Source organism: Strongylocentrotus purpuratus, unplaced genomic scaffold, assembly GCF_000002235.5.
Source record: "Strongylocentrotus purpuratus isolate Spur 01 unplaced genomic scaffold, Spur_5.0 spur5_scaffold_18, whole genome shotgun sequence".
In the NCBI taxonomy this organism is placed as follows: domain Eukaryota; kingdom Metazoa; phylum Echinodermata; class Echinoidea; order Camarodonta; family Strongylocentrotidae; genus Strongylocentrotus; species Strongylocentrotus purpuratus.
In genome coordinates, this window is record NW_022145603.1 from 22,694,369 (window position 1) to 22,766,457 (window position 72,089).

At 37.9% G+C, this 72,089-nt stretch overlaps 4 protein-coding genes and 1 non-coding gene across 7 annotated transcripts in view; 4 read left to right on the forward strand and 1 right to left on the reverse strand.

Moving 5' to 3' along the window:
• Window positions 1-19,915: 19,915 nt before the first annotated feature.
• On the forward strand, window positions 19,916-31,144 carry LOC593355 (calumenin-A). Its single transcript, XM_030989486.1, has 6 exons — window positions 19,916-20,390; window positions 22,458-22,539; window positions 23,274-23,385; window positions 25,156-25,395; window positions 27,996-28,189; window positions 29,604-31,144. The coding sequence occupies exons 1-6, from the start codon at window positions 20,152-20,154 to the stop codon at window positions 29,700-29,702; spliced, it is 966 nt and encodes a 321-aa protein (XP_030845346.1). The 5' UTR covers window positions 19,916-20,151; the 3' UTR covers window positions 29,703-31,144.
• A 6,774-nt stretch (window positions 31,145-37,918) lies between these two features.
• LOC752471 (calumenin) lies at window positions 37,919-55,950 on the forward strand. Of its 2 annotated transcripts, none has more exons than XM_003728848.2 (6): window positions 37,919-38,438; window positions 39,827-39,908; window positions 44,479-44,599; window positions 46,269-46,508; window positions 52,914-53,122; window positions 54,333-55,950. In XM_003728848.2, the coding sequence occupies exons 1-6, from the start codon at window positions 38,212-38,214 to the stop codon at window positions 54,435-54,437; spliced, it is 984 nt and encodes a 327-aa protein (XP_003728896.1). In that variant the 5' UTR covers window positions 37,919-38,211; the 3' UTR covers window positions 54,438-55,950. The 2 variants fall into 2 exon arrangements, with proteins under 2 accessions (XP_003728896.1, XP_003728895.1); XM_003728847.3 differs by lacking the exon at window positions 44,479-44,599 and adding an exon at window positions 43,833-43,944 and having other exon boundaries at window positions 37,978-38,438.
• A 3,876-nt stretch (window positions 55,951-59,826) lies between these two features.
• LOC100890790 lies at window positions 59,827-64,697 on the reverse strand. The gene is made up of 2 exons (XM_003731370.3): window positions 63,893-64,697; window positions 59,827-62,985 (listed from the first exon to the last, which is right to left on the reverse strand). The coding sequence occupies exons 1-2, from the start codon at window positions 64,064-64,066 to the stop codon at window positions 61,915-61,917; spliced, it is 1,245 nt and encodes a 414-aa protein (XP_003731418.2). The 5' UTR covers window positions 64,067-64,697; the 3' UTR covers window positions 59,827-61,914.
• Window positions 64,698-65,520: 823 nt separating this feature from the next.
• LOC115925748 lies at window positions 65,521-65,739 on the forward strand. Its single transcript, XR_004064840.1, has one exon. It is a non-coding gene; the product is annotated as a small nucleolar RNA U3 (small nucleolar RNA).
• A 1,372-nt stretch (window positions 65,740-67,111) lies between these two features.
• Window positions 67,112-72,089, forward strand: part of LOC584892 (transcription initiation factor TFIID subunit 11) — a 6,506-nt gene continuing 1,528 nt past the window's right edge. The window contains exons 1-5 of one of the 2 annotated variants that reach the window (XM_011676680.2): window positions 67,112-67,169; window positions 67,532-67,746; window positions 68,642-68,835; window positions 69,306-69,579; window positions 71,518-71,692. In XM_011676680.2, coding sequence (XP_011674982.1) covers window positions 67,548-67,746; window positions 68,642-68,835; window positions 69,306-69,579; window positions 71,518-71,692 — 842 coding nt within the window. In that variant the 5' untranslated portion in view covers window positions 67,112-67,169; window positions 67,532-67,547. The remainder of the gene's footprint in view (window positions 67,170-67,531; window positions 67,747-68,641; window positions 68,836-69,305; window positions 69,580-71,517; window positions 71,693-72,089) is intronic. The other variant, XM_030989487.1, reaches the window with a different exon arrangement.

Here is a 72,089-nt window from a genome sequence, read left to right on the forward strand (position 1 = left end):
ACTCTCTACAGTCCCGTACTATCCCTTTTTCAGTCTGTAAACAACTTTGCAACACGAAAACAATGATGAACAGGGATTTACTTCTCGTATAAATTTATTAGAAGCGCCCTATGTCATTTTGCACGAAGTGATACAAAGGGCCTTTCAAATTTAAGTCTATTGAAAGCATTCCCCCACCTAGCCTGTATGACCGAGCAGAATCATTTAGTGCTCAACAATAAAAATCCACAGTCTTGGCTAAAGAGGTCCATTATTTGTTTGTTTATTTAGTTATTTTATTTAATTGACATTGTACAGTACTATTAAATATCAGGTATATTGGATGCTCTGTTTTAAATACAGTCAAGATTGCCGAGCAATGAATTACATCCTGCTTCTTGTCCTCAAACCATATCTTTCTGGTTTTTAAAACGGTATCATTTGAATTTCCATTTCCAAGCATTATTTTGAACTGTCCCGAAATTGTTTCCCTTTCTTTAAATGAGACTACAGCCCCAGTCTAAAGTGCTTGTCCTCCCAGACAAGGACAAAGAGCCTCTTCGGTAGGTTTAGGGACAATGCATCAAAATAACGCGGTCATTGTTGCAATGTCAGGAATGCTATTATTACCTCCTCTTTGGTAATCCTCGCATTTGACCAAACAAAAGTCGCTCAATGAAGGGAGGGTCAGGTTTGTTTTCAATTCACTAATATTATTGATGCCATGTCAGAAAGAGCTGAGTAGTTTGTTACGTAACTATTCAAAAATTGCAGGTGCAAGCTATTGAAAACAGAATCGAATAGCCAAGCTTCCCTATTCATTGGTGCCCTGTTATAGAATTCGTAGCATATACTGAATTGAATAGACCCGTGTTCTATTCATTATACTATGTGAGGGCAGTGGCCTCTTGTCATATCACTTTAAGTTTAAGTCAGCAGTTTGCAAATTAAATGAAATAAACATAAAACCTCACTATTATATCAGTAATATCAGTAACTGAAAGAAAAAAAATACGGGCAATAATCCCGAAAGCGTCAAATCAGTAAATCGGCACATTTTGTAAAGTCATTAGCATGCAGAAAGTGTTAACAACAAAAAGCGAACCAGTTATCACGGTGAGGCAAAATGGTCTTGTGGATAAAAGTGATCGCTTCACAATGCAATGTACTCGGTTCGAGTCTCAGTTTCTCCTTTATATAAACCCATGTTATTTTTTTCCTTCACTCCATAATATTTACTTGTCATCTCTTTTTTAAAGGGGACACCCCCCCCCCTCAACAAAGAAAAAATAGCATGTAATACTCTTTCTTTAACAAGCGACTCTCTGAATTAGTCAGAAAACATCTTTTGCTACATCTACAACAATTAGTGTAAGTATGAAGAATACATGAAGATTAGCAATGTGACACTTTAGTCTAGTGGGTAGGCAATCGTCTGATAACTGGAAGGTATCGGGTTCGACCCCCAGCTGTTGCGTTTTTTTCTTTTGCTACATCTACAACAATAAGTATAAGTATGGAAAAAAAAAACATGGAGATTAGCAATGTGACACTTTAGTCTAGTGGGTAGGCAATCGCCTGGTAACTGGAAGGTATCGGGTTCGACACCCAGCTGTTGCTTTTTTTTTAATCTTTGAAAAAGAAAAACTGATGTCAAACCCATTTTGATCTCACTCAAAGTCCATATTTATTGCTATTCTCTTAATTGATCTATACAATGAGCTTGCAATTAACTTGTAAGCAAGGTAAAGTATTATATTTACGAAGTACAAGAAGGACAGGAATCCTGTTTTATCTATTTATCAAACATTATTACATTCAATACTTTTTCAGTCCCAATGAGAGAGAGAGAGAGAGAGAGAGAGAGAAAGAGAGCCAGAAAGAGACAAGTGAAGAGAACCCAATACACCTCATCAGTGTAATAAAGTCTGATGATCTTAATCTACATACTTACTTCAAATATTTTGCCGGGCAGATATTATTATTTATAAAAACAAACCAATTTTGGAGTTTTATAATAAATATTATTGTTGTTGTTGTTGTTGATGTAAAACAATGAGAAAAAACGGACCTTTTGCGGGGGGGGGGGAGCAATGTAGAAAAAACTACAGGGGAGCCTTGGGATTTTTATTTGGGGGGGGGGGGTGGGTATCGGCGCGGATTCAGGATTTCTTAGGGGGGCCCAAACTTGAAATCAATTTGAAATTTAATGTGCTGAAATAAAAAAAAATCGTGCCGGCCGATATTTCACTCAGTGGTAGAGGGGGAAGGGGGAGGGGTAGAGAGCACTATTTTTGTTTGTTTGGCCCTCGAAAATTTGAAAAATCACCCCCCCCCCCCCCCCCCACATTAATCGCCAGGGGGGTCCCATCTCGACAGCTAGCTGGCAATCGACAGCTAGCTGGCAATCGACAGCTAGCTGGCAATCGACAGCTAGCTGGCAATCGACAGCTAGCTGGCAATCGACAGCTAGCTGGCAATCGACAGCTAGCTGGCAATCGACAGCTAGCTGGCAATCGACAGCTAGCTGGCAATCGACAGCTAGCTGGCAATCGACAGCTAGCTGGCAATCGACAGCTAGCTGGCAATCGACAGCTAGCTGGCAATCGACAGCTAGCTGGCAATCGACAGCTAGCTGGCAATCGACAGCGTAGCCTGGCGGCGGTAGCGGGTAGCCCCAAAGCCATGTCCATTTAAAAACTGGATTCAAGAGCCTCTTATTGCTAGGTTTACAACGTTGTTTTACATTTTCAATTATAATTTCCTAGTTTTATTCACTCTCTACAGTCCCGTACTATCCCTTTTTCAGTCTGTAAACAACTTTGCAACACGAAAACAATGATGAACAGGGATTTACTTCTCGTATAAATTTATTAGAAGCGCCCTATGTCATTTTGCACGAAGTGATACAAAGGGCCTTTCAAATTTAAGTCTATTGAAAGCATTCCCCCACCTAGCCTGTATGACCGAGCAGAATCATTTAGTGCTCAACAATAAAAATCCACAGTCTTGGCTAAAGAGGTCCATTATTTGTTTGTTTATTTAGTTATTTTATTTAATTGACATTGTACAGTACTATTAAATATCAGGTATATTGGATGCTCTGTTTTAAATACAGTCAAGATTGCCGAGCAATGAATTACATCCTGCTTCTTGTCCTCAAACCATATCTTTCTGGTTTTTAAAACGGTATCATTTGAATTTCCATTTCCAAGCATTATTTTGAACTGTCCCGAAATTGTTTCCCTTTCTTTAAATGAGACTACAGCCCCAGTCTAAAGTGCTTGTCCTCCCAGACAAGGACAAAGAGCCTCTTCGGTAGGTTTAGGGACAATGCATCAAAATAACGCGGTCATTGTTGCAATGTCAGGAATGCTATTATTACCTCCTCTTTGGTAATCCTCGCATTTGACCAAACAAAAGTCGCTCAATGAAGGGAGGGTCAGGTTTGTTTTCAATTCACTAATATTATTGATGCCATGTCAGAAAGAGCTGAGTAGTTTGTTACGTAACTATTCAAAAATTGCAGGTGCAAGCTATTGAAAACAGAATCGAATAGCCAAGCTTCCCTATTCATTGGTGCCCTGTTATAGAATTCGTAGCATATACTGAATTGAATAGACCCGTGTTCTATTCATTATACTATGTGAGGGCAGTGGCCTCTTGTCATATCACTTTAAGTTTAAGTCAGCAGTTTGCAAATTAAATGAAATAAACATAAAACCTCACTATTATATCAGTAATATCAGTAACTGAAAGAAAAAAAATACGGGCAATAATCCCGAAAGCGTCAAATCAGTAAATCGGCACATTTTGTAAAGTCATTAGCATGCAGAAAGTGTTAACAACAAAAAGCGAACCAGTTATCACGGTGAGGCAAAATGGTCTTGTGGATAAAAGTGATCGCTTCACAATGCAATGTACTCGGTTCGAGTCTCAGTTTCTCCTTTATATAAACCCATGTTATTTTTTTTCCTTCACTCCATAATATTTACTTGTCATCTCTTTTTTAAAGGGGACACCCCCCCCCCTCAACAAAGAAAAAATAGCATGTAATACTCTTTCTTTAACAAGCGACTCTCTGAATTAGTCAGAAAACATCTTTTGCTACATCTACAACAATTAGTGTAAGTATGAAGAATACATGAAGATTAGCAATGTGACACTTTAGTCTAGTGGGTAGGCAATCGTCTGATAACTGGAAGGTATCGGGTTCGACCCCCAGCTGTTGCGTTTTTTTCTTTTGCTACATCTACAACAATAAGTATAAGTATGGAAAAAAAAACATGGAGATTAGCAATGTGACACTTTAGTCTAGTGGGTAGGCAATCGCCTGGTAACTGGAAGGTATCGGGTTCGACACCCAGCTGTTGCTTTTTTTTTAATCTTTGAAAAAGAAAAACTGATGTCAAACCCATTTTGATCTCACTCAAAGTCCATATTTATTGCTATTCTCTTAATTGATCTATACAATGAGCTTGCAATTAACTTGTAAGCAAGGTAAAGTATTATATTTACGAAGTACAAGAAGGACAGGAATCCTGTTTTATCTATTTATCAAACATTATTACATTCAATACTTTTTCAGTCCCAATGAGAGAGAGAGAGAGAGAGAGAGAGAGAAAGAGAGCCAGAAAGAGACAAGTGAAGAGAACCCAATACACCTCATCAGTGTAATAAAGTCTGATGATCTTAATCTACATACTTACTTCAAATATTTTGCCGGGCAGATATTATTATTTATAAAAACAAACCAATTTTGGAGTTTTATAATAAATATTATTGTTGTTGTTGTTGTTGATGTAAAACAATGAGAAAAAACGGACCTTTTGCGGGGGGGGGGGGGAGCAATGTAGAAAAAACTACAGGGGAGCCTTGGGATTTTTATTTGGGGGGGGGGGGTGGGTATCGGCGCGGATTCAGGATTTCTTAGGGGGGCCCAAACTTGAAATCAATTTGAAATTTAATGTGCTGAAATAAAAAAAAATCGTGCCGGCCGATATTTCACTCAGTGGTAGAGGGGGAAGGGGGAGGGGTAGAGAGCACTATTTTTGTTTGTTTGGCCCTCGAAAATTTGAAAAATCACCCCCTCCCCCCCCCCCCCCCCCCCACATTAATCGCCAGGGGGGTCCCATCTCGACAGCTAGCTGGCAATCGACAGCTAGCTGGCAATCGACAGCTAGCTGGCAATCGACAGCTAGCTGGCAATCGACAGCTAGCTGGCAATCGACAGCTAGCTGGCAATCGACAGCTAGCTGGCAATCGACAGCTAGCTGGCAATCGACAGCTAGCTGGCAATCGACAGCTAGCTGGCAATCGACAGCTAGCTGGCAATCGACAGCTAGCTGGCAATCGACAGCGTAGCCTGGCGGCGGTAGCGGGTAGCCCCAAAGCCATGTCCATTTAAAAACTGGATTCAAGAGCCTCTTATTGCTAGGTTTACAACGTTGTTTTACATTTTCAATTATAATTTCCTAGTTTTATTCACTCTCTACAGTCCCGTACTATCCCTTTTTCAGTCTGTAAACAACTTTGCAACACGAAAACAATGATGAACAGGGATTTACTTCTCGTATAAATTTATTAGAAGCGCCCTATGTCATTTTGCACGAAGTGATACAAAGGGCCTTTCAAATTTAAGTCTATTGAAAGCATTCCCCCACCTAGCCTGTATGACCGAGCAGAATCATTTAGTGCTCAACAATAAAAATCCACAGTCTTGGCTAAAGAGGTCCATTATTTGTTTGTTTATTTAGTTATTTTATTTAATTGACATTGTACAGTACTATTAAATATCAGGTATATTGGATGCTCTGTTTTAAATACAGTCAAGATTGCCGAGCAATGAATTACATCCTGCTTCTTGTCCTCAAACCATATCTTTCTGGTTTTTAAAACGGTATCATTTGAATTTCCATTTCCAAGCATTATTTTGAACTGTCCCGAAATTGTTTCCCTTTCTTTAAATGAGACTACAGCCCCAGTCTAAAGTGCTTGTCCTCCCAGACAAGGACAAAGAGCTTCTACATAATAGACTACGCTATTTGATATGAATATCATTTGTTGTATTTCGATACCATTACGTCATCTTTCCTACGCCTGCCCGGCATGCATTACGAGCAACTTGCACGTTTCTATCGGTAGCGTATGAAGGTGCTAGGCTGGATGAACATGAATAAACATGATTATATGACGTTACGATCCGTCATCTTTATTGCTCAGCTTGCGTTGTACAATGCAATAGACTGCGGTACAGTAGTTATGTAGTATCCTTATTAGGCGGTGTCACACAGAGGCCAAAAATCCGGATTTTAGTTATCCAGATTTTAGTTATCCTCTTAATTGCTGCCTGTCATCAATTATCTCATTAAAAATCCTCTAACGAAGCAAGAAAATTCTGCCTTGAAAGGATTTTTCAAGGGATTTTTAAGCGATTTTTCTGTGTGACACCGCCTATTGTTTTACTGATCATTTTCGTAATATGTGTCATTTTCTAGAATTTCAGTCAGTGTTCTTGCTCCAGCATTGCACAAGCCTATATAACCAAAAGATGATATGGAACTGTGAATGACTTCAAAATAAAAATTCATAGAATTAACGATAGATATTATTCTATTAATATATTATAGAGGTAGAAAATCTAATGATAACCTTGCTCTAAATAATAAAATAGATGTTATTTCTATAGAGAGAAAGACATGTAAAAAGTTCCTTGGTGTCTATATCAATGAAAAACTTGACTGGAGCGAACATGTAAAACACATCGTTACATCAATCTCCAGAAATATTGGCATACTGTATAGAGGGGGGGGGGGGGGGGTCGTGACCAAGCTTCCCCACTTTTTGTTACACTGAAATGCTTAATGAAAGCAAGGAGGATTTCTTCTGAAGCCAAAATATACCCTCAATGAGGATTTTGCGTGTTTTTTCCCCCTGACTTCACACCCTAAATTGGTATTTCAAAAAAGTGTACTCCTAAACAAGTATTGTAAAATTTTATCACCTTGAGCATTTTGAATTTGTATTTTACCTGTTTATATGCTTGTATTTATCTATTTTGTTTTTGATGCTGTTATTTGTTTTTATTATTACCACACTGGGCCTCATGGAAGACCACAAAATTGGTTCCTCCCTGTATAAATATCAGAAATAAATAAATAAATAAATAAAAGTGCTATAGGAATTACCATTTAAGTTGTTGACAAAATGTGAAATAAATCAAATTGCGCTTTTGATGTTAAGTTCCCAATGAATCTAGACAATGAGGGTTAAGCCTAAGTCCACTCCAAAAATAATTTGCTTTTGATAGATGCAGAAAAACACTAAAAGCACAGCAATGTACATTTGAGTAAAATCGGATAACTAATAATGAAGCTATGAATTTTTGAAAAAGGGTGACAAAATAATGGAACAATGGAAATCACTACACAAACTGCCAATTTGGTCATCAGTTTGTGACGTCATTGTCTCACTATATATTTTTATCCCATTAATTTCCGTTTCTATCCCCCAAACTTAATTTCCCATGCCTTTGCCTATAAATTATGAGTTGTATTATATTGCGTTCATGGCATTTCAGAAAATCTTTTATGAACTTTACTATTTTCTGAATATTGTATATTTTATGATAGATTTTTATATAAATAGTTCATCTAAATTCATGGGTAGTGAGTACTATTTTGTTATGCTCAATGGGGGGGGGGGGGGTTTGGAGCACCATTTTAAAAAAATCAAGACCCCCCCCCCCCCCCCCCCCCCCCCCCCCCCCCCCCCCCCCCCCCCCCCCCCCCCCCCCTCGTGAGCAAAAAAATGCATTAAATTTGGATACATTACGAAAATAGCCTATTCAGAGAGTCGCTTGTTAAAGAAAGAGTATCACATGTTATTTTCTCCTTTGATGAGAAGGTGGGGGGGGGGGGGGGGAAGTCCCATTAAACAAAAAGAGATGGACAATTCAATATCATGGGGTGAAAAAACAAAATGATACAAATAAAATGGGGTATAAAGGCGTAGCTGGGAATCTGGGAATGACGTTACAAAATATGCTTATTTGCTGATTCTACGCTTTCGGGATACATATTTATTATTATTTTTGTTGTCCGATCGCCCGTAAAAAAGGCCCTTTTGAGGAATAACCACGTCCAAGGCTTTTATCTACACTGCCCACCCCATCCCTCGCAATAGGTCCCTATTTTCTTCTCTTTTTAGATCAACAACAACGATCATTATGATATAACTCCAAAATTGGCCAAATAATTATATTTTAATTTCTGGCTTTCCCGGCAAAATAATTGTAAATATGTGAATTGAGATTTTCAGTCTTTATTTGATTAATTGGATTCTCTTCACTTGTCTCTTTCGGGCTCTCTCTATCTCTCATTCGGACTGAAAAAGCAATGAATGTAATTAGATCTAGACAGGGGCGTACGCAGGATTTTTTCAAGGGGGGGGGGGGGGGGTTTTAAAATATTTTGCTCCAGAAAATTTGAAAATCGCGCCGGCCGAAAAGTCGCTCAGTGGGGGGGGGGGGGGGGGGGGGGGGGGGGGGGGGGGTAAGCGGACACTTTTTTTTTTTTTTTTTGGTCTCAAAATTTCAAAATTTGACATTTTTCTTCGTTGGGAGGGGGGGGGGTAAGGTCACCTTATTTAGGTTAGCCGTGGGGATAGTTTTTTTAGGGGGGTTTACATACATTAAAATACCAAGGGGGGGGGGGGTTTGAACCCCCAACCCCCCCCCCCCCTGCGTACGCCCCTGGATCTAGACAATGTTGGATAACATTATTGCTGTCCTACTTTGTGTATTACTTTATTTTGTTTACAAGTTCACTGTAAGCTCATCACATCCCGCTTGTTCGCCGGTTGGCTGATTCGCCGCTAAATATTTTCTCACGAATTTGGCAAAATAAAAGAAAGAAGATTTGGTCTAAATAGAGATATCAACATTGCAATATCAGAGTCTCCTGTCTAGGAAGGCAGGAGGCAAGGACCCTTGACCTTGAGATTTCTGAAGAGAGAAATAAAAAGGAAATCAAGCTGTTGAAGGAAAGCCATGATGGCACAGGCCAACAATTCAGTCTGCTGAGAAGGGATGTAAACTCCCAAGAGCAGTACAACAGGAGAAACTCTCTCAGATTTTTTGGTATCCGCGAGGTTGAAGGGGTGACCTCAGATGAACTTATAGTTGATCTAGTCAACACCTTCCTCGGCGTTCACCTTCAGAAGGGGGACATAGACCACGTCCAACGGGTGAATTCCTCAGTCAAGACAACTGGTCCAAGTTCCTGTCATTCAGGAAGAGGAACGAGGTCCTCGGGAGTCGTCGCAAGCTCGTGGGTACGAGAAAATCCATCCAGGAGGACCTCACCCGCGATAATGCCAAGCTCCTCAAGATGACCCGTGACCATCAACGGGTGAAAACTGCTTGGACACGGGATGGTCGAGTCATCGCCTTGTTGCCAGCAACTGATGGCAATGAAATTAAGAAAACCATCTTTTCTGAAGCGGACTTGGCCAGGCTCTAATTTTAACCTTTGTCTAATAACTTGATAGCTCTTGCCACATGACACTTAAAACATCTCTTTTTATTTACTACACTTTTGGTACTATCTTTTTCATATGAATTGTCTTTTAACTTATCTGCGCAATGTATCCTGTGCGCAATTACATTTATATATTATGTTTTCCATCCTGTTCTTTTTTGTCTTCCTTTCCCTGTTTATACCTTCCTTTTTCCTCTCCAACTTGCTGTCTCATATTCTATATGTCTCAAGTGCTTATCTTTCTAGTTTTATTTAAGTTAGCTGGCCGTTTCCTTATGTCTATGTTATCAGTACTCGTGTTTATCCTGTCACCTATCTTGACCGATCATGGCTCAAATAGATGACCAAAATATTTGCAATTTTCTTGAAGCTAGCTTGAGTGATATCAGTGACAGCATTGAAAATATTTCTTTAAGATGTAATTATTCTACAGAACAACAGTTCTTTGAGTCAGTTAAAAATGCCACAGATAAAGAGCTCTCCCTTCTTCATTTTAATATATGCAGCATGAGCAGAAATTTTGAACATGTGACATCATTTGTGAACAAAATCAGCTCAGGCTTAACTGCCATTGGTGTCACTGAAACTTGGTTCACCAGTGAAAATGATGCAAATTTGTTTGTTATTCCAGGTTATAACTTGTTAAGCAATAGTAGAGTAGGCAGACATGGTGGTGGTGTTGCCCTTTATGTTCCATCTGGGCTCGATTATCGAGTATGTCACGAACTTAATGTCATGACTGAAAATCTAGAAGCTTTATTTGTTGAAGTGTTTATTTCTGGTAAAAATAATATCGTGATTGGAGTCGTGTACAAACCTCCCAATGGTATTTTGAACATTTTTTTGGACGAAATGCAGAGAGCTTTGGAAAACCAGTCACTTAATGGTAAATCCTTATTTTTGGTTGGAGATTTTAATATAAACCTTTTACAGCATAATGTTGATGCTCATGTTGATGATTTCCTGAATTTGTTGTTGTCGTTTTCTTTGTTGCCCTTGATAACAAAACCAACAAGAGTAACTGAATCATCTGCTACTCTAATTGACAATATCTTTAGTAACTTGCAACCTTTTCCTTTATCTACTATTGTAGTGTCAGACTTGTCTGACCATTTTCCTGTGTATACTACAATTCCTTTGGGAAAAAACCCTGTAGTCACCCAAAAGAATATTTATGTTAGAAGAAACCCCCCAGAAAATATTAATCAGTTTAGAGAGGCATTATTGGCGACAAACTGGAGTGATGTTCTTTTGAATCAGTGTGATGAGAGTGCCTTCGATATTTTCATGAATAGGTTTTTATCGCTGTATGATGCTAATATTCCAGTAGTAAAGAGTAAAAACAACCGTAGAAAAACCCCACGTTTGCCGTGGGTCACCAATGCTATGCTGAAATCAATAAATAAGAAAAATGAGCTGTTTTATAAGTATAGGAAAGCAGGGACGGAAGCTCTAAAAAGGAAATATTCCGTTTACAGAAATACTCTGACTTCTCAACTGCGTGCAGCCAAAAAACAATACTATTTTGCACAGTTTCAAGCAACTTACAATAATATCAAGGGCACGTGGAAGGTGATAAGAAATGTATTTCAAAAAACATCTAAAGTAACAAGTATAATACAAATGAATATAGATGACCAAATGGTTGAAGATAAAAATATTATAGTGGAAAAGTTTAATGAATATTTTGTAATATTGGTCCGAATCTGAAAAAAAATATTCCAAACAGTCAAACTGATTTTCATGATTACTTAGGAGAACGTAACATGCAAAGTTTGTTTCTGGTGCCCACAAATGACGAAGAATTGCTTGGTATTGTTAAAGCCCTCAAGAACAAGAAAAGTCCTGGGTATGATCATATTGGGAACGAACTTATAAAGCAAGTTATTGTCGGTATCCTTCAACCACTAGTTCATATTTTTAATTTGTCTATGTCAAGCGGAGTTGTACCGATAAACATGAAGATCGCAAAAGTTGTACCAATTTTTAAAAAAGGTGACTCTCAATTACTAACAAATTATCGTCCGATTTCTTTGTTAACGTGTTTTTCAAAAATTCTGGAAAAAATTATTTATGTAAGAACTATAACATTTTTAAACAAAACATGTGTCTTCAGTAATTATCAGTTTGGTTTTCGGGAGAAGCATACAACACATGCAATTTTACACCTTATAGATAAACTTGCTTCTGCCTTAGATAGTCGCTTACACACCATCGGTACATTCTTAGACTTTTCCAAGGCCTTTGATACTGTAGACCATGAAATTCTCTTAAGTAAATTATGTCATTATGGTGTCAGGGGAGTCGCCTTGGATTGGTTTAGAAGTTATCTTACTGATAGAAAGCAGTATGTGTCCTTAAATGGAATTGACTCTTGCCCCCAAAAAGTAACATGTGGCGTTCCCCAGGGCTCCATTTTGGGACCACTTTTATTCATCTTGTATATTAATGATTTTCAACGCTCATCAAGTGTATTATCATTCATATTTTTTGCTGATGACTCAAGTGTATTTTTTTTTGTCATAAATGTCCACAAATATTGTTGAATACTGTTAATGAAGAGTTTCGAAAAGTAATGAAGTGGGTTAATGCTAATAAGTTATCCTTGAATCTTCAGAAAACTAATTATATACTGTTCAGTAATTCAGTTAATATTTTGCCGGGCGAAGTGGCATTTAATAATAACCCAATTGAGAGAGTAACTTCAACAAAATTTCTGGGGATATACATAGATGAGAAACTGAATTGGAAAACTCATGTGGACAAATTAAGTAAAGTGGTGTAAAAAAATACTGGTGTTATTTATAAGTTGAGATCATGTATACCTCAAGAAGTATTGTTCATTTTGTACTCTACTCTTATTTTATCATATATTAATTATGGTATTTTGGCATGGGGCAGATCATTCAAAACTCAAATCCTCAGGCTCTTTGTTGTGCAGAAGCGGGTTATTAGAATAATTTGTAAAGCGAATTATCGTGCACATACAAATCTACTTTATTATGAAAACGGTATTCTAAAACTTGAAGATCTCTATTCAATGCAACTTGGAACGCTCATGTTTAGCATTCACTCTGGGGACCTCCCTCCTGCCCTTGCTCAAATCTTTAGAAAAAAATAACCAAATTCACAGCTATAATACTAGACAGGCTTCTGCTCTCCATTTACCATATGCAAGGACAACATTCACTCTGAATACTCTAATGTCCACTGGCCCCGGGTTCTGGAATTCACTTGATACTACTATAACAAATGCTTCAAGTATCTCAGTTTTTAAACGTAGACTTAAGTCATATTTACTTCACAAGTATGTCGATGACACATGAATGTGTTATCAAGCTTCATTTTTTCGTGTACTGTAGCATATTAAACTCTACTCTCGATCTATTTTTTGTTATTTCTTGACTTTGACATAATCCCCTTCTATCCCTTTTCTTTTTTTCTTCTTCTTTCTCATCTGTACATATACCATATATTCCTACTTGTCGTTCTTGACCTCTGCACTCAGAGAGCAATAACTCATCAATGTCTCGACTTGGTGTCAGCTTGGGTTTGTCCATATTAGATCGCCCTCCCATGGGTGGGTTGATTTTTGCTCATATAATACATTTTTTTCACACACACGGTGAGTTTGTTAGCTCACCAGGAGTGATGGGGATGTGCTCATCTTCAGGTATACTTGTTGTAGTCATCCATGCTGTGGTCGATGCATCGTTGGGTAGTTGTTCTCTGAGAGTATTTTGTACATAGTTTTATATATTTGCAATGACGACCTTCGTCATTGCCTTGTTTTCGTTCACATTCTGCCCCATTAATATTCTCCTTTTCCTTTTCCTTATCCTTATCCTTATCGTCTGGAAATCGCATTCGTTTAGCACGTAGTGTTTGTGACTCCTAGTTAGGTGCTTTTCTCATGTCCTTTTCCTTTCAAATTTCATAGGCATGGTCTCTAACATCTCATCAAGGTCACTACATTCTTCGATTTTGGAAATCACTCATGCATGACCGTCCAAGCGCCATTTTGTCCGTTTCTGGTCCATTTTAAGGCCTTTATATCTTCCTTCCTATCTCCACTATCCTAGATCCTACAAACTTCTAACAAATTCCTCTAGATAGTCTGAGAGATGTTCTTTCATCTGCGACAAATAACCTGACCTTCAAAATGCCATCTTCATACTCGAAATTCAAATCTAAAACCGACTCCGTCAAAAATCTCTCAAGTTCTTGAAAAATGGACCCCTAAATAATCTAAAACTGCCATAACTTTCTCATATAAATTCCGTTTTGTATTTAAATCTTACAGTATCTTTATCTCATAATTGCACATAGCCATGCCAAATTTCACGCTCCAATGGCTTTGCACAACATAAATAGCGCCCTCTAAAGTTCTGGGAATTGGCTTTCTGTCTGTGGCCGTATCTCCATAATGGCTTGGCAAACCCGTACCCTTTTTTGGATTTAGATACTTGAAGATATGCCCTTTCCAGCCATATACAAAATTATATACCCTAACACTGACCGACTTTGCGAAAAATGCCCTCCAAATTCGCCATTTTCAAGAAAATTGAGAAATAACTTCAAATTGCTCTAAATTAGCGATCTTTATACCTACATCAATGAAACTTGGCAGACATATGTATCCATATACGTGACAACTGTCCGCCAAGTTTGGTAAAATTCGAATATGTCAGCGCAAAGTAATCGCCAAAAATGATGAATTTACTATGCATTACGTAATAGCGCGTTTAATGCGTGCAATACATTGCGCGCAGATAATAATGGTGTCAAACTGACCGCAATGAAGTGCCCTTTCTAATGATACCAAGTATAGTATATGTTCACACTGAAAATTGTGAGTAAATCGCATTTGAACAAAGGTCACTACACGAATTCCGCCGAGTTTCCGCCCGAATCTAACATGTATCGGCTATGACGTCATTTTTTCAGACTGCTTTTCGCCCCTTAAACGTCCTTTTTTTTCCTTGAAAATTTGCAGTGACATGCCGATTTGCAATACGCAGGGCACCTCTTGGCCGGATTTTGAAATTGGTCAAGGGGGCCATTTAAGACGCCATTTTGTCCTATAAATATATTTTATATCACGTGTTTCGATAGGATTATCATAGAAAAAAAGAGAGTTGTTTACAATAACTACCATGAAATCCTCTTTCTAATGATACCAAATACGGCCCATAAAGAGACATAAAGAGAGAGAGAAAAAACAATTTAACTCCGGTCATAATACAGATCCTGTACGTTTTCCGCCCATACATTACACGAATTGTCTATGGGGCATATCGGGTTCACGCTTTTGGCCCCCAGAACGATCTTGACTGCAATGACGAACATGCACCAAATCCCATTGGTTTTTGCACGCAGTGCTTGCAAGCCCTTTCTAGGTTCTTTCCCCTATCCCAATTTCTTTCAAACTTCGTAGGCATAGTCACTACCATCCCATCAAGGTCACTGTTGAGGCCTTTCTTTCGCCCTACCTATCTCCAATATTACAGAAGCTACAGACTTCGTACAAATTGCTCTGGATAGTCCGAGAGAAGCTCTTTCCTTTGACACGTAGAAACATGGCGTCATTGCACGCACATCGTTGCGACACGATTGCATTTCTAGTATTTATATACGTTTACTTTTTATATCTTTACAGTCTTCTTTGAAAGGACACAGTCATTCCAAGAACTATTCCCCATATTACAGTTAGTATAGAGGCGGGCTGGCCAAAGGAATTTGGGGGGGGGGGGGGGTGTTTTCCCAGCGGTCCACTCGATATTTTGGCTTGAAGGTCTGAGGGCCGGAAAATGTCAGATTCCCTAAACTTATTGCAATGACGAACCTTCGTCATTGCCTTGTTTTCGTTCACATTCTGCCCCATTAATTGCAATGACGACCTTCGTCATTGCCTTGTTTTCGTTCACATTCTTCTTATTAATATTCTTACTTCTTCTTCCTCTTCCTCTTCTTCTTCTTGTCGTCCGGAATCCCATTCGTTTTGCACGTAGTGCTTGTTATTCCTAGTTAGGTGCTTTCCTCATGTCCTTTTCCTTTCAAATTTCATAGGCATAGTCTCTAACATCTCATCAAGGTCACTACATTCTTCGATTCTCGAAATCACTCATGCATAACCGTCCAGGCGCCATTTTGTCCGTTTCTGGTCCATTTTAAGGCCTTTCTATCTTCCTTCCTATCTCCACTATCCTAGACCCTACAAACTTCTAACAAATTCCTCTAGATAGTCTAAGAGGTGTTCTTTCATCTGCGACAAATAACCTGACCTTCAAAATGCCATCTTCGTACTCAAAATTCAAATCTGAAACCGACTCCGTCAAAAATCTCTCAAATTCTTGAGAAATTGACCCCTAAATAATCTAAAACTGCCATAAATTTCTCATATAAATTCCGTTTTGTATTTAAATCTTACAGTATCTTAATCTCATAATTGCACATAGCCCTGCTAAATTTGACGCCCCAATGGCTTTGCAAAACATAAATAGCGCCCTCTAAAGTTCTGGGAATTGGCTTTCTCTCTGTGGCCGTATCTCCATTATGGCTTGGCAAATCCGTACCCTTTTTTGGATTTAGATACTTGAAGATATGCCCTTTCCAGCCATATACAAAATTATATACCCTAACACTGACCGACTTTGCGAAAAATGCCCTCCAAATTCGCCATTTTCAAGAAAATTGAGAAATAACTTCAACTTGCTCTAAAATGGCGATCGTTATACCTACATCAATGAAACTTTGCAGACATATGTATCATTATACGTGACAACTGTCTGTCAAGTTTGGTAAATTTCGAAAATGTCAGCGCAAAGTTATCGCCAAAAATGATGAATTTACTATGCATTACGTAATAGCGCGTTTAATGCGTGCAATACATTGCGCGAAGATAAAAATGGTGTCAAACTGACCGCAATGAAATGCCCTTTCGAATGATACCAAGTATAGTATATGTTCACACACAAAATTGTGAATAAATCGCATTTGAACAAAGGTCACTACACGAATTCCGCCGAGTTTCCGCCCGAATCTAACACGTATCGGCTATGACGTCATTTTTTCAGACTGCTTTTTGCCCCTTAAACGTCCTTTTTTTTCCTTGAAAATTTGCAGTGACATGCCGAGTTGCAATACGCAGGGCACCTCATGGCCGGATTTTTAAAATTGGTCAATGGGGCCATTTAAGACGCCATTTTGTCCTATAAATCTATTTTACATCACGTGTTTCGATAGGATTATCATAGAAAAAAAGAGAGTGGTTTACAATAACAATCATGAAATTCTCTTTCTAATGATACCAAATACGGCCCATAAAGAGACATAAAGAGAGAGAGAGAAAACAATTTAACTCCGGTCATAATACAGATCCTGTACGTTTTCCGCTCATGCATTACACGCATTGTCTATGGGGCATTTCGGGTTCACGCTTTTGACCCCCAGAACGATCTTGATTGCACTGACGAACATGCACCAAATCCCCTTGGTTTTTGCACGCAGTGCTTGCGAGCCCTTTCTACGTCCTTTCCCCTATCCCAATTTCTTTCAAACTTCGTAGGCATAGTCACTACCATCCCATCAAGGTCACTGTTGAGGCCTTTCTTTCGCCCTACCTATCTCCAATATCACAGAAGCTACAGACTTCGTACAAATTGCTCTGGATAGGGCTCTTTCGTTTCACACGTAGAAACATGGCGTCATTGCACGCACATCGTTGTGACACGATTGCATTTCTAGTCCATATTTGTTGTTGTATTCATGAATCAGTTATCTTTGTCACATCTGATCTTGTTGGATCCAGTACGACATCCCCGGGATTTCCACACTCTGCATTCCTTAGCAAAAGACAACATTTCGTTTGATAACAATTCGTTTGTATTGTTATATGTAAGTGAGTGCATGCTGTAAATATCTCCATTGTTCGTTCGGGCATTGAAACTCACAAAAAAAGCTTAAGGGGTCATGAGATCTTTTCCAATAGGTCGCGTCCAATATTATACAAATATACACTGCCTTGAGAGGTTCTGGTTAAAACTATGCGCAAGAGGTGACTCCAATAGTAGCCTACTATTTGCTGAGGGGCGCAGCCCGAAGCAAATAGTACTTTTGGAGTCACCGAGGCCCATTGTTTAACCAGTACCTCGAATAGAAGGCATGGTATATTTGTTTTATATCCTGCATAACAAATTAATTTAAAAAATAAAAATAAAAGAAATAAAAACATTTTTGGGGAAAGTAATTTAGAACAAGAAATATGTCAATTTTTATCTAAAAAGATTTTAAATATTTTGTTTTCATTAAATTAAGATTTGAAAAAAAAAATTAATTCAATTAAAAAAAAAAAAAAATCTCATTTTTTTTCCAACTCCCAAATACTAAACCAAAATAGTACTCTCATTTAGTGCTTTCTAAAATTAGGTCAAATATTTCTGGTCATGTGACGAGCTATCAACCAATCAAAAGCCAACAAATTTTTGATGCAGGATATAATAATAAATAGACAAAATGATTATTTAGACCATGCAGAAGAGAGTAGTTGCATGTAGACCACATGTGAATAGACGACTAGACGAGCTGGTTGTAATACAAACGGCAATAAACCAGTGAAACGATCGGTAGGTTATAAAATGTTTATGAATAAATAAATAGATAAATACATAATAAAACAAAAAAATATTACATTAAGATATAAACAAATAAACAAATAAATAAATGTATTAATTAATGTAAGATGGTTGCTTATGTTATAATTGGGATCGTCAGAATCTTGGGGGCGAGGCAGTAGCCCTTGGCCATCCGGCTGATATACGCCAATGTATCGATATGAAGTTCTGGAAAAGAGGGCGGGGAGGTGATTAGGCAGGCTCAAATAAGATCGAACTATAAAAGCCATACTATAGCAACTGTGCACATTCCTGGTGTAAAAGATAAAAGCCTCGAAGAGTAAGTTAAAATGTTGCCTAAATTTGAGTTGGGTACCGACTGCTTGAGTTGCATCATGAACGTGACAATACAACATCAACTACAAACATGTTTTTAAATCGTTAGCAGGTCTGCAAATTATAGTTAATTTTATTTCCAATTCTAGCCTTGCCAGTTCTTCCTCTGCGGTTTGAAACATAAATGACCTTTCCTCGACGTAGAGGTCACTATACTCTCCAGAACATTCTCACTCTCTTACGCTGACGTGTACTAAACTCCCAGCAGTTACAAGACAATGAAATAAATAGGGATTGGACAGAAACAAACAAAAGACAGAGGTCATACGTTTGAATCGAAATTCATGCTGCGAGCTGCGAGGAAATTCAGCAAGAAGTGTCTGTCTGAAATGAAATAACAAGAAAAGCAATGTTGATATTATTTTTTGATTAGCCGATTGCAAAATGCCAAAGACAAGAGGGACAACTCAAAGATTTTATCATCGTTATTGATACATGCATGCATATCTCTCTAAGTGTATGCCGCTGTACTAGTATTCCAACACATGCAAATCCCATCATGAATCATTTATCTGAATTTAATTCAAATCGGGAAAAAATAGATATGGACCAGTACATATAGGCCTAGTGATATCCACAACTAATTTGTTCTCTTTATTTCATGTGGGACAAATTTCTTCGACCTATATATTCAAAGTTGTACGCCAATATTGTGATCCACTGTTATAAGGCTGACAAAAAAGAAAGACCAGATAGAGAGAGAGAGAGAGAGAGAGACAGAGAGAGGGGGGGGGGGCGATAACGTTATAGTAAAGATCTAGGCTACAGGGGGGGGGGGTGGATACATGTATAGGGGCACATTGAAAATTGAGAAAAACATAGGGCCTAGAGCTTTGCAATCATCTTTCTTTCATTACCCCCATTTCAATATCAGCATAATTATGCAATCCCCCAAATAAGTTTATATCCCTACAACTTAAAAGATCCAGTTAAATAATTTTATTTTTTTGTGTAGATATAATGCATGTATTACACTAAATTAGAATGGTAACGTTTTAGTAAGTAAGTCTATAGAAACACAGGAAGTGTCATGTAATTTGCACCCCTTGCCCATCCCCACAAAACAAGAAGGGCCTTTTGACTGTGGGAATTAGGATTTCCTGAGCAAAAGACTACTGGTACAAAACAATAATAATACATGTCCACGTGTGCTTAGATTCTGAGACAGCTAAGTCCACGTGTAATAACTTACCAAAAATTGTTGACTTGGCATGTTCTATCCAATCAACGGACACGTACTGAAACTTATCGCACTTTCGCCATGTAAGGTTTCGTATGATAGGAGATCGATGATTGGCTGATTTCATTGAGCCCCCTGGAAACGTTATCTGATTGGTCAATCAATGATCAGCTGTCAGTGCACCTGTACCTCCACAAACACCAGTAAATTCTACACCGCCACGTCAGCTTAGAGGGCCAGAGCGACTCCGGATGCCAGCACATAAATTCGACGGTGATCGTGATAAAATTCATCATTTTGAGGAAAATTAAGCTCGAGTTTTCCGTGTAGAAGACACAAAACTTACCAGCTCTTGTAAAAGTCGAGAAGTTTCTTCTGAAACTTTTGTGCAACAGCGTGAATTCTTTGCGTAAAGTTTTGAAAGTGTTCACTCAATCGAATCGCAATGATGAAGAGTGTATTGTTTGCATACGTTGTGGCCGTGGTCATCTCTCTCGCAGTTTGTAAACCGAGCGATCACGAGGGGAGTAGCCGAGTGAAGCAAGAAACGAAATTGAGCGATCAGGCTCATTTTGATGAGCATGGAAAACACAACCCAGACTATGATCACGACGCTTTCCTAGGCGAGGAGGAGGCCAAGAAATTCACCAATTTGAGTCCAGAAGAGAGCAAAGAAAAATTAGGGTAAGGCACCTCATTTTAGATATAAATTAAGGGTGACTAAATTAGAAATTCATGTTGACTTTTGTTGATCTGTAAATGTAATAATGTATATATCACATATCTTTTGTCACTTTTTGATGTACATTATGTCATATATTTCATATCGTTTTTTCTATTACTTTTGTTCTACCTGCTAAGCTCCACCCCTATAAAAAAAACCTCCAAAAGCAATGCCTTTTGTGACATCATGCCAGTCATTCATCATGTTCATCAGACATCAGGGGGCCGTTTCTCGAAACCGTCATAACTACAAGATCAACGACATCTCGCCACTGTCACGCAACTTGTCAGCTAAGTGTTTCACGAAGCCGTCTTTGCCAAGATGAGCGACAAGCGAGTTGTCACTGCTCTGAACCTGTCATATCTTTTTAATTGCTGTAAAGCGCCATCACAAGTCAGTTTGTTGCAAGCGCGTAGCCAGGATTTCATTTTAGGGGGGGCGGTAGTGAGCACGCGAAGCGTGCGAATCACTTAAAGAGCGCGCGAAGCGCGCTCCCTAGGGGGGTGGGTGCAGGGAGGGGGGAGTTTCCCCCCTCCCGCGCGAAGCGCGGAAGCTTTGAAAGAAGACGATTCGTTGTACCTTTCTCGACTCATAATCCTTGTCTGAATTCAGTCCCTCCCCTCTCTCGCGCAAAGCTTTGACGTTTCATTAAATTATTAGAGAAAGAAGACGATTCGTTGTACCTTTTCTGACTCATATTTCTTAATTTGAACTCAGTTTCCCCCTTCCCGCGCGAAGCGCGGAAGCTTTGACGATTCATTGTACCGTTCTCGACTCCTTTTCCCTTTTTCTTCCTACGTCCTCTTTCTTTTTTTTCTTCTCTTTCTCTCTCTTTTTTTTTGGCCGGCGTTTTGGGGGGGGGCGACCGCCCCCACCGCCCCCCCTGGCTACGCGCCTGGTTCGTTGCCATTCCATGGGCCGCGAAATGGACGATTAGTTTCACTATCATTTTGAGAAAAATATAGACGAGTTCGGTACGTAAGTCTCTGGGATGCGAAATGCAAATGTACAAAAGTGAGAATACAAATTATACAGAAACTTTAAAAAGCTGAATATAAACATTAAATCACAAATCATTAAACTATAACATATAAATAAGAGAGGTAAGAATGTTACACACCGTTTTCCATAGTCGATCCATAGTCTTTTCTTAGGATACCGTCATACCTTTGGGGCCTATGTGCATTATTATTCCCTCTCTAATTACTTCTTCCAAATTATATTTTCAATATAAAATCAATTATATAACGAGTATTTATGAGACTCTAGAATAAAAACTGGCTGAGAAAAGACATTTTGCCTAAAATTCCTCGTCACAATAAACAAAGAAGTACGTATTGATAAACTATCACAATACGGTATCCTTCAACTAACTTTTGATTCGACTGTCAAAAAAAAAACACTCACCGGTTTTTCTTCAATTTAAGAATCTTTACAGAAATATGCAAATCGTTTGATGATGTAAATATGATAATGACACTATTTATTATTTATTTTAGGAGAATTTATATGTATATATTTCTTTTTGAACAATTTTAGCCCCAAAACTTGTTTTGGGTTATTCTTGGTAAATCAAATGGATCGTGACAAAGACTATGTTCTTGAGCTGCTAGTATCGCGATATATCGATATCATGTCTGTCATGGCTTTGTGAAACGGTTTATCCGCTTCATGACATCTCCGTAGGTCGCCGACAAAGATATGACTGTCATGGAGTTGGTTTCGAGAAACGGCCCCCAGTTGGCTAGATCGATGAACAGTTCAGACATTGGTATGTCCCTTCATATCAACTGACAATCAATGAGAAAGAAATGTTAAACTTACTTAATTCTCAAAATCTGTTTTTAATTTACTTAATAAATAAGAAATTTATTTTTTGTAGCATGTCTTTGTCCTTTAAAAAAATCTTATCATAGTTTTTATTGAGCTTTCCCTGGATAAATTCATTAAATTGCTCTCCTAACTCGTTTTTTTTATACTTTTTCTGCACCATTTTAAATTTTCAAAGTTTTTCAACTATTTTACAGGCAGCTATTTGACAGGGTAGACTTAAATAAAAATGGATCAATCAGCGAATCAGAGCTCAGCGCCTGGATTGAAATTCAGACTGTAAGTATTCATAGGATGCCGAGTTCAATTGTAAAATAGTATTGGCCAATCAAGACTATCGTTGCATGAACATAAGGTTAACAAGGGTGCCAATTTACCAATCAGGATCGTTATTTCAAATTTGCAATTATTCACAAACCTTCATGTTACGGGGCACAGTTAACTGGATCATGTATATGTTTACATGGTAGATATAACCTTGTTCCCCCTGCGTAAAGCTTTATGTGTAGAAGCGGCTCCTGTAAGTTCTGCGTGCATTAATTAGTGCGATATGTATTGGGTAGAACGTACATGTGAAGAGGAGAAAACTGTATTTTCATTTTGATTTTTAAATTTCAATAATAAGGATAATGCATTGCACTCCATTCTTGTATAGCGCTTAACAAAGTATAATGTCTCTATGCACTTCCAAAGAGCTTTTGAAATCATTACCCTAGCTTTTAATAGCTCCGGCAGCCGTTATTAGTGCACTAGTGCATTTCAAGGAATAATCCTACCAGGTACCCATTTACCTCACCTGGGTTGAGTGTGGCAAATGTAGATAATGTCTTGCCAAAGGACATTAGAGCCGCGGCAGGACTCGAACCGCGGACCTTGTGATCCACAGTTCGGTGACATATCCACTCAACCAAGACACCTCTAAACTCTGTGCACACACATGATATCTTGGTAAATATTTGTTCAGCACCCTATTACTACGGTTATTCCCTGTTTTATTGCTTCCTTTTCTACAGAATTCTGTACTCTATGGCGAGCTGGACAGACTCTTCAAGGCTCACAATATGAATGGCGATGACCTCTTGACATGGGCAGAATACAACCATACGACCTACAGCGGACTTCCACGTGAGTCATCTGCCTTGTTGTCTGTTAACAAATAGCAGTTCAGATTCTTTTGCTTGTTTTTAACTCATTAGGATTCCCTCCTCAAAATGGCAACAGTTAATATTACACTTCTCGCCTTCATAGTTTGAAGATGATAAGATTGTTTATTAGATGAGCCAATGTGAACAGTTACAAAATGTACCTGAAAAGAAAAAGCCAACTTGTGCATTAAAATCATATTTTTTCTTTAACCTCACATTGCCAATCTAAAGAATTAAATGATTAGTTTCAATTAAATAGCTTGTATTTGAGAGGGGCACAATTAGTGCTGTAACCGAACCGCCGAACCGAACGGAAGTTCGCCGAACATGGCACTTCCGAACCGAACCGAACCGAACCGAACGCAAAGGCCTGGTTCGGATGTTCGGCAGAAAAATGTAAACGTTTTTGCAAGCTAATACACTAGTCATTTCGTACCTAATTTTCATGTCATGATTGCTCATTTTATATTTACTTTTTTCCCATTTTCCGCCTTTGTGATTTATGCCTATCCAGTGGTGGGCGCGACTTCACTGGCGTCATTTAAATCCCAAGTCCTGACCACGCTACGTCGCGATCGCAAGCCATAAACAAGAATACATGTGCGTGATCAAAACAACTTCAGCTCAAACCCATTCAACAAAAAATTAATATTTTAATTGTAACAATATCGGACAAATTTTACAATTAAAATAATGAAATAAATATATATTATAGTATGGTATTTATTTATTCAGGAAAAATATGGATTTTATATTTTTCGTATTGAAAATAAAAACTTATAAAAAACAGTTATTGACGAGCCATTCAAGATGGCAGCTTTCATGACTCTAACATTAGACAACAACCGTCTCGGAAAATCTTTAAAAAATATCATTTATTGACAAATTGAAAATATGATTCTTTTAAAATTGAAAATAAAACACGATTCAAGACCGAAATACAAATGTAAGTAGTATTTTTCTTTACAAATGTAAGTAGTATTTTTCTTCACAAATAATTATGTTTAAAGCAGTTTTTTAATGTGAAATTCGTGCTGGTCGGAAGCAGTGTGCAGAAGACCTCCGTGCTGGTCAGGCCCGGCAGGCCAGCCAGCCCGCCCAGTGCCGACCGCCGTGGCTATAACGCTGCTTGCTATTATATTACCGAACCCCGAACCGAACCAAGTTCGGGTGAAAAATTGCCGAACTCTGCCGAACCGAACCGAACACGAACATAGCGTCTGACTTACAGCACTAGGCACAATGCTCTGCATTGGAAAAAGAGTTGACATTATTTGTACTTTTTCTACTCGTCTATAGAGGAGATATTTTGAAGCATACTGGATCATAAGATAATCTGTAAGGAGACATTTTAAGGCTAATCGGCTATGGGTTAAAGAGAACTAATCGCTGCAAAATATGTTGCTCTCTCTCTGCTATACGTTCTATGTCACTATATTACAATAAAAATACGAGCTTCATAATACTACTGCTCCTAGGGAGAGATATTGCAGCAAATTTGCAAGATAAAAATAATGATGATGATGATAATCATCATCATTATTTCTTTATCTGGTTCCATCTCTCGGTAGTGGAGAAGGGGGTCACAATGTAGAAAGATATGACCATGGATTTCTGCAAGAAGACACTACAGGACAAGGCCCATTGGTCTGAAGCCCTGATGATTATGAAGATGGTGATGGTGGTGATGATGATGATGATAGAGTTATTTTGTAACAAAAATTGTCTCTCTGTCTCTTTCCATCACTAGTGGAAAAGCTGATCACAATGCAAGAAGACAAGACCCTGGACTTCAGAAAGAAGGTACGACAGGACAAGGCCCGTTGGTCCTTGGCCGACCAGAACCGAGACGAAGCCCTGGACCGGGAGGAGTACATGGCCTTTGAGTGGCCTAGGGAGAAACTCCACATGAAGGACGTCGCCATCGCAGAGACCATTGAAGATATAGACAAGGACGGAGATGGTTACGTCAACTTTGATGAGTTCATGAGTGAGTAGTCCTAATTTTCCCTCTTTTTGATTAAAGCCCCACTGTACTACTTATACCTACTTGCGCCCTCTGTAATAGCAAACAATGCCTAATCGGTGCCTGTTGGTCCCCATGATCCCCTTTTTCTTATGTTGATTGAGAGCTGATTTGAAGAGATAACCACCTTTCAATGATCTTGCAGGGAGGTCTAATTCCCCCTGGCCAAACTAGTGCAGATGGGCTTCAAAGTTTATTATTAATGTTGCCCTTTTGCTTGCCGTTGGTGCTGATTAGCACGGTCGCACGTTTGCCACACATGCAGATTGGTATAAAACAATAGGCACTGATTGTGGGGGAAGGTTAATTTATTGTTCAACACATTGTCTTTGAAAAACTGCCCATATCTGGTCTTTGTTATCTCTATGACTAGTTCTACTATGTTAAAGTTTTGATAACAGTCCTGATAATTACCCAATTTAAATCGGGTTTCCTTAATTTTTTTTTTACAGATTTTACCCCCATTTTCCCCTTATTTTCCCCTCATTTCCCCCTCATTTTCCCCTTATTTTTCCCTATTTTCTTTATCAAAAGGGGGTGATTTTGTTAGATGCCATTTTTTTTTACCCAAATCCTCTTTTTCTGTTTACTCAAGGGGTGGATGGCTGAGGTAAATTTTTTCTTTTTCTTTTAGTGCTCACTTTCACCCCTGTGATAAAAACTGGTAAACAATATTAATAATAATAATAATAATAATACATAACATTTATTAGGCGCTTAATACTGATGTTTCTAAGCGCACAGTGTTCTGATTAAGAGAAGACTATAACCCGTAGAATTAAATTAGAAGAAAAAGCAAAAATACAAAAGTAACATAGATAAGGTAAGAAAAACAGTGGCAATCAACTAAATAAAGACAAATATGGTGCGCACCTCCATTGACCGACGCACAACTGCAATTTACAATTCGAAAAGATAGGTTTTGAGTAGAGATTTGAATTGAGATACAGAGGGGGCGCAGTGAATAAAGGCGGGCAGTTTGTTCCAGAGAGCGGGGGCAATAACTGAAAAGGCGCGGTCACCATACCGGGTGTTAGTGCGGGGTCCAGGTGTTAACAGTAATGTGGAAGATGAACGAAGTGTTCGTGACGACGTACGGGAACGTAAGGATATGAGATCGGAAAGGTAAGAGGGGGCTAAGCCATTGATAGCTTTGTAGCACAGGAGAAGAATTTTGAAGGATATGCGGTGGTGAATTTTAAGCCAATGTAGTGAGTTCAATATTGGAGTTATGTGCTCTGATTTACGCGAGAGAGTCACAAGCCGAGCAGCGCTATTCTGTACCCTTTGAAGTGGGACTAGATGTGACTGAGGGAGGCCAGAAAGAGAAGAATTACAGTAATCGATATGGGTCGAGACAAAAGCATGGACTAATATTATACAAGTTTTTCTTGACTGAGGCATGATTTCATCAATGGAGAGCTCTCCCATTTGTTTTGTTGAGCACCCAGGATATTCTTTTTCTTTGGTAGGGGGGGGGGGCGGTTTCGTTTTCCAGTTTTTTTAATATTTTTTATTTTATTTTTATTTTTTTAATATTTTATTTTTAATTTTTTAATTTTCAATTTATGCCCCTCCACCTGGCACTATGCCTGGCAATGTCTACCAGCTCAGTAATCGGTGTATTGACTCCCCACTTGGAAACTAGAACAACACTCAAATATGTCTGTCATCTTTGAAAGTTTGAAAGTAATCTTTCTGATAGATCTCAATATGTAGTTTATAATAATAATTCCTCCAATTTTTCTTCTATTACATGGCGTACCACAAGGTTCTATCCTAGGTCCTCTATTGTTTTTTTAATTTGCATTCATGATCTTACACATTCTTCTAAAAACGACATTGTTACTATTATTTGTGACAAGTTCACAAACACAAATCAGCGCCTTTAACTGCATCTCGCAGTTAAATGAAAGTCCTTCTCGCGTGGGTTTTTAAACACAGACCTGGCTTGCTGCCGACATTTCTAAAATTATAAATCGTTTAACCGAAAACCGTCTGGTTTTGACTGGCGGTTAAGCGAAATTGGAGATATCCGTGATGTTACAGCACTATCACTACCGGAGTGTTGGCTCAGTCAGTAGAGCGTCCGCCACACAACCGGGAGGTCGTGGGTTCGAACCCCGGCCGCGTCATACCAAAAGACGTTAAAAGATGGGAGTTGTTGCTACCTTGTTTGGCGTTCAACGATAAGGGATAGAGCAACGTCGATCTGGCGCTGCTCAGTGGCTGCCGGGCTCACGATCAATTGGGCAAAAAGAATTTCCGTTTCGGTTTAATAAAATTTGGAGTGGACTATTATTAGGCTATTATTATTATTATTATTAAACATTTCCTTTCTCTCATGTAAATAAAAAAAGGGTTTTTTTGAATTTTTTTTGTGTACATGGAAGATTTGTGAGATCTCAATGTACGTCATGCATCATATCTCCAGGGAGTGGAGATGACCTGGATAATAATGACTAAGCGCTATATAAATCCATGTTAGTATTATTATTAATATCCATGCATTGCCAGTTATAGATACTAAAGCAGAATAATAATTCTTACTTGACCTTTGACAGAGGACCTTTGGGATGGCCAGGGTGAGATGCCTGATTGGGTGGAAGCAGAACGCAAGGGCTTCGCCGAGTACAGAGACAAAGACGGTGATGGCAAACTCAACCATGAGGAAGTTGGAGACTGGATAATGCCAACCCATTATGACCCCATTGAATCAGAGGCTAAGCATTTGATGTATGAGACAGATGAAAATAAGGTAAGAGGATGGTAGTAACTCTTTAGTGAACATAACCCTTATATGTCAGAGAACAAGCACCTTATATGATAAGGTGAACCCATTATGACCCCATTCTATCAGAGGCTAAGCATCTTATGTATGGGACAGATGAAAGTAAGGTAAGAGGTTGGTAGTAACTCTTTAGTGAACAGAACCCATTGGTCTCTGACATGTAAGGTGAACCCATTATGCCATTCTATCAAAAGCTAAGCATCATCATATGATAGTAAGGTAAGAATCCCATATGACCCAATTATATCAGAGGCTAAGCATCTCATGTATGAGACAGATGAAAATAAGGTAAGAAACGCATTATGACCCTATTATATCAAAACATCTTATGGATGAGACAGATGAAAATAAGGTAAGAAACCCATTATGACCCTATTCTATCAGAGCCTAAGCATCTTATGTATGAGACAGTTGAAAATAAGGTAAGAAACGCATTATGACCCTATTATATCAAAACATCTTATGGATGAGACAGATGAAAATAAGGTAAGAAACCCATTATGACCCTATTCTATCAGAGGCTAAGCATCTTTTGTATGAGATAGATGAAAATAAGGTAAGAGGATCGTAGTAACTCTTTAGTGAACAGAACCCATTATAACCCTTATAATATATCAGAGACCATGCACCTTATATGATAAGGTGAACCCATTATGATTCAATTCTATCAGAGGCTAAGCATCTTATGTATCTCTTGGATAATATTATTATTACATTTTATATTGTGTTACTGTTACGGTTATTATGTTACTTTTAGCCTCTTGGTTTAGAAAAAAAAACTTATGTATTGACTTTAATATTACATATGTACAGTATTTTGTCACTGGTTTCAAGAACCAATAAACAAATAATTCTGACCGAGTTGAATTTGAAGGTACCACAAAACAATAGTTGGACTAATGCTAAACTCGACTTGGGTAGTGTTAAAACACATTTTTGGTGGGTAGTTGGTAGTTTGGTCAAAAAAATGAATTTGACTTCAAGAAAATGTCACTTGTGCTAATTTTAGTTATGAAGAGTTAACTGTACTCACAGAGGCTTTGAGAAAGCATTGGATATAAGTGTTATGCCAGTTTATGAAATCGGTGAAAAATTATGTCCACAGTTTGTTATCAATTATATATTTATCACTTATGTATAGTTATCCTCTGTTTATGGCTTATCCACTCAATTGTGAATATCTCAATGATTGTTTCCATACTCGAAATTCAACAATATCCCAAAATTTTGATCAAAGTTGGAACTTGCCCTACCTCATATTTCCATTTCCCAAACTATTTAAAGAAGTCCACTATTTTTTCTATTACATTTGAAGTTCTATAGAAATTTGGAATTCAATTTTTTTAATTACATTTAATCTTCTTCTTCTTGTTTATTACAGGACAACGAACTTACAAAAGAAGAGATGATCTTACATTTCAAGCTCTTTGTGGGAAGCAGGGTTACCAACTTTGGGGAACTCCGGCACGACGAATTCTAACGCCCTACATCATTTTCCCAAACTATTTAAATAAAGTCAACTATTTTTCAGTACATTTGATCAAAGGAAACTATTCAAGGAGTGCTTCACGTCTTGGTGCTACATTATTTCATACTATGCAATAACTATGAGTATGGTCAGGTCTTGTAGTTGAAGGTGCTCTAAAATTGTAGTTCCTTTAAACATTGTGTGAACATTTAGAATAACTGATGGCATTTTCAAAAGGTTCTTCAAATGAACCCTAGCTTAGATTAGACAAACTTTTGCAGGAATGTAGGATGTTTATATATTTTCTTTTCCACCTATGTCAGTTTTGTACAATTGAATATATGCATAGTTTTATTAGATTTAGCATAAACTTTTTGCTGCGAGTGAGTAGCTAACTACCCCAAAGTTTTGGAATGATACAGTTCTTGTTGAATCACTAATGCTGAATAATTTACATTGTGTATTGTCTTTAAAGTACTTTTGATTAATTGATTGATTTACTAAAAAACACAGTCTTACAGGCCTGATAGTTCTTCCTTTTTGTTGCTTGGAATCTGATGATAATTTTCTCTTTTCTCTGATATGGTAGATTAATGATCATGAGTAGTCATCAACTCAATCAAACATGGAAACAAGTACATAGGACTAGTCAGAAAATAAATCTAGACAGCGCCATAAGAGTTTTTGTAACTCAAAAAGCGATCTTGTGAAAACACAACATCAAAGGAATGTAATACTTAAAGATTTTGTGCAAGCCAGATATATACATGTATGTACATGTAGAAAATGAGTCTGGAAATACCAATTCAATATGGCTGACAGCTTTTCACTGTACAGTATGCATTTTATCTCTATGAATTTACGATCAGGATTTTTTCTCCAAGTAGATTGTCACATTCATTAGTTTCTGTTATGAATAGTTTTCATCAATCTTTTGATTTTTTTCAGAGATCCATTTTTCATCAGCAAATTATACTTTGATGTGTATTGACTTTATGTTGTTCATTTTTGTAAAAGTAGAATTTTGTTGAAAACTTGAAGGGATTAAAACGAATTTGATTTTGAAACTTGAAAGAAAAAATAAGGTTATGAAAAAATGAGAAATAAAGTTGTATAAATAAATTTGAACGATTGTTTTCTCACTACAGGGTGAAATATAGACTATGCCCACACTATGCAATATAACGTTTATTGAGAACCAAAAAGGAGTTAACTCATTTACTTCAACACATAGTTAACACCCATCTAGCTCTCGATATCATGTTAGTTCCTCATCATTATTTTGTATAGGCAAATGTGAAGTAATTTATGCTAGCCATTGTTGCCAAAATGCCAACATTGTTTTGTAATGTTGTACTTAAAAGAAGGATTTAATACTTGCCACAAGACTTGGTTTACTGCCAAACAATCAAGCGATTCCTGCCATCATTTTTAATAAAAACAGGAAAGTGAAAGATCTTGTGTTCCTCCATTCTGTGTGTATTTGCAAATTTTATATTTAATAGTTTTCTTCAGATTGAAAGAGGTGGACTTTACGTTTATGTGAAAGAGGGAAACAGTGATTGAGAGACAAACAAGGACAGATAGGAGAGAAGGGGAGAGGGAGAGAGAGAAGGAGAAAAATTGTGAGGGGGATGGGAGTCTGAGAAAAGTCGAGGGGGAGTAAAGAAAGGTGCGTGTTGGACAAACTTATTTTCATATTAAAAGAGATGACATCAAAATAATAGAGGATAAAGAAAAAGAAGCCATAAATAGAAGGAGAGAGAGAGAGAGAGAACGACATAAAAGAAAGAAGAGAAAGGTCGGGATGGGAGTCTGAGAAACGTGGAGGGGAGAGAAAAAGGGTTTGTGTGTTTGGGCTAACTGTTCTCATATTGAAAGAGATGACACAAAGTAGAGGATACAGAAAAAGAAGCCAGAAATAGAGGGAGAGAGAGAGAGAGAGAGAGAGAGAACGAGGAAAAAGAAAGGTGAGGATGGGAGTCTTAAAAACGTAGAGGGAAGAGAAGAAAGGTCTATGTGTTTAGGCAAACTGTACTCATATTGAAAGAGATGACATAAAGAAGAGGATAGATGAAGAGATAGCCAGAAATAAGACGAGCGAGAGAGAGAATGGGGGTGGGGGGTGTTGAGAGAGATTCTAGAGGGGAGAGAAAAAGGATAGAGATCGTGTGTGTTTCCAAACAGAAATGGTATCAATATTTTATCTTTTTGGATGCAGTGAAAAACAGTGAAAAGGAAAATAATGAAAGATATACGATATAATGTACTGGGCCTGGTGTGAAAGCCGCATATTTATTGTAGGAAGGTAGATAGAAAGAGAGAGAGAGAGAGAGAGAGAGAGAGAGAGAGAAAGAGAGAGATGGAGAGAGAGAGAGTTATATAATAGCATAGAGATAATATATGGTAGAAGTATATAGCTCTATGATGATATAGAGCTAGAAAGGGGGAGAAGGGAGGTGGAGTTAATAAGGAAAGAAGGAAAATAAAGAGAGAGGGTGGGGGTGGGGTATTCTTGACATGTTTTAAAATGTCGCAATGCCTATTTCTCTTGAAATAATTATGAAAGAGGAAGGCGAATTGTACGTTTAATTCTCTCTCTCTCTCTCTCTCTCTCTCTCTCTCTTTCAATATATATGCATGTCATATTGAGGGGGGGGGGGGTGTACAAAACTTTCTTACATGTCATTTATAGCATGTATAGATTCATTTACTTGTAATTTGTTACTTACCTGTTGTTATAAACATTCAATTGCCCATAAAGTATCAAAAAATCAAATTAAAAACAACACCAATAAAAAGTGGGAATAATTTTTCTTTCCCCTTAACAAAAATGAAATGATTCTTACAATACGTCTTGATAACATAAGGTTATCTTTTCAGAACCTCATATATATATATATATCAAGAATAATTCATATTAAAACAATAGTTTCATAAAAAGAGGTAATACCAATATGTATGTATGTATGTATTTCAGCTTTATGGGAAGCAGTGAGTTAAGGAGTAAACCTAGCTCAAGGCATCAAGGGGGAAACACCGGTTTCCAACTGTAATTTACTTTTCATTTAGTATTTGTCTTTGAAATGCTTAGATAATAACGGGATCACAAATTTAAAAAAACTTTGATACATGGTCGGGACGGAATAATTATCGGGGTGAATAATGATAAAAAAGTGCACGGTAAAAAAAATCAAGTTCCCATTCCCCTTTCCGAAACTTCGTTCCTGCAATGCCGATAAGACGATATAAAATAGTAAAAGGAAAGACCTTCTAGAAGTATATCCTTGCCAATATAATTGTATTAATCAAGCAAGGGATGTAGATATTACAATTGCGAACACTAATTGGATAGGTCTTTTCTTTGTTTACAGGCCACCCCTCTTTAAAACAAAATGTCAAATTTAAATAGGCCAGTAAATTAATTAAAAAGAAAGAGAAGGAAATACCCAAATAACTACATGTACTTTTAAAATGCCTTTTAATATCATGTGACATAGGCCTTATTCAAGAGCGGAAGCAACTCAGTAAAATCATCTTGAGAGCAACGTGTCAGTAGCCTGTCTACCTGTCAACCTGTTTTGTTGACATTAGATCACTTAATTTATTGTGACCGAGGCAGGAAGTTCTTGAACTAATCGGTGACAGATACACCCGAGACCTCTTTCTCATTTAAGCCCATCCGAAATCACATGCGAATACTGTTATGTAAAGGTATTGCAAATCTACTCCCCCTCAGTAATAATATGTAATATCACTCAGTATGCCCCAATACAGATAAGACCCAACCTGCGAAATACCAGACCTCCTTCCAAGACATTGTTTAATAACTTATTCCAGCTAAATAAACCACGAATTGTGTACATTTTCTAAAGTGCCCCTAAACCACCAAACCAAAAGACTTCCTGTCTTTCTCCCAATAACCAAAGCCCCCTTTTGTTGATAAGATCCTTTCCCAGAACAGTGTTAGCTAGAATTGACTTGTCTTTGTCCCTTTGACACAATGTAACCTAGCCTCATATTCCTTGTGTCCTCCTGTATAATTATGAGAGCTTCTGGCTTTCTGGGGGGAGAGTTCAGTTTTGATCACCATTAGATCAAGACCCTCTTTCTAGCTGGCTCTCTCTTCATCTAGTGTTTTATATATGCAGTTCATAATGATGTGACGGATTTGATTCTCCAAAGTTTGGAGATAATAAATACTCTCATATAGCTCCGGAATTACAAGTCTCTCCTTGCTTCTTTATATTTATGTACCTCTCCTACTGCCAATAACTCAATAGACCGATCCCAACACGACATGGTGGAGGACCCGGCTTTGAAGAATTTTCTTCAATAAGATATCGAGGAGGACCCCGTTTGGTAGGGTTTATTCCTACTACTGATTGTGAGTAAGACCAGCAAGTACTGTGAACATTTCTGTTTTCCTTCGTGGAGGATCATCAACAAGTATATTATATGCTTTCTTCAGATTAGAACTGAGACTTATTTCCATCGCTCTTGATGAGATGCAATATATAGCTTCCATTTACTGCCTCTATCCGTTCAACACCATAGAGTAGACTGTGACCTGTTTTATCCGGATCGACGTTCACTGGTTTTGATTTTTTTAAAGAAATACACTAGCGAGTGAGTAAAGGCAGCATGACTGCAGCCGTTAACACATGTAGACGACAGGGAGCATACGATCGTTAGAATGGCCTTCCCGCTTCCACAACTTTGTCTGTTACCAGGCAGCATGGACCGGATCGACCAAGGCCTCGAAGATGGTAACGTGTCGACTGGCGACGACGACGATGAAGACGATGACAACGACGACAAACTTCAATGCACCAACAGCTGCTACAACGGATCAGGAACGACACCGAAGAACAAGAACAACGCCCTTGGCATAGACAGACAACATGCACCCAGGACCATGATGAGGACATCGATGCCACTACACCCATAATTTTTGCTTAATAACTTTACAACCTGAACTTTCGACTTATCCTATTTTTTCTTCTTCATACTAAATGTATGATCCGCTGTTTTTAAATTTTAACACACCAGACAGATTGCTAGTTATGGGTAAGTGATCATTTTGTGTTCCAAGTTTGTGAGTGAGTAAGAGAGGATAGTGTTGTAGTTAATTGTTTTTAATTTTTTTAATAATGTGCATCTGCGTAATTTATTTGCAACAAATTCGTAGTTTGCACTAGCTGTCTTTTCTTTCTGTTCACTGACCTTGACCAAAATGCCCCTAACTGACCAGACAAGTACGACTGTGGTGACATGTGGCTAAACATGATAAATGATTTGGAAGTTTAATAAATTACATCACCACCCTATATACTGTAAGCTTGTCTAAGACTAGATCAATTGCTCAGGGCTTTCGTAATCCTGCCAATCTGCAGAGGAAAGGTGAGACAATATAATTTGTGATTTAATGGTAATGTCACATGCTAGTCTTGACTATTAATTGGCTTATCACTGTTTGAGGCTTTTGTAAACCTGCAACATTTCTGCAGTTAAAAGATGGACAGATACATTTGTGTGATTGTGCTTTATTTTGATTCCATTATCCTTTCGTGTTTCGTATTCATATTTTGTAATTGTAGTTCAATTTTTAATAGAGTTGAAATTAGTTTAATGAATGAAATATTTAAATATTCACCCAGGGTTATAGATGCAGTTACCAGTGCAGGCAGTACGACGCATACAACTGACAGATAGTCAGGTCACTTCATAATTTAAATGAAGATTTGTCTCTGCGATATTGGTTAACTGAACAAACCATGTGCATATAGATACAAAGTTTGTTTTATTAAAATACTGTAACTATTTATTGTTGTTCTCACTACCACGAGTCAGATTGGGAAGACACCTACTAACTATTGACTATATACTTGCGACATTTTGAGGTATGACACGGTACTTATACTTTTGACCGGCGCATTATGAAACATATAAAATACTAGTGAATAATTGATAGGTATTAAGTCAATGATGGGTGACTTATGTTTGGATTTGTTTTAAAGGAATTTGCTTATTGTATTGTCGAAATAGAAATAGATTTGTATTAGCTGTTAATTGACCATAATTGCTGTTACATTCTGATTCTTACGTTGCTTTTGAGTGACAAATTTGAAAATATTTGTTTGAGGTTTAATTGATTTTGATTCATTATTTAAAGGTTTTATGATTATACGAATATTTGATTAATAACGGGATAGGTATATGATTGTACTGCATTTCCATGTTCCTATTATAGGCCTAGTCGCATGGACTTACTTTCATTACCTTGAGCGCACCCGTTGCTTTCATATTTCATATATCTATGCTTGAAGGGTGATCATAATCACAACATCATACTTACGGAAATTAAGTATCAAACTCATTTGGATACAAAGTAACAATTTGTTTGAGTTCTTTATTCATTGGATTTTTGCTCATTCATTGGTTAGTGTAGTTGATTTGAAAGAAAAGAATAAGGAGCATACATTTTATTTGAGATAACCTCGATAATGTTGCATTAAGGTTAGTTCTCATTTGTTTGATTTGCATAATAGTCTCCATTATTTTTGTTTTACTATATGTGTTTAGTATAGACTCAGTGTTTAAGTATTGTTAATATCATAAGTGTATTCAGTTTGTGCTTCTAGTCTGTGTTAGAATATTAGTGATTTCCATGTATTCAATTTGTAGCTGTGTGTGAGAGAGATTTAAGAGGAATTGGAACAATAATCACATGTTTCGCTTATCAGTTTTTACTTTTCATTAATTAATTAATATGTGTATAATTTTAAGATGTCCCCCTTTTTCTTCCTCTACTATTTTTGAAAAGAGGGAGAGGAGCCTTATTTTCCAAAGAAAGGGGATGTTATGTAAAGGTATTACAAATCTACTCCCCCTCAGTAATAATATGTAATATCACTCAGTATGCCCCAATACAGATAAGACCCAACCTGCGAAATACCAGACCTCCTTCCAAGACATTGTTTAATAACTTATTCCAGCTAAATAAACCACGAATTGTGTACATTTTCTAAAGTGCCCCTAAACCACCAAACCAAAAGACTTCCTGTCTTTCTCCCAATAACCAAAGCCCCCTTTTGTTGATAAGATCCTTTCCCAGAACAGTGTTAGCTAGAATTGACTTGTCTTTGTCCCTTTGACACAATGTAACCTAGCCTCATATTCCTTGTGTCCTCCTGTATAATTATGAGAGCTTCTGGCTTTCTGGGGGGAGAGTTCAGTTTTGATCACCATTAGATCAAGACCCTCTTTCTAGCTGGCTCTCTCTTCATCTAGTGTTTTATATATGCAGTTCATAATGATGTGACGGATTTGATTCTCCAAAGTTTGGAGATAATAAATACTCTCATATAGCTCCGGAATTACAAGTCTCTCCTTGCTTCTTTATATTTATGTACCTCTCCTACTGCCAATAACTCAATAGACCGATCCCAACACGACAATACTTTAATAGAGAATTTCGTATGGTAGTATAGGCATATAATCATAATCATCTAGACACAATCCTAATCAATCAATTCAACATATTATTTATACTTCCTCCAGCCATTCATCCTTTTTAATAACAAGCGGAGGGCCAAATCACATGTTTATACCAATAAATGGAACTGAGATTATAGTAGGCCTATATCGAAAACACTCTGGCCCTCTGCTTATATACTATAGTATCCATTCGATCATTCAAGTATCATATAAATATTTTTTTTTTACAAAGTAATCGAAAACAGGATTTTACATAGGCCTATGAGAAGTTGGATGAAACATCGCTTTTCTTGGTCCTAAATTTATCATAATGTTGATTGTTGATAATGTATTCTAGAACACTCTCCATTACTAGGATAAGCAAAGTAATATTACTATATAAATAAAAGAAAGCATTAATTAAAAGCAACGTGTCATGGTACAGCAATTCCTCGGAACAGTTACTTTTTAGCCTTATTTGTCTCGAAAATATGATAATCATTTTCATTCGATGTCTATACCGACTTCGTAAACATTTTTGGAATATCCATTAATTTCTCGGGCATGCGAGCTGAGCGTGTTTCTATTTTGGTATCGCGCGCCACCCGCCAAGAGTTGCCTCGCGAACACCTCCGAAGTTTATGCCAACACGGCACTTTAGAGCCAATCAAAACTTAGCTTCCTGACCTCGCGCGTTTCCTTTTACCTAGAATGAAACAACATATCTGATTGGGTTGAAAGGACACACCTCCAGTTTCCCATTCACTGATTGGTCAAACATCACTTAACCTGTCGCAGGGGGAATTACGGGCACTTCCGGTTGGGTCACGGTACACGTCATGACTGTCTGCTCCACGTCAACTTTGGCGAGTTCTGCAGAAAATTTGATAAACTACATTTGAAATTCACCGAGCTTGCAGCTGGACTGAAAGCCCGTTCCCGCAGACAACCCAAGAGAATCTCCTGCTGGACAGTCGTAGTGAAAAGAACTACAATTAGTTATATATCTTTCTTTGTTTTTGTGATTTTGTAACCGTCCAAGATGAAAAACTCGCTGATTGTGTGCATGTACCTGGCGCTGTTGATCGCCGTAACTCTGGCCAAGCCCGCCGACAAGGGCAGGGTGAAAGAAGAGGTGAAGCTGAGCGACGAAGAACATTTTGAAGGAAACGAACACAATCCTGAGTATGACCATGATGCTTTCCTAGGGCACGAAGACGCAAAGACATTCGATAATCTCAGCCCAGAAGAGAGCAGAGAAAGGCTCGGGTAAGAAACAAAAAATTGTTATCTTCTGTAAGTTCTGATCTTTCTGAGACCAGATCGAGAAATAAAAGAACATCAAAACATGCCAAAAGCAAAAGTCAAAAAAGGAAAAAATAAGAATAAAATGAATGGATAAAGGAATAAATAACAATCAATCTCTTGATTACTCTGATTTACAGTGAATGTTAAGCATTATTTTGTGTACTATTATTACAAATACGTATTGAGCCCTGCATGGCCCTTGATAATCTTGAACAATGAAAGATGTTATTCAAGTAATTACTTAAATATCATTTTAATGAAAGTGAAAGTACTGGAAAAGTGCAGAGATCCGCAGTCAAGTTCCAGGTCTATCTGTCATTAAATTTCCATCTTCTCTCATAAAATGATCTGATGACTTGTGTACATGTGTCTGTGTCAGTATGCATATAATGTGCACGTTGCTTCAATTCGTCGCTGTTTTCACGAAGTGACGGTAGAGAAAAAAAATTGCATTCACTTTGCGTTACGATTTTCCTCACTACCGTCACTTCGTGAAAATAGGGACGAATTGATGACTCCTAATGCTACTTTGCTAGTCTTGAGAAAAATGTATCAGTTAATGTCCTAAATCAAAGAAATTAACAATAAGTCAATAACAGATCAGTCTTTTGCAGAGCTGAACTGCTGAAGTCAGATTGTGTTGATAACTTGATATATTGTATACATTTCACCTGTTACATTAAATAATTCAAATATACTTTCAATTCCAGGGACTTCTTGGTAAGATATCTGCTGCAAAAGTGCAAAGCAATTGGTTGTGACTTTAATTGCAATCCTTGTTGGAGAGTTTTATGAGCACAAGTTAGATAGAATCTTAGCTTTATCTCAGTTCATTCCATAAAGGCTCAAACAGGAGTCATTTAATGATTAAAATAAACAAGATTAGGGCATAGAAATCAAGTTTCCGAGCTGAGAGTTGAAAAGGCTTACCTCTGTTAAGCTACAGATGTCTTTTGAGCTGCGCATAGTTCTTTGTGGGCCTGTTATTGAGTCACTATACACCTGCACAGCTACTACATCCATACAGAAGAAGTAACAAAGAAGTAGAAGAAGAAGAAGAAGAAGAAGAAGAAGAAGAAGAGGGCTACAGTGACTCAGTCATATCCCATTTCTATAGTTTAATTGGTGTTAATCTATGGGGCCCCCAACGGATAAACAAACTATACCATTGGCCTGTGCATGTGTCGTTCCATTAATCCAGGCTACTTTTGTAGGAGCATTTGGTCAGATAACAAGCAAAATGTATTTAAAATCACAAACACATTACCTCTTTCATGTTAATTTCAGCTGTAGATGATTGATAACATTGTTTGCACTTCATTATTTTCAAAGAATTTCTTTCTTTGCAGGAAAATCGTTGAGAAGATCGATGCTGACAAGGATGGGTTTGTCACAGAAGAAGAATTGAAAGACTGGATTCTGTTACAACAGGTAAATATCTACTTGAGACAATGTCTGTGATATTATTAGTACATGCAGGGGAGATCAATAGTTTTTACATCACTTCTTTGAGCCTCGTCATTGACACTACTGTTCTTCCAAAAAGCAGTCAGTATCTCTGTAGCAAAATAAAAGCAAAGTCACTTTTTGCTGATCAAGTCATACCTTTTTTTTTTCTACAGGCAAAAAAAGGATATTTTCATGCAGGCAAAAAAAGTATTTTCCTGCATTTACATTTGTACTGTGAATTTGGTAAACTTTTCCGCCTTTGCTCCACAACATACCTTTTTTTCTTATATAATTTTGCTAAATTTGCAGCAAATAGAGATAGGGTTTTCAAGGAATATAATTTTGGAGGGGGGTGGGGAATCTGGAAGAAGAGAGAAGCAGAACAACAATATTACATCAAAGAGGAACTGGAAGAAAAAGAAGATGAAGATAAAATGAGAGAGAAAGATGGAATAAAATTTGGTATAAATTGTTGACAATATTATTTGCATGAGTGAACATTGGCACCATACTATACATGTACTTGTGCATTAAACTTGGATGAATGTATCAGACCTACATGTACATTTACATGCTTTTAATATTCATGACTAAATAGTGATTTTGACTACTCTATACATGTTATACTATTTTTCAAACATAACAGGGATTTCTCTCTTTTAACAACTAATAACATTTAGTAAATGGATGTTAACCCCAGCCCCCCCCCCCCACTCCGGGGTCAGAATGACTGCATGCGTGTTACCAAAATATCCGGTAAAGGGGTACTTTTCGTGCGGCAAAGTCTGGCCCGAGAATTGTAAAAAAAAGGGGTGTATTTGACTTTTCACCCGGAGATTTCTTTAAAAAGTGGGGTGTTTTTCTTTTTTCTCTCATCTCTTTGGACTCCTGAGAAATTATTCTGAATTTAGGGGGGTACAATGAGCATTTTTCCCGTATTTAGGGGGGTCTCCAAGGCCGGAAAAGGCCGCGAAAGGGGGTTCGGAAATGTTGGCAGTCCTCAGATAGGGGGTGCTTTCAAAAAGAGGGAACAAGCATACGCGTACCCTAAATAACACTGAGTGGGGGGGGGGGGGGGGGGCCGGGATGTTAACTACCTGGTTTGAATAGTTCATATCAAATAAGCGCATATTAAAAAAGTTATGGGCATTTAAAATGCTATTGACCTTTTTAATACTAAAGTGGGTGGCCGTGTTTAGCAGATTAGCATGAGCTTAAACAAAGGAAATGATGACCTCAGCTGAAAATACAAGAGAAAACAAAAGGCTTACTGACACAGGAAGTACCGTATGTCTGGTGATAATCAACCTGTGGGGTTAGCCTGGCATCCAGGATAATTTGACATTTAATCCTCTCAATAACAAGCCAGTTTATTTTGACAGAATGCATCAACTAGAGATGACAAACAAAATTGCAAAGATGTTCCAGATATATTCAAGAAATTAGGATGCACGTACATACCCTGGCCACATGTAACTAGAGCATCTAATTCTTGCAGTGAAATGTGCAGCAACTGCAAATTCTAAATTTTAAAATGAAAATTGCATTTTAATCTGAAGTTCTGAACATGATTTTTCTATGGGTTGTACAATGGCATATTAACATTTCTGAAAGTCTAAGATTGTGTCAAGACTGGGCTGCAGTTAGGGGGGTATAGTTTCCATCGTCCAGACTTGACTAAATTTGCTTTCTGTGGGAAGGGAGATGGGGGAGGGGCATGTTATTATTATGCCTTGATCGAGCTAAATTTTTGCTGCTTTTGAAAGCATGTTTCCCCTTAATTTTTTCCAGACAGTGCTTTGTTTTGATTTCTTGCTGTGTAACCAGCTGTTTGTATTCCATCATCATATTTGTTCAGTTTAAAGCCCCTAGTATAGAAATAGAATCCTATACCAGTAAACACTTGGCCATACCCTTTTGCAGTATGGTTAAATAGATGCCCCTCTTTTCAAGCAGAATTACCCTGCTCCCCCCTAAAAAAAACAATAGACAATATTCTAGTTCTGCAGGTTACTTATTTCATTGTATTATTTTATTGGTCTTATGGTCTTTGTCACTGCCCCCCCCCCCAGTATTAGAGTTACCTAATACCATTTTGCCTCACCAACATTAGTTTCACTAATCAGATCATCCATGGAGCCATTTGTGGTGTGTCTTCTTTTTTTCTTGCCATTCTTGTCGCTCAGGAGAAACCAAATTGCCTCACGTCTGTTGTCTGGGTGAAAGGGAGGAGTCTGATTAAAGCTACTCTAATTTTTTTTAGAAGACTTTCCAAACCATACTCAAAATAGGGATTCTCTGTCTGGCATTATTGAAAAACAACACCCTCTTAAACAAATTAAAAGAATAGAATTTAGGAAGCAAAGAGCTTAATTTTTGTCTCGCCTGCGTAGCAAAAAGCGAGACATAGGCGCCGCTTTTCCGGTGACGGCGGCGGCGGCGACGGCGACGGCGACGGCGACGGCGTCAACATCAAAAACTTAACCTAAGGTTAAGTTTTTGAATTTTTGGTATAATTTTTAAAGTATAAGTTCTTAGTCAATGAAACTTTGACTATAGGGTAATCAAGTATCCCCAATCATGTGAGTAGAATTTCAGATCACAAAGTCAAGGTCAAAGGTCATTTCAGGTCAACAGACTTGGACTATGTTGTAGCATCATCATCGAAAACTTAACCTAAGGTTAAGTTTTTGAATTTTTGATATAATTTTGAAAGTATAAGTGCTTAGTCAATGAAACTTGGACTATAGGGTTATCAAGTCTCCCCAATCATGTGAGTAGAATTTCAGGTCACTAAGTTAAGGTCAAAGGCCATTTAAGGTCAACAAACTTAGACTTTGTTGTGGCATCATCATTAAGATTTTCAAAATGCTTCTTCTTCGTTATTTTTCAACCGATTTTGATTCTGATTGTTTCATATGATAGGGCTAGGAGGGGATTTAAAATTTCTACACAGAATCGTGAAATTCATTATCTATGCTAATTTATGCAAATTTATTCCAAATCACAAAAAAGGTTTCTTCTCCTTCATTTCTCGACCGATTTTGATTTGGTTTGCTTTATATCGTAGAGCTAACTTTGGTACACTAAACTTCTACACAGAATTTTGAAATTGTTCTCCATTAATTAATTATGGTAATTTATGCAAATTTATTCCAAAAATAACAAAAATTGCTTTTTTTCCCTCATCTCTTGACCGATTTTGCCTTATCTGGTAGAGCTTAATTTGGAACAATAAACTTCTACACAGAATTGTGAGATTTTGCTCCATTGATTATTTATGGTACTTTATGCAAATGAAATGAAATTATGTCCCTTCCAGGGCATCAAATTTCTATTTTTTGACCAGTTCAAAAGTGTACCACATAAAATTTACGATATTTGTTGTTGTGAGATGCGGATGAGCGCTACGTCATTGACGTTCTGGTTTATCATATTGAATTGCGTTATGCAGGCGAGACCGCCGAGAGCGTTTCCCTTGTTTGGAAATTGTAGCTATGATGAATATTAGTTTTATCTTTGAATTAAAATAAGGTTACTTCAGATCTTTTAATCCGGATGTTTAAGCGAGGGGACAAAAAATACCCTTTTAATTGACTTTTTGTTTAAAAAAAAGAAATGTTACTCTTTACCGGGTATATTGTTTTATAAGGGATTCGTCTAGGTCTTATAATCTAGAAGTATAAGTGAGGACAAAAATTACCCTTTGATTTACCTCTTCTCTGTTTAAAAAAATTAACGAAAATGGAAGTGAAATGTTGGGAATCGATGACCAGCATTATTTTAGATTTGAATTTAAATTTTTGTTTTGAAAAAATGGCTCACTTTTTGGTCTTGGACACGAATGAAAAATGACTCACTCCCTTGTTTTGCCCCTTTCTTTTATTCTTTTTCTGCAAATTACAGAGCCGATATATTTACGAGGATGTAGATCGACAATGGAAAGGGCACAATGTAGACGGAGATCCTAAAATAACCTGGCAAGAATACAATCAGACCACTTACAGCGGCTTAACCGGTGAGACCCCCACCACAAAACGCTCTCATTAACAATAACTTACTTAACATTCATCTTGCTTGGTGCAGTTACTAACATCAAATACAAGGTGTGGGACAGTAGGAGTTTACTTGTAGAACTTCTGATGCTCCCTCCCCTCAAACATGATTAAATGCAATTGTGGACGATTATTTTTGTGCAAGACTGTGTGATTCAAATGGAAATATTCTCCCTTGATTGATGTAGACTCAAATCTTCTAACATGGCTTTTGTTCTTTTTACATAGCCAGCAAACCATGATAGAACATACATTTTTTCCAATATTATCTCCTTCTTTCATTTGCTTAACCCAAAACTCAATGTCCTGGAAGCGGATGGAAAGCATAAACATCCAAACTTATTTTCAGTTACTAGTAACCATGCAAATCTGACGATTCAGACTGACACTTTCACAAAACACTTGCACAAATTATTAAAAACAGTTGCATTCTGTCATAACACTAACAATCAGTCTTCGAACAAGACAAGTTATGAAGAAGTGTGTCCACTTTGCAGAGGCAAGCCATCGACAGGGATGTCGTGGAGCGCTGGGCTACTGTGGACTCGAATAAGGACCAAAAGGTTGAGTGGATCGAGTTCATGAGGGGAACCTATGGAGCTGATGAACAACAACTAGGTTAGAGACAGATGATTAAGAGAATAAAATGAATGGATGGATGGAAACATGAATGAGTGAGTGGATCAGTGGATGGATGGATGGTTTGATCACTGGGAGAATGAATGAATGAGTAGATTAATGGATGGATAAATGAATGAATAAATAATAAATAGCTAGATGGAGGGATGAATGAATGAATAAATAATAAATAGCTAGATGGAGGGATGAATGAATGAATGAATACATAGGTAGATGGATGAATGAATCAACAAATAAATAGCAAGATGGATGGATAGATGGATGAATAGCTAGATGGGCGAATGAATAAATGAAATGCTAGATGGGAGGATGGAGGGATGGATGGATCAATGAATTAATAAATAGATGGATGGATGAATGGATGAATGAATTAATGAATGAATAGCTAGATGAATGAATAGCTGGATGGATGAATAGCAAGATGGATGGATGAATGGATGGATCGATTAATGAATGAATAACAAAAATTCTTGTGACTTTTTTTTCTTCACAGGGACATTTACTGGTGTACGTTGTGAATGCCTAATCACTTTCTGAATTTTAATCTTGAGTGTAATGTTGTATCAGTGTTATAATCAAATTTGCCTAAAGGAGCCGTACAAACCAGTGCAAAAAAAATCTTTGTTGTTTTTAGTTATCATGTATAGTCTATGGCTATCTCTGAAGAGAACAAATCAATGGCTCTTTAAGTCCTCCAGAGACAAAATGTCCTTTACCACAGTGATACCAGTAGGTGCTTGTAAACACTGAGCAAGACATTGGCGCCATTTATATGTATCAATTGTCATTAGTCTCAAGAAAGAATAGAATAATTATTTTGGTATTGCCAAATTTCAAGAAGACTGATATTGGATGTCCAACATAACTTTGCTTTAAAACATATTTGTTGTCATTTGTTCTAATTGAGTGTTAGTTCATGTATGTACCTTTTTTTTTGTAATGCAAAGCTAAAGGGGAAGTCCACAATGATATTAAGTATTTAATTTGGTCTTCTTTTAAAACTAACTTAAAGCCCCACTGCACTACCAGGCCTGATAAAAACCTGATTTAAATCGGTTTCCTGATTTTTTTCCTGATTTTTTTTTTCCTTCCCGATTAAAAAAAAAAAAAAAAATCCAGATTTTTTTTTTTTTTTTTTTTTTTTACCAGAATTTTTTTTTTTCTTCCCTATTTTATCCTGATTTTCCTGATTTTCCCCTTATTATCTCTATTCTACCCTATCTTGCGCTATCTTTTCCCCAATTTTCTTACTCGAAAGGGGGAAATGTTGTTAGATACCATTTTTTCCTCGCGAATCCTCTTCTTTTTTTTTACTCAAGGGGGGTGGGGGGGGGGGGGGGGCGTGCAAGGGGAAAACAAAAACCTAAATTTTTTTAGTGCTCACTTATAGCTACAAAATGTATTTGTGCCCTCTATATAGCAAACAATGCCTAATCCTTGACCATTGGTCCCCCATGATCCTTTTTTTCTGTTAATTGAGAGCTTATTTGAGGAGATAACCACCTGTCAGTTACCATGCAGGGAGGTCTAATCCCTCCTGGCCAAACTAGTGCCATGGGGTTTTTAAGAAAATGATTTAATGAAAGTGTTTTTCATTTTAAAAAACCCAACAAACACTTATCAAGTTTATCCTTATCTTTATTTTTAGAGGAGGAACTCTCCCGGATGCAAGAGAACCAGCACATGGACTTCAGCACCATGATCCGCCGCGACAAGAAGCGCTGGAAGGTCGCCGACATGGACAACGACGGTGACCTGACCTACGAGGAGTTCGTCGGCTTCCTCCACCCCGAGGAGAAAGGTCACATGAGGGAGATTGTCGTCGAGGAGACCATGGAGGATATCGATCAGAACGGAGACGGCTTTGTGGACATTGATGAGTACATTGGTAAGATTTGAGTGCTGTTCACATGTGGCGCGTTAAACCACTTTTAAAAACCCTTTATGCATGGGTAATTTAATGTGAAAATGAATGACTAGAAACAGTGTTGTAGGATTTATTAAAAAAAAATTGTGTGCAACAATGGCATACCTGCCAACTGTTCCGATTTAATCAGAATATTCTGATTTTTTTTCAGAATTCAAAATTTGTTTAAAGCCAAATTTGGAGTGCAACCTATCGAGCACCATCTAGGCATCTGTTGGGTTCAAGTTGGGTTAAACCAGAGCCCATCATTTCATTTTGTTTTGATAAGGGTACTGTCATGATAATGAATATGTATCAGATTATGCAAATGTGACACCTGTGACCTCAGGAGGTCAGATCGCATGTGCGCGATGTATATGCGATACGCGTGACTTGATACCGAGTGCGGGGAATAAACACCAGACTATGGTTTATGGAATTCAACTACTTTGTTAGTTTGTTTGCACTTAATATGTGACATTGGCGACGAGGATTAATGTTTCTTGGATGTTGAATCTGTGGCTACGAGCTGGAAAAGTTTCAACATGGCATTCGCTGGAGCGGAATTGTTAGCGCTTCGAGGAGTTCCACACTTCGATCCGACGGGTGGTGCAAGTATTGTCAGCGGCAAGTGGAAAGCTTGGCTTGAAGAGTTCGAGGCCTACGCCGATAGTCGCGGCCTGTTTCTGGACGGATGTACGCCGGCCCAGGAGGCGCAACGGAGAGCACTGTTGCTGTACACTGCGGGGCCTGTGGTAAGGGAGACTTTCAAAACACTTCCCAATAAAGGAGAGAGGAATGAGTATCAAAAAGCCACAGATGCCCTAAATGCTCATTATGTTGTCAAACCTAATGCTACGTTTCAAAGACATTTGTTCAGGAAAACAAAGCAGGAAGATGGTGAAACGGTTGCCCAATTTGTTACCAAATTACGACAGGTTGCTATTGGATGCAATTTTGTAGCTGGGGATGTAGAAAACCAAATTCTTGACCAAGTAGTTCAGTACTGCAGAGCTGATAAACTTCGCAGGAGAATGCTGGAGAAAGGAGGTGAGCTCAAGTTAAATGATGCATTGTCCATGGCTGCTGCTCTAGAAGCTGTTGAAGGTCAATTTAACTCCATGTCATTGAGAGAGAGAGAAAGGCCTAGAGCTGGTCAAGTGAATCAAGTATCATACGAGAATGACAGAAAAAAGAATTTGGAATGCTACCGATGTGGGAACAAAGGACATTTTGGGAAGGATGCATCATGTCCAGCCAAAGGAAAGATCTGTCGGAAATGTGGAGGCCAAAACCACTTTGCGACGATGTGCAAAAGTAAGGCCAAGAGCACAAGTGAGGCGAGAGGAAAATTCAGAGATGGGAAGTCCAGAGATGGAAAGAAGTATAAGAATAGAGTTCGCCAAGTGGAAGGTGAACCCGGACATGATAGTGATGATGACAACAGCCGTGGCCGTGATCAGAGGTACTATCAATTTGCTGTGAATGGTGATCATGAGAAAGTCCCAATAATCATTGGAGGTGTCACAGTCCCAGTGATAGTAGATTCGGGAAGTGATTGCAATGTAATAGATCAGATATTGTGGGAGAAACTGAAGAAGGACAAAATCATCTGCAAATCTACTAAGAGTACCAAGAGGCTTTATCCGTACACATCACAGATACCATTAACAACTGTTGGATGTTTCACAGCCACCGTAGAAGTTGGCAAGATGAAGTCGACTGCAGAGTTTGTTGTCATCAAAGAAAAGGGAGAACCTTTACTCAGCAAACATACGTCTAGAGAGCTGGGAGTGCTCCAGGTGGGAATTGTACATGTAAATGCGGTACAGAGTTATGCAGGTTTAAAGCATGAGTTTGAAGCAGTCTTCAAAGGAGTAGGGAAGTTGAAGGGCCGACAAGTTAGGTTAGCAGTGGATGAAACGGTGAAGCCAGTGGCCCAGCCTGTGCGAAGGACTCCATTTGGACTGAGAAAAAAGGTCGAAATGAAGATTGCGGAATTGATCGATCTCGACATCATTGAGCCAGTTGAACGCTCCACGCCATGGGTAAGCCCAGTTGTCATAGTTCCAAAGAGAAATGATGAAATCAGACTGTGTATCGATATGCGTAGAGTGAACGAAGCAATCATAAGAGAACGTCACCCCATTCCCACTATTGAGGAAGTCCTACAGGAGCTGTCGATTAGCAAGGTCTTTTCGAAAATAGACCTGAAGTGGGGGTACCACCAACTGGAGTTACATCCGGAGTCTAGAGAGGTGACAACCTTTGTCACTCATTGTGGGTTGTTCCGCTATAAGAGACTGTTGTTCGGAATCAATGCTGCTCCAGAGATTTATCAATATGAGATACACAGAGTGATAGCTGGGATAGAAGGAGCTGCGAACATATCAGATGACATCATTGTGCATGCATCGACCCAGAAAGAGCATGACAAGAGGTTGAAGCAGGTGCTTGGCAGACTGCGGGACGCAGGACTTACTGCAAATGCAGAAAAGTGTAAGTTTGGTGTCTCTGAGTTGGACTTCATGGGGCACAGACTGACTAGCGAGGGACTCAACCCAGGATTGGCCAAGGTGAAAGCAATTGCAGAGGCCCGTGAACCCCAGACTGCAACTGAGATGAGAAGTTTCTTGGGGCTAGTCAACTACTGCGCAAAGTTCATTCCGAACTTTGCTACATTGGCAGATCCACTGAGAAAGCTGACCAGAAAGGACACGCCATTTCAATTTGGTCATGAACAACAACAAGCGTTTAAGGCGCTGAAGGAAAGCTTAATGAGTGCAGAGACCCTGGGCTACTATGATCTAAATGCACCGACAAAGGTCATAGCGGATGCCAGTCCAGTTGGCTTAGGAGCAGTGCTGGTGCAGGTGCATGGTGATGGCCCGAGGATAGTAGCATATGCCAGCCGCTCGTTAAGTAACGTTGAAAGGAGATACTCTCAGACGGAAAAAGAAGCCCTTGGACTTGTGTGGGCTTGTGAAAGATTCCATGCGTACCTGTATGGAATAGAGTTTGATCTAGTGACTGATCACAAACCGCTTGAAGTCATTTATTCACCGAGATCTAAGCCATGTGCGAGAATACATGTAGAGCGGTGGGTTCTGAGGCTTCAACAGTACAAGTACAGGGTAGTCCACATCGCAGGAAAGTCCAACATAGCAGATCCATTGTCAAGATTGCTGAAGGATGATCACCCGAGAGAAACTTCTGTGTTGGAAACAGAAGCAGAGAGCTTTGTGCGTTTTGTGGCAGTCCAGTCAACGCCAGGTGCGGTGACAACGAAGGAAGTCGAAAGAGAATCTGAACATGATCCTGAACTCGAAGTTATCAGAGAGTGTATTCACAGTGGACAATGGGATGATTGTCCATACAAAGCATACATTCCCATCAAGGATGAACTCTGTATAATTGGTCAGTGTGTGCTGAGAGGTAGCAGATTGGTGATTCCACAGGCACAGAGGCCAAAGATGGTGTCATTAGCTCACGAAGGACACCTGGGCATTGTTGGCACCAAACAGAATTTGAGAACCAAGGTATGGTGGCCAGGATGTGAGAAAGATGCAGAGAAATTCGTCAAGACTTGTCATGGTTGCCAAATCACAAGCAGGGGTAATCCACCAGAACCAATTCGAAGTACTCTGTTGCCAACAGGACCTTGGGTGGATGTAGCTGTTGATTTCCTAGGACCACTTCCGACAGGAGAATCTATACTTGTGGTAGTTGATTATTATAGCAGATACTACGAGTATGCAATCATGAAATCAACCACTGCAGAGAAGACAGTCAAAGCCCTGGCTGAAATCTTTGGCAGACATGGGTTACCTGTGACGTTATACTCAGACAATGGACCCCAGTTCATCTCAGAAGTTTTCGCAGAGTACATGAACATTACAGGAATTCACCACCATCGGGTGACTCCTAAATGGCCCCAAGCCAACGGCGAGGTCGAAAGACAGAACCAGAGTATAGTGAAAAGGCTTAGAATTGCACAGGCAGAAGGCAAGGATTGGAAAGAGGCCTTGCTGACTTACGTCGCAGTCTACCGGGCTAGTACTCATTCGACAACGGGAAAAAGCCCGGCAGAAGTGTTGTTCGGGAGAAAGATCCGAACTAAACTACCACAAATCCAGGACATTAGTGAGGATCAGGAACTCAGAGACAGGGACCTCCAAATGAAAAGTGGTGCAAAACACTATGCAGATCTGAAGAGGGGAGCCGTACATTCTGACATAGTGCCAGGAGATAAGGTGATAGTAAGACGTGATGAAAGGAGGAAACTAGACACGCCATACTTTAGCCAGCCATACACAGTGACAGCAAGAACAGGAAGTATGGTAACTGTGAAATCTCCTGACGGAGTCCTGTATAATAGGAATGTATCAAGTGTAAAAAGATACATGTCCCGAGACACTCATAACGAAGCTGCCAATCCCGAGAGGACAGATGGCAATCCTGAGGCGGTGACCGGTATTCCTGAAGGGTCGGACGATAATCCTGAGGCGGAGACCAGTACTCCTGAGGCGGTGACCAGAGATCCAGACTCAGAGGCAGCGAGCAACACATCAGGCGGTGACCAGAGACATCAAGATGGTGATACCCAAGCAGAGACAACAAACACCAACGTTCCTATGGCAGCTAGTAGACCACAACGCCAGAGAAGATTCCCTAAGCGATATGATGATTTCGTGTGATTCCAGATCAATATGGTGGGAATGAGCTCTTTGTAAAATAGCGACAGTGATATCGGAAACTACATGTGCCAAGGAGAAATGTTTGGAAATCATTGGTTGAAGCCAAGTTATGATTTAAAGGGTGTACGCCTTGCGCTGCCCATATTTGTGAAATCGACATGTTGGAGAAATCACCATGGAAACCAAGCGTACGAGGAAGTTGTGTTATGTGCTAAAATAATAAGTTCTGATATATATATGTTTCAATCTTACACATACATTAATCAATGTAAAAGGGTGTACGCCGAACGCTGCCCTTATTGTATGTGATAGGTGTTGCGAAAAACACAAGTTTGAGTTGGAGCATCGATCAGTTTTCAAAAATGGATTCAATCATCGAAGAGAGTATTTCCAGAAACTTCAGTTTCAGCTAGTCGTATGAACGCTTGGAGATAACAGATGATTTACACAAACTCAAAACTAGAACTCAAATAGTATCCAGTGAACAGTTGAACTTTTATTTGGACCACAGACTAGATGCATGAAAGATATTGCATGAAAGATATTATATTGCATGTTATGTTTTATGTTGTTCAACAAAGTTGTTTGGAAGATAAAACATTTGGGAAAAGTTTATCGACCAGATAAATTTGTTGTTTGTTAGAAGTGTTCTTTAAAAAAAAAAAAAAAAGGAAGAAACAAAAGCAAATGCACCAAAGCATGTTTATTTCAGTAATTCACATATGGCTGAAACACAAGAACAAAAGAAATATTACAAGAATGTTCAGTGAAACTATAGTATAAAAATAGACCAGGATAAAGTTTCATTCTGGCAAAGGAGGGATGTCATGATAATGAATATGTATCAGATTATGCAAATGTGACACCTGTGACCTCAGGAGGTCAGATCGCATGTGCGCGATGTATATGCGATACGCGTGACTTGATACCGAGTGCGGGGAATAAACACCAGACTATGGTTTATGGAATTCAACTACTTTGTTAGTTTGTTTGCACTTAATATGTGACAGGTACAGATTTCTTATTTGCAAATGTTGGCGGATATGCAATGGCCCTATGTATACTTTGAATCATGGAATTATTAGTGCCTCGCTGTTAATCACTTTGGAAAGTGTCTCTTGAAACGATATACAGGGGCGGGAACGCTGTCGAAATGTTCAATAAACGGCCAGTTTTCTATTGAAAAAACAAAGATTGTAATCTCTCAGTTTGAAGTTTGAACTTGTTGCCAATTTAAGGATTGTAAAATTTAGGGTTCTGAATCAAAAGTTATTGGGTGGTATTCCGGTAGCATGTACTAAGTTAGCGCGTACTAAGTTAGTCCACACTTTTATGGAGTGCCTGTTGCAAACTCATTTACCCTGTACAGATTATTTTAATCCTTCAATGAAAAGTGTCCAACAAATTTATTTTGCAACGAAATGGGAAGAAAAGATAATATGAGTATGAACTGAATTTTAACAAGGTCTTTGATAGATTATTTTTGTCATGAATATTGAATGATGAAGATAAAACCTAGCATTCCATAGAAGTGTGAACTAAAATTCTTGTTTAGTCTAGACTTAGTCCCGGGTTAACTTATGAGAATACCACCCATTGAGCCAAACCACAGAATGTGGAGTGATTGTCACAAAAGGGTTAAATGAATGACAAGTCTTATAATTTTGGACGTACTATCTCTTCCAATAAGGCGACATGTGGCCCAAGAGTGAGCGCGAGAAGGGCGGTGCCGAGCCGGACTGGGTGCAGACCGAACGGGAACAGTTCTTTGCCTTCCGCGACAGGGACGGCGATCGCAAGATGGACCGGGAGGAGATCGGACAGTGGATCCTGCCCGAAGACTACGACCACGCACAGGCAGAGGCTCAGCATTTATTAATGGAATCAGATACTGATAATGTAAGTCTATTAACACCCCCAAGTCCCCCGTCTTACAAAGAGTTGATATCAATCCCAACTATGTACATAAGAGATAGGAGACTGCAAACTTGCGATTGGTTTGGATCAATCGTAAGTCTTTGTGAGAAGGGGGCCCTGTAAACTAGAAATCTTCATGTGCATGAAACAGAAGCATATTTCATGAGTGTTAATATTTTTAGGTTCCTAACAGTTTCATGCTATGAAATATGTGAATATTAAACAGACACATCAACAATATTATTTGAATTGGCAATATCTTGCCATGATTTTAAGTCACTGTCATTTTGAAATTAACAGAAGTTTCTGGTTTTAACTTTGAGGAAGCGATTCTTTGGAACAAAATAAATGCAGTTGTGAAACAAAATCTTAAAATTTGTAAATCAGTAGTAACTTTTTAAGAAAAGGCCAAGGCTCAGTATCTATTAGCAGATTCAGATTCTGATAGCGAGAGAATAAACCAACCAACAAATAACAAAAGTATTAAAGGAATGAAAATGACAAAAAACTGAAAAGAATTGAAATCATTGACAATGTGACCTCTTTGTAGTCATACAGATGTTTTTCTCTGTCTATCTCTCTCTCTGTCTATCACTCTGTCTCTCTCTGTCTATCACTCTGTATTTCTCTCTGTCTCTCCCTGTCTATCACTCTGTCTCTCTGTGTCTATCACTCTCTCTCACTCTGTCTCTCTCTGTCTATATCACTCTGTCTCTCTCTGTCTATCACTCTGTATTTCTCTCTGTCTCTCCCTGTCTATCACTCTGTCTCTATGTGTCTATCTCTCTCTCTCTCACTCTGTCTGTCTCTATCACTCTGTCTCTCTCTGTCTATCACTCTGTATTTCTCTCTGTCTGTCTCTGTCTATCACTCTGTCTCTCTCTGTCTATCATTCTGTATTTCTCTCAGTCTCTCCCTGTCTATCACTCTGTCTCTCTGTGTCGATCTCTCTCTCTCTCTCACTCTGTCTCTCTCTGTCTCTCTATCTCTCTCTCTCTTTCTCTATCACCCTGTCTCTCTCTGTGTCTATCACTCCCTCTCTCTGTCTCTCCCTGTCTATCACTTTGTCCCTCTCTCTGTCTCTCTCTGTCTATCACTCTGTCTCTCTGTCTCTCCCTGTCTATTACTCTGTCTCTCTCTCTCTCTCTCTCTGATTTCTTTAACAATTTACATCTGATTTTTCTCTTTTCAGGACAAGAAGTTGACCAAAGCTGAAATCCTGGACAAATACGACCTCTTCGTTGGCAGCCAGGCGACTGACTTCGGCGAAGCCCTGACTAGACATGACGAGTTTTAATGCTCTTTTAATCTTGCCTTTCAAGACGTATCTATGCATGTCAGAAAACAATGAAAGAACCCAGAGGTAATACTCCTCTTTCCTCAAAGGCTACACGTACGCCCCTCTGCCAGTAACGCCCAGGGAATGGAATCGATTGTGGCGCTAGGATTGGACTGTTGGTAAAAGGTATTAAGTGACATTTAACAAAAATTGTGCTCATCATTCGTTCTAAGGAACAGCTATGATGGATGACCCATCTCTTCATATTTCGTGACTTACACCCTTCTGCTTGTGACTACCATCAAAGGCATTGTGAGTTGTTACACCATTTACACATTGCAGACATAAGGGAGCAAGTGGAACATGCTTGGTTTTCATTTGTTCCCTACTGAAGATAACAATTTTGTTTAAATCATGGAAAGAAAATTGTGCAACACCTCCACTCTCGTGCCAGGAGACATCCATATTTTGTATTAATTGGAGAGAAATGCGAGATAATGAAATTCTACTTAAATAAAATCAACAAATTGGCAACATCGTGGAAACATCATGTGACCCAATCCTCACTTCAACCAGCATTTACTTTCATAGCACTGCTGCCTGTGAACAACAACATGTAGTATATATATTCAATTTTTTAAAGGTATATTCCTAGAAGTTGATGGGCTGTAAAGGGTTAAGGTTTACTGAGTTTTTCGCTGTCTGAAGTGAATGATGTGTACTGGTAAGAAACTATAAAAGCTGCAGTTCCTGTTGCTATGTGTGAATCAGGTTCTTTAAAAAGGTAGACAGCATCACAGAACATTGTACCAACTTGTGTTTGCCTTACTTATATGAATAGAGATATTGAGGAGGAGCGATTATCTTTGGATTCTTTCGAGTAGTTTATAATCATGTAGATAATACAGATGTGTATTTTTTAGAAAATTAACTAATTATAGAAATGTAATTGTGTGTCATCTCATCAAATTTGTGCTTTTGTAATAGAGATTAACTCATAGTAAATAATATGTGTAATTTTCAAGAAAAAATCATTGTATTAACACAGTAGCTCTTTGTGAGTCTTTGTAATGATGATTACTTTTATCAAGAACTTAGTGCTTTTTATAACACTATTGGATAAAACGTTTAATTGTAGAACATATCAGGATGATAATTTCCATCTTCAAAGATAATCATGCGTACCATAATTGAGCAATTATGAAGTACATTGGGTGTGTTTTTTCTTTCAATTGTTGCTTGCAAATGGTGTTTGAATCAAGGATTTGTAATGGCTCATTGGTCGAAACATTTGTCTTGTAACTGGGAGGTCCTTGGTTCAATGCCAAGTTGATATAATAATACTCATGCCTTTGCTAAGGCAGACAACCGCAAATATAAAGTCCATTTGATAACACCGGAAGATATAGTCTACTAGTTGCTTTTCTGCAAGCAGATTTTGGCTTTCTTATCAGTCAGATCAAGTGAAATATAAACATGAAAATCAACATCAGCAAGATTTTTTTTAGAAATCTCTTGATAGCTGCATTAACCCTTACTGTACTGGGCTATTTTGAGCACCCACTGACTGGGGGGGGGGGGGGGGGGGGGGGGGGGGGGGGCCTGGGAGGCCCCCCCCTATGATCTCGGCCGTCGATTGTCCGATGAACACGAAAATTTGCACGTTTGTAGATATTTACGTAAGGAACAAGATGGTATAATTAGTTTTTCCGAATATGCAAATTTTTGTCGTTAGCCTAATTAATTATGCAAAAATGCTAATTTTATGCATTTTACAGAAAACGTGTCAAACTCCACTTTTTGAATGTTGAAACTCATTATTCATATGAAACTTCTTTTTTAACTCAAAAAAGTTAATTTAATGTAATTAACAATGATAATTTATGCAAATTTTGATGCAATTTTTTTTTTTTTTTTTTTTTTTTTGATGACATGCGCATACTAATTGTTATGTAACGCCTTACAGGTATATCCGATTTCGACGAAAATGGTATCAAAATGTGCGTGAGACTTGAGAAAAAAAAGTCATGAAACGACAATTCAAAATTCCAAGCGGTTGCGGCGCAAACTCCGAAAATGTCGAGGGGGGGGCCTCCCAGGCCCCCCCCCAGTACAGTAAGGGTTAATAAAAAAAATCTGATTTATACTTTACAGTTTTGTATCTTTTTTATTTATTTTTGTTGCAGAACTTGTCATCTCTGGTATTCCTAAGCATCAGAGAAGTTTTGTTATTTGTTTTTGTCATAAAGTTATGTTTTATCGGTCTTAAGTGTTTATGCAAACAATACGTGTGCATATTGTTTTTATTTTTCTCTCTGTATAAAGTGAGTTATATTTTTGTTTTTCATTTTTGTATTGAAATTTTTGTTTGTACATGTATGTTTTACTAGTACTCTTTCATGATTTACTCTTCTGTTTTGGTTGGTCTTAGATTTATTTATAGTTTTTAGAAACACCACTCTGCCCTAACACTTTTTTTTCCAACTGTTCTGTGGACTTAATGTATAGATGTATTTGACAATCAATTTGCTTTACTTCTTAGTATACCTTACATGCATAGTAATTAACCATGCTTAATTACAAGTCATACAAGTATATATATGATATATCCTCATTATATACTATTGTAGCTGACATATTGATCTGACTTTAGGTTACTAATTTTCTCCCATAGAATTTCACCATCTATCTTCTCTTGTCCCTTTACTTTTCCTGATATATTTTAGTGGAATCGACGAGTACTCGACAAAAATGTCCGTCCAAAGATTTTTATTTTGCGTACTGACCCTAGAAATTAAGTTTTTTGGTGGAGGTATAGCACCCTACAGACAAAAATTATGTTTGTGTAGTCCCATCTGTCGAATACGATGTTTGGTTATTAGGACAATGAGGGTTACTTGTGACACACAGTGTTCAATTTTGTTTATTCTGTATCTTTTCACAACATATGATTCTGGTAACTACAGTGTATATTCTGACATAACAGAAATAAGCTTAAAAAATAATTTTGGGTGGTTTTGGAATAATACTGCACAGTGCACATACTTTGTTTTGGGAGAATGGCGACTAAAGAAAATTACGTTTGAACAAAAAAAAAAAGAAACTGCTCACTGATACAGATAGGGAAAAGAATAACAATCTAATAATATTGATAAATTATTTAAAAAATAGCTTCTGATTGGACATTTCCTATGCAAAAAACTTGCCAATATTTGATATATTTCATGTACATAAACGCCACTGTTGGAACCATTTTCAGACCAACAAATTGGCGATAGAAGGCCTATGAAAGAAACTCCCGAATTCTCATCATAACATACCAGGTCTGCTGAAGATGTAGTGATCAATAAAATGGTGCTGTTCCATGCATCCAAATTGTACTTAACTGTATTTCACTTTACAAAGAAACAATTTACCATAAAATTAGATTTGAGGTCTGCAAAGGGTTTTTGTTTTAATGTTTTGGTATTACTGCCTTTTAGCATTTTCATAAATGTTTTTGTGAATATTATTGAAATACATATATGCAAGGAAGAGGATTATGTTATGTGGATTTTGTGTTCTTTTTATTTCGTTAAAATATCTGTGATTTTTGACTTGTCAGCTAATTACATGTATGTAGAAAATCGAGGGCATTTTTTTCTTCTAGTTTTCCAAATAAATGTATTGATGGCAGCAGTGCTTCATACTAAAATGCTCAGAAACTCAAAGATGGAAAACAAAACAAAATCAAATCAAAACATATACAGGTACATGTACTTACATGTACATTGACATAGTGATGTATACCACTGCATACAGTCGTGTCAATGTGGGAGTTTTCCATTTACAGGATAATAGCTACCGGTAATAGGATGATTTGAATTTATTTGAAAATTTATGAAGAGTAACTTCATTCATTTGTAATTGTTTTATGATGAGTAACTTTCGGGTGCTATGTAATTGGGCAAAACATCTGGGGGTGGGGGGGGGGGGGGGACTGAAAGCTGGCATTTGATTGGGCAGTAGATATTGTTGTAATCTTTGTGCTATTATCAACTCAAGCATGTAACATAATGATATCGAGAATAAACTAATCATGTTTGAAGTGAAACATTTCATAAAATATGTCGTGTCTGATGAGTTTTTATTTGGCTTTGGGTTTCCTCGTTTGGTTCTCAACTACCAAAAAACAAGAGAAAATTCAGTTGTATTTTAACATACCAAGGGTTCAGTGACACAAAGACGTAACTCTATATTTTACCAAAATAATAATAATAATAATATTTAATTTTTATATAACGCTTAATAAAATGTCTCTAAGCGCTTTACAAATATTATACTAAATGAGTATTTGATATCAAAATGTTCAGAAAAATGTGGGATTTCCAGGAAACACAAAGACTTAACTCGACCCAACACCCCATTAAAGTCGATGGCTAGTGAAAGATAGACTTTACTCCCCAAGGCCCAAGTGCTCAGTGACACATAAAACCACTTTTTCTCAAAATGGAGTTACGCCTTTGTGTCACCGACTCCTCGATATGATGAAGAAAGAAAAAGAAACGGTGGTGATAAGTCAAAATTGACTGTTTGCCATAAAACACTAACCAACAACAACATGTCCCATTGGGTGGTTGTGTATCTGAAGGGTCTTTTCAGCCATCCCTTATCATATCTGTGAACAAAATACACGGGGGCTCGGGGCGAAGTAGCCCCTGAAAGTCTTAAAAGAGCCCCCCAAATTTGCATAGAGTTCAATGCAAAACGAATTAAAGAGAGTTATTTTCAGGCAAGCTTGAAAAGTAGCCCTCAAAATTGTATAAGTATTTTTCCCCTGCATGATATCACATGACTCACAAAATATATGGCATGGAGATATCCTGATGGTCATTCTTACATTGTTCATTTCATGGTGATTGCACAATAAGGGAAATCCCCTTGTGACTAAAATCCTGATGCTTTTTCAAGCTTCTGTTTCTCTAATACGCACTTCCTGCCTAAACAACAATGGATAGTGCCTAAACTCAAAGGTGATTACAAGCAGAAGCAGTTTCCTTTTGGGGGGAGGGGGAGGGGGGGGGGGGGTACTCAAGCCCCTCCCCTACATCTTCAGATTTACATTAACTCAGATTTTTTTAAAGCAACAGGAGAGTTTTTTAGACTGGAAAGAACATTATAAACTTACACAAATTTGTTGGAAGTCACGCTCCCTCTAAAGCAATGTACATATACATGTCCTTTTTAACCATGTGCCGGACATGTTTTATCCATAGTTTTGAACATTCAGCGACATATCCACTGGACTGACACCTCTACCGGGAGGGAGAGAGAGAGAGGGAAGGAGAGAGAGAGAGAGAGAGAGAGAGAGAGAGAGGGAGAAGGAGAAGTTGACCACAATAAAGACCATAGTGAAAATATCCTGAAATACATACTTTTGTATACATTTTTATTACATGATCCAATGATCTGGCAGTAATAACATTCACCAAAATGTTACTTTTGGATTCTCTTTTGAATTGTTCAACTGATATACAATCAATTTCCGCACTCATGAATAATGACTAAGATTTTTTAAATATCAATAGTCTCGAATGATAACAATTTGTAATACATCATGATTACAGAAAGTTCTAAGAACATTACATACAAAATACCATGAAAATAATGATATGCAGCAGGATATACAAGTGCTAATCTCCTTTACACAAAATTATATTAAGTTTTGAAAAAGTGTCTAAACAAAATCTGAACCTGCAGACTGACTACATATTTGTATTGAGCAAATGCAGTTTCTTTAAATCATTTTCTTACAAAACAATCCCAAAAATAGAGAGAATCAATAGTAAGGTATAGATGACCAATAGGCACCACAAGGCTAAATAATTTGATTACATTTTAAATTTAATTTAACAAAAATATCCTGTGATATAAAGAAATTACAAAATACTATCTTTTTTCCTACATAAATGGGCAAAATCTTTTTCTGCCTGTTAATCTGTTATCCCTTTAAAAAGGCCACTGCATTAAGCTGGATATATAAATTCAGGGCCCCGTCTTACGAAGAGTCGATATCAATCGCAACTACATGTATGTACATAAGAGATAGGAGACTGCATACTTGTGATTGATTGGAGGACTTGCAATTGATTTAGATCAATAGCAACTTTTTGGTAAGACGGGGCCCTGGTGGAAAGGAATATTTTTTTAGAAAAGACAAAATGATTTATTGCACACTATACTCAACACAATATTTGATAAAATAGGCAAAATATAACAAACGATGGTGTAACATCAAATTCACCTACAGTACATGACATGACAAAGCATTCAATTGTATTCATATGTTTGAAAGCTGTGGTTTTGAGCATTGTATGCCACACGAATGGACACATTTGAACAGCACTTTTCAGTTAAAAGTACACATACAAAACAGGAAATTAACTACGATAGTGCATATAGTACAGATACATAATCATGGGACAACAATTCTGGAGGCGATAATCTTTTTTAGTATAATAATTTTTTAACAAACAAATGTATTTCCTTTATAGAAAAGTTCTCTTATTTATGTAGTTACCGCCAAAATCTAATCATGAACCTGAAGACATATCTATTAATGCCACCAGTTAGCTATACAAGAATGGAAGACAAATTTATCGGCCAAGAATGGGCCTGCACATGTATAGTTGGGCCCAAACGTAAATAATACCCTTGAAAGAAAAACATGTTACTCATATTTTCACAACTGCACTCATTCCTATAAGAAGTCACATATATGTCTCAGACTGATTAGGGATATACAGTGGAACCTCATTTTAAAGAGCTCCGGTATAACGAGGTATCTGGTAATTATTTTATATGTATTTATTCATTTACATGTACATGCATGTATGCACCTTCAAATGTCCAAAAATGAATTTTATGTATTTCTTACATGACAATAAATGATCTTGATTCTTGAACAAGGTGATTTTGCTGGTCCGAGCTCTTTACATTCTTTTGTTTTTTTACCCTGATGTCAACATATTCCTTAGGGTCCAAAGGATCTTGTTATAACGGAGGTTCCACTGTATAAACTATAAACATTGAACAGAGACCAAACTTATCCATCTTCATGAAGTGGAAATTTGGCAAGAATGAGTGAACTTGTGATTATGTACATTCAGTGCTCCATACATGTACCAACTTTTTGGAAGGATGTCTGGATTGAACCTTATACAGTCTGTTTGCATGTGATGTATGCATGTAGTATCAATACTTCCAGTCTGAAAAGTCTGAGACCAATTGGGGTTCAGATTTACAGCATTCATCACCATTAGTTTTTTTTTTTACCCGACTGCTAAGAAAACATGTGTATGCATCAATTGTAAGTAAGCAACCAGAGGACTAACGGCTCTAAGCCCTCTTTGAGGGACTTGGTTATGAGGAATTTAAATGCTTTACCAAATTAGGGCATGAGCGCACTGAAATTGTTCTACCACTGAGCCATCGCGCTTCCCCTATGACATCATCATCAAACCAACCATCTTCTGAAGGCACGAGTCTGTAGGGCGTGGTAGAATCGCGATTCAACAGTAGTTCTCTGAGCTCTTGGAAGAACTCCGGTAGATGCTGATCCAGCAGCATTTCCAGGTTCCTTAAACGCCACTTGGGAAGAAGTACTATTATTTAGGCCAGTGGATAGGTCCTCAATTAGAACTTGTAGTTTGTCAACATAAGATTTATTTTCTGCCCCATAGACCATCTTGCTCCAACTGATGACACTTTCAGAGTCATCAAGGTTCTTGCGGTTTTCATCATCTACATGACCCTCTTGGTTATTCATCTCATCGATGAGATCGAAGAGGTCCTCATCGTTCACGACATCGCTATCATAGTCAATGCTGAGGTCATCGTAGAGCATGCAGGAATCATTATCACTCCCCTCGTCGTCTTCCTCATCAGAAACATCCTCCTCGTCATCATGACCTTGATCATCATCCGCATATGGCATGTACTCTTTGATCCCGAAGTATCTATCCTCCGAGTGCTCTTCAATCTTTTCCTCCATGTCTTCCTTGCATCCATCCGCTCCTGTCTTCTCTCCTTCATCACCTTCCTTCACTTCTTCTATCAGTCCAGTCTTCTCTCCATCCTTCTCTCCTTCCTTTCCTCCATCTATCTGTCCATCCTTTCCTACCTTCCCACTCCCTCTCTCATCTGCCTTCTCATCCCCCTTCTCCTCTTCCTTATTATCCACCTGCTTATCCGCAGGAGGATGCAGCCTTGCATACCTTGCGTTCACGGGGAACTGAAAGTCACCGATTCTTCCGCCCGCTATCGACTTTTCAACATCCCTCCCAAATTCTTCCATGTCCGTGGATGAGACCACGCCGCACAGGGGATCCTCCAAGTTCGGGTTGTAAATCAAGAACAGCAAGCCCTGGACGATATCCTGCATGCTGCTGTCTGACGTCCACATGTCAGGGTCAAAGAGATTGAGGCATATTTCGCCATCGGGATCTTGCATGGTGTCGATGTTGGGATGGTAGATGGCCGTCTTACAGTAGAATCTTGGGAGATCATCACAGGATTCCATCACAATCTGGGAAGAATAAAAAAACAATTCCTAGATTTGCAATGTCTTGGTAAGGTTTATGAAATCATCCATAAATTTCAGTAAAATGGTTTAACGGTAAGCAAATGACACTGCATTATCCATCTATGCAGTTATATATTCATAAATTATTCTGACAAAAAAGGGCGTCAACCCATGTCATTCAACAGACATAACTTGAGGCTCTCAATCGATATCCTACAACATTTTAATCATTTTCTTTCTTCATATATATCACATCGAGTCTGAGAGTCGGTGAGTAGTACAAATTGTCTACACAAAGTCCTTATAAGAAAGGGCTAAACACCACTAGTAGTTATTCTCTTAGCTTAGGTTATCATTATTTTAATGAGCATTTTACTTTTCCCACCAAAATTTCCTTGTTAGGATATAAATAATATAGATAGTTTATACAGGTTTAGGTAAATGATGTTGGTTAATATTTCACATTAAATGGCAGTGGTCTGAATTATGATTTAATCTAATATGATCAAAACTTCTGTACTCTCAGCTCTAGCTCAGTACCCTGTGCTGTGCTGTGCATGTGCAACATTTAAGACATTGATCCCCCGTCGCTCAGAGACTGTGGAATGGAGTCGGGCTAACTCGGATCAGGGGACAACTCGGCCCAGATGCAAAAACGGTCATTTTTTGCATGTTTAGGTTTAGGGTTAGGTTTAGGGTTAGGGTTAGGGTTAGGGTTAGGGTTAGAGTTAGGGTTAGAGTTAGGGTAAAATGACAAAAAATGTCCGTTTTTGTAGCTCGGCCGAGTTGTCCCCTGGTCCGAGTTAGCCCGGACCCTGTGGAACATAACCAACTCTGAACTTCTGAAGAAGTGAAAGAATTAAGATCAGCCTCTCCTTATAATCAAGATGATGATGATTAATAAACTTACCTCAAAAACAAACTCCCCTTCCCTAAAGAATCCATCATTTGGTGAGATGGTGACTTCAAAGGTCCCAACATTTTCGTCATCCCACTTAGTGACGGCAGCCTGGCCGTCAGAGAAGCTCTTGATGTTCTTCATCAAGTCATGAAAGTCTCTGGCAATGGTCCTTTCAGTCGCCATGTTGATTTGATCTTCAATTTAACTAACTCCAAGTTCAACAAGAAATGATTAAGTGGTAATTGCTTGATGTCACAATTATGTCATCAGAGAAAAATCTTGATGTCCAATTCAGACTGGAATTCACAATATAATCTGGAGATGCAGAAAAGAGCCTGGATGGATAATTAATTATGTCTGTGACTTTCAATCTCACTGTTGATATTGACTAGACTAATGCATTCAGCTACGAACTCAGCTCTCCAATGTTTCATTTCGCTTCAAATCAATACATATGATATATGATTATGATATATCTACCACTGGTATATCGGCATCGCTCTCTCTAACTGTGTTCTGTAGACTGTAGATCTACTGCACACAACATGACTGATTGTGATGGTGATCTATTCAAGTCCAATTGCACAATTAACAGTAGCCTGCGCCTGCCCCATAACTTTAGATGAAATTTTCAAATGATTGTTAATTTCTGACAGGCGACTATATATACCGGTACATAAAACTTGCAGAAATCCCGAGCCGAGCAAGAATGCGATTTCGACGTATTGCACCACCTTTGACCAAGACACGTAATAACACAAAAGTCCTTAATGATTGTGTACAGTTTGGCTGTGGCCAGGCACATACGTACATGTACTGGCCGTGGGTGCATGCATTGCAATAGTGCAGCAAGTATGCGGTTTACGTGTTTACTTCCGTGTTTATTTTCAATCGATTGCATCACACGCGCTGCCGGAATATTTATAAGCATTACGTATTTTGTATAGTCCTAGAATACAGACTCTATACTTTTAAAAGATTATTTTGGTGGGGAGGGTACCACGATTTATTCAGCATGACTGTAGTCTGTAGATAAATTACATGGATTTCCATAGACAACATATCTTGCTTTTAGACATCTCTTTCAAAAACATTAAAAAATGGAGCACTTAAATCAGGCAAATGTAGAAGACAGAGTTAGAGGTTATATTTCAACCCCTTCAACCCTAGTACAATGCCCATGAAATCACATTTACATAGGAAGTTACATTTCTTGTTACAGAGAAACTACTCAATTTAGAACCCAGCTTTGAAATAACATGTATCAACGTTTTACCGCTAACGAATATCAACACACATTTTAAATAAACGCATGGATCGTGTTTTAATGTCTGAATGTATAGACTAGGAAATGAATATTCATTATATTATTCAAAGCAGCTCTTCTAATGTTCTCCTATGTAACAGTTTCCCCCTCTTTTGTCAGAAAGTTCACTAAGACAATAAGTTTCTAATCAAAATGTATATACTTTCTCTGACAATAAGTAATTAATTTTATTTTGTACTTACAAAAATTAAATTAAATGATGGTAATGCGGCAATATTTGCAAAATAATTACATGTTTTGTAGAAATAGTAACCGGTTTAAGAGCAATCATCTTAAATTTATATATATTTCATAAATTGCATGTTGAATTAAGATCATACTTTTAGGGATCATTTCTATAGTATGTATCGTTCTCTTACGACACACTAGTGTCCCCACACCTAACCACGATGAAGAGTCGTAGCGTTTCCCTCTGAGCGCGAAGCGGACTTCGAGTGTTATCTTCTCGATAACTCGCTCGTTGTCATTGATGACCGTTCCTCTTCTTCCTTTGCGAGGAAGAGGAGGAGGGAAACGCATTCTGAGTGGTTAGTTTTTTATTGAACATGAAAAGTAAGGTACGAAACGTAAAGCTACCAACTAACTTGTACTCACAAGCAAGGAAGATCTAAGTAAACTTGATTACCTGACGAGCAAGACAGAAAATTGAACTTTTAAAGTCAAACCACAATGGGAACTTCAATTCTACGCCATAATTGTGATTTTAATTTTTACTCGTATACTAATAATATTTAAGATTTTAGTATAAGGCGCCAAATCCACTTGTCAGTCAAACGCTCAAGGCGCAGCTTGTGCAAAAGATGATATACATGATAAATATATACAAAGGTGCAATAGGAAAGGTACAGACATGAAAGGTAATGGTAATCAATTATAAGCTAAATTAAACAGATATAGGACTAGATGACTGGCATTTGACTAGCTCCTACTAGGAGCTAGCTATGGATTTGTTTTAAAAACCAGACTATTACAAATTTTACGATATGTTTGTGATTTGTGAGGTTTTTCCATTCATCACTAATCAGTATTAATTAGGCCTATATATAGCAGGGATATTGAACTCACATATCCCTGTTTATAGTAATAATCTAATCGGCCAATTTATATTTATACACATATTATTTAGATATATATATATAAACCTATTTGTTTTTCTTTTTGTTAATTTGTTTCCTTTTAATTTTATTTGACTAATACTAGCTCTAAACTTAGGCATGCTTGCTTGCTTGAGCATGAGGTTGAGCTTACACTGTAACTCCTTGATCCCGTCAAACTCTGACATGCCGCTGGAATTATAACATAAACAAAATACTGTTTGTTCGAACAGAGACTCATGTCCAAAACAAACAAAATCATGAACGATCAAAGTCACCCTCTCAACACCCAGTATTCTTTCAACCGTTCTGGAATTCGATTAAACGTCCCACGCACAAACCGAGCACGATTCCGCCAATCCTTCGTACCAAACTCTATCCACATGTTCAACCAATTCGTTAAGAGATAATAATAATAATAATAATAATAATAATAATAATAATAATAATAATATTATTAATAATAATAACAATAGCAATAATGATCATAATTATTTGAATTTATAAACTGTTATCATAAAGCTATTTCAAAGATATTTCTAATCATCTAATCAAGTTTAACAATTTTGGATGGCTTAAACAATTTTGTATTATTTATGTGAAATATGACGAGATCTTTTCTGTTCTGAAATTGTTTGCTTAATTGTTCATATGTTCATATTATTGTACTCTGTTTCTCGTATTATTGTATTGCTGGTGGAAAGCATATTTCCACATTGTAGACGAATAAACTCAAATCAATCAATCAATCAATCAATTAAACCAACTAGTACCAACACCTAGCTTTGCGATCACAAATGTGATCGATAGCAGGCAAACAAAGCTATTCTTTGACTTGGTGATTATTTTTGTCTGGATATTTATAGTAAGTTTGCCAATTAGAATAGATTTAGCTTGATAAATTAAGGGTACTGTACTCTTATTATTAATCTAAGCACTCCGTTTTAATGGCTTTGAGGCGTAAATAAGCGTTTGTGTGGGCCGAAACCAAGGTTTGAGCGCTAAAGCTAAAGTTAACACGAATTGCAAGGTGTGGGACCGCAGTGAGTGTTCTTCTTCTTGCCTCTGCTTCTTCTTCTTGCCTCTGCTTCTTCGTCTTCTACTATTCTAGTAATGCAAATGTTATTAGATCAGTTACTATTTTTAGTAGACTAAGTTCTTTTTTTATTATTTAGAGGATAATGCTGCATTTTTATCATTAAGACATTATTTTATATAAATGAACAGCTTGGAATAGACAAAAATGGCCGCCAGCAGAGATGACGAATATGAATGGAGGGAAGACTCGGATGAGGAAGAAGAGACCAAGCCCCCAGCTCCACCGGCCAAGATGGCGCATCTAGATGACCTCTATCTCTCATCCAGCGACGTTTCTTCTTCAGATGATGATGGAGATGGGATTGCTGCAAGGTCTCCTGGTCTTGATGATTCCAAAGATATCGGTCAGTCGGTCCTCATTTTGTCCCACATTTAGCACCAAAATCATTGAAACCTGTATATAAACACCATTCAAGCCCAAGGCCATATTTTTCAACAGATGGCCGTTGGTCTCTACATGTTACTACATTTAGTCGTAAAACCTCAGTTCACTTCAGTTCAGTTCATTTGATTTTTGCTCATCACCCACTTCAGCCAAAGACTGTTCTTCCGCAGCGTGCAGGTCCGTGCACAATAAAAATAGATGTACATGTACAATTATAAGCTAACAAACATACAAATATTGAGCTAACAAACAAATTGAATGAATGTTGTTTACACAAGTATATATTATTGCATGCGATTGGCTAAGTAGCTTCTAAACCACTGTAATGACAATAGGTTCAACTTCAAGCCAATAAGTCGTAGCTTACCGGTATTCTAAAGTACATTAACACCATTCAAGGCCATATTTGTTGACAGATGGTCTTTACATGTCACTACATTAAGCACCATAATCATAAAATACAGTGAAACCTGGATACAAACACCATTCAAATGATTCAAGACCATTTTTGTCAACAGATTGTCTTTACATAATGGTACTACATTTAACACCAACGTCATAAAATGCATTGATTTGAAACCTGTATATAAATACCATTCAAGGCTGTATTTGTCAACAGATGGTCTTTACATGTTAAATTAACAGGTATTTCATGGGGCTACTCCAACATATATTCTGGCGGTAATTTGCTTTTGGCTTTATTTCATCAAAGATAAATGGTAATAGCTGTACAATTTCCTACTTGGGATTTATACTTAGGATTAGGAATATCAGTCTTATTTGTGCATATATCTTGTTCATTTGTGCTTTACTAATGGGTAATCATTACTAATGACCCTTTTTCCCCCTTGCAGGAGAGCAAGACGAAGAGGATGATGAGCCACCAGTGAAGTGTTCCAAGACAGAGGAGGACGAGGATGACCTCTCCATCTTGTCCTCCCCGCCCCTCACTCCCCCGCCCCTCTCTCCTACCAGTAGCTTGTCACCGGGCGTGGTCTCCCAGGAGAACACTACTAGCCCCTCCACACCAAAAACTCAGGAAGAACAGGTGAGAAGGGTTACTCTCCGAATATATTTTCTGTCGTATCAGCACCCAGTTTTATAAAACTTGCTAAATTTCTATGACAAATTTGCTCTCGGCCAATCAAATGCCACAATTTCAGTAGCTTGTAACAGATATTGTAACTGGTTATTGATAATAAGCTTTATGAAATAGGGCCCAGAACTCATGATTAGTTTCAACTTTAATCCTATCTGATTTCTGAAAATTTGGTCTTCGCTAATCAAATGCCATGATTTCAGTAGCTTATAAAAGCTATTGTAACTTGTTATCGATAACAAGATTTATGAAATAGGGCCCAGAACTTATGATTGGTTTCAACTTTAATCCTATCTGATTTCTGAAAATTTGGTCTTGGCCAATCAAATGCCAGGATTTTAGTAGCTTATATAAGATATTGAAAACAAGTTTTATGAAACAGGCCCCAGAACTCATGATTAGTTTCAACTTACTTTCAGGAAACCTTGGATGATGACAGTGAAAAGGAAGATGACAGTGGAAAGGAAGAAGAAGAAGAGGATGAAAAGGAGAGAGAAGAAACACCCAAAACAAGAGCGAAAGAGGAAGAAGACGAGGATAGAGATGAAGAGTCGGGGGGCGTACAGCTGCCCCTCTTCAGCGGGATAGGGGGTAGCCTGGAGGACTCAATCAGCAGGCCTAGACTCCATGAGGAGGCAGGGCCATCGTCAAGGCAACGGAGTGAGCGTGAAGATGTCGCAGGGAGCAGTGCCGGTAAGTAATGACACTGTGTGGTCGTAAAGAATAGCGTGCTTTCGCAAAGATGACGGAAGGCAAAGACGACGGTAACACGAGCGAAAAAACAATCTGCGCATGCGCAAACCAGAATCTTTTCCGTCCTGTTGATTTTCACAACCGTACGCGGCCATTATAGCGTTCGTTCCCTAAACACGACGGAAGACTTTTATCCCGGTAATTCTCCCGTCGTGTTTGCAAAAGCGCTCTAATGATTCTATTAAGCCAGAATCTTGTGCAGCATGAAGCTTTTGCAAATTGTCATGGTTAACTCTTTTTTAGTGTGTGTCCATAAACTTCTTTGAATAACATAATGGTTGGCTTACAGTATGCAGTTTCGTCATGGCAACAGGATGAGGGTTAAGAGTCTGTGCAAGGAGTAGCACTTATGATATGTAAGTGTTAAAGGGGGTGCAGCATGGCAAATTTAACGCCATCTATAACTTATTTTAGACAACTGCACGTAAACGAATGGACTTGATTAACGGTCAGTATGCGCTAGCTTTTGCGAAACAGACCAAAGTTCTCATGTTTCGTTTTTCGTATATGTTGCACGCACATGAATACTGCGGTTGTGTCGTCCGTAGTCGTATTAATCCCAGATTGACCCCGATTCAGGCCACGGGAAAGACACATACCGGTAGTCTCATCATGCTACACCCCCTTTAATTTTCGCTGTTTTTTGGTGACAAGAAACTCTAGCAAATCGCAACATTTAGGGCTATGATTCTTCCAGCAGTTTTTATCCTTTTGAGTACAAGGGTGATATTCTTCAGGCTTTTCCCAGGGCAGGGGTTCACGAAACCATCTTAAGTACAAGTTCAATGACAACTCATTGAAATGTGCACATTAAATTTAACACAAACTTCAATGGGATGTCACCGAACTTGTACTTATGCTGGTTTTGTGAAACGATGCCCTGATATCTTTGTATGTCATCTTGTTGGTTCTGTATTTTAGGGGGCTTTTTTTTCAGGCCTACTGTTGAAAAGAATGTATGAGGCTTCAACATGTCTTGGTTTCTTGTCTAATTGAGTAATACCAATTCTTAACCATGTGAATAGTATTTTAAGAGGAAAACAGGAATTCCCTTGAGTGTTTGGAGCCCACAGATGTGGATGGCAAAATTTCAATTAAATTGTATCATAATGTGAAAGAGGGTGTTATTTAAGACACACTTCTGCAAGGGTTTTCAAAATAAATGTATTTGAAGTTGAATGTTGATGAAAGAATACAAAATTTAGGTTTTTTGCGTACAACAGAAAACCCAAATTATGTATTCTTTGATCAATATTCAGTCTTCAAACACATTTTTAAATTGTTTGATTTATCTATTTTTCTTTCTTTCTTTCTTTCTTTCTTTATTTTTATTTTATTTTTATTTTTTTATTAATTTTTCTTTTCTTTTTTATTTATTTATTTATTTATTTATTATTATTATTTTTTTTTTTGGGGGGGGGGGGGGTGAATCTTTGCAGAAGTGCGTCTAAAATGACATCCTTTATAAAATTATGATACAATTTAAATGAAATTTTGCCATCAAATCTGTATTCCACTTTAAAAAATAAATCAAAAAATCAACAAAAAAAGTTTAAAACCCCCCCCCCCCCCAAAAAAAAAAAAAAAATCATCCTGTTACTACAGAAGCTAGCCAAGGAGAAATTGTTAGGGATACAGGAAACATTATACATGTTCCAATACCATTCATACACTTGCTTGATGCTCACATGATATCTATATGCAATTAATTATTAGCCAAGTACTCTGTATTCCACTTTAATAAATAAATAAATAAATACCGGTAAATAAAAATAAATTAAAAAAATTATTAAAAAAATTAAAAAAAAAAAAAAAAAACAAAACAAAAACAAAAAAAAAAAAAAAAAAAAAATCCATTTTGTGATCCTGTTACTACAGAAGCTAGCCAAGGTGAATCAAGCAGCGCTGCTAGGGATACAGGACAGACGGAGAGAGACACTCCGGGAGGTTCCAAGGGACCTACGGAGCAGGCTCCATCGGCTCCAGTCGACCCAGCCAGGGAGGCCTACCGGAAGAGATTGAGACAGGATGCAGAGGAGAGACAAAAAATGCAGTAAGTTATTAATAGTTTAGGCCACCACCCACCTTAAAGGGATTGGGGAACTTTGTCTCAGATTCTGAAACAAAATTAAGCTCCTGCTGCAATGATAATTATGAACCTTTGGGTCAGTCAGGAACCCCATGACTTTTACAAGCTGATCGCCTGTCTGATTATCAATATATTTATGATTGGAATTCAAAATTTCATTTTTCGTTTTCCTATCGGTTTTTCTATTGGGGAAAATGAGTACAGTATGGTAAAACCGGTCACTCAAAGATTTGTACTTCTTTGAGGCACTTCATGATCATTTTGAAGCGCAAATTTTATAGGGCTTCAATATTACACCATATCACAGACACTAATAACATGTAGGACCTTGCATCTCAGATTTGATATTGTTAAACGATGC

Coding starts and splice junctions, on each gene's coding strand:
- LOC593355 (XM_030989486.1), top strand. CDS start 20,152: ATGATGAAGAGTGTATTGTTTGCATACGTTGTGGCCGTGGTCATCTCT. Junction 20,391..22,457: donor GAGAGCAAAGAAAAATTAGG/GTAAGGCACCTC, acceptor ACTATTTTACAG/GCAGCTATTTGACAGGGTAG. Junction 25,396..27,995: donor CAACTTTGATGAGTTCATGA/GTGAGTAGTCCT, acceptor GACCTTTGACAG/AGGACCTTTGGGATGGCCAG.
- LOC752471 (XM_003728848.2), top strand. CDS start 38,212: ATGAAAAACTCGCTGATTGTGTGCATGTACCTGGCGCTGTTGATCGCC. Junction 38,439..39,826: donor GAGAGCAGAGAAAGGCTCGG/GTAAGAAACAAA, acceptor CTTTCTTTGCAG/GAAAATCGTTGAGAAGATCG. Junction 46,509..52,913: donor GGACATTGATGAGTACATTG/GTAAGATTTGAG, acceptor TCTTCCAATAAG/GCGACATGTGGCCCAAGAGT.
- LOC100890790 (XM_003731370.3), bottom strand. CDS start 64,066: ATGGCGACTGAAAGGACCATTGCCAGAGACTTTCATGACTTGATGAAG. Junction 62,986..63,892: donor AAGGGGAGTTTGTTTTTGAG/GTAAGTTTATTA, acceptor TATTCTTCCCAG/ATTGTGATGGAATCCTGTGA.